This window comes from Lissotriton vulgaris, chromosome 3_1 (assembly GCF_964263255.1).
Source record: "Lissotriton vulgaris chromosome 3_1, aLisVul1.2, whole genome shotgun sequence".
NCBI lineage: Eukaryota > Metazoa > Chordata > Amphibia > Caudata > Salamandridae > Lissotriton > Lissotriton vulgaris.
Window position 1 is genome coordinate 593058016 of NC_141689.1, and position 72089 is coordinate 593130104.

Here is a 72089-nt window from a genome sequence, read left to right on the forward strand (position 1 = left end):
GAGAAAAGTGGACACTCTTTTTGGCATGTGTGTCCCAAAATTTCAAATGTTTTCCCTCATGACCTTCTACCAACCTCCCTATTTCTCAAGTAGGTGCAATAGGGACAAGGCATTATCTTCCTTTATCAATGTCTTCATTCTTTGTCCTCTAAGTTTGGTGAATTGCAGAGTGCAATTGTGGTATTGGGGGTTATAACTGAGCACAAGAAGGCGAGGTTGGTGCTACACTTATTGTAAAATAGGTTGGATGATGGTGATATTTCATTTTGGTGTGAGCCACTCGCTCAAATCAGGGGTTTGGTGCCAGTGAGCTTGGATAGAAATAAAGGTCAAGTATGAGCTCTGGCTAATGAAATGATGGGTCAAGTTTGAGGCAAGCTAGAGTCCATTTATTAGGTGCAATAAGAAGCTAGAAAGATTGTTTCCTTTAAGAGACAGACAAGGGCAGAGTCAAGCCTTTGCTCTAGTAGGTCTGCATCATGCCTGCTGCAGGATGTGAAGGAATGGACCTCCACAGCAGTGCGCTGTGCCGGGCTGGGCTGGGCTGCGCTGGGCTGCGCTGGGCTGGGCTGGGCTGGGCTGGGCTGGGCTGGGCTGGGCTGGGCTGGGCTGGGCTGGGCTGGGCTGGGCTGGGCTGGGCTGGGCTGGGCTGGGCCTGCCCTGTCACTGTGAATTAATCACCCACCTCCTTCCTTTGAGGAACGCTCACGAACGCCCACGAACGCCCTTGTTCTGTATACAGGCTGACAGCAGGCAATTTAGGACCCTGCTAAATGAGGGTGATGTCCCCATGTGCTTCCTTCGAGTGGCAAAATCCTTCGTCTAAGGCAGGTGGGCTTTTTTAAAATTTGGTTGAAGACCATATGTTGGAGGCGGTATCACGGCACAAGCCGCCGACCGTCTCAGAAGAAAGTATGCATGGGAGGATATTATTTGCATAGGACAGCCCTCTTCTCAGTCCCATTCTTATGCTGCAGTTGCCATGAAGTGTTACTAGAGGGCAGCAGTATGAACAAAAGAGCACACTGAGGATTTTCTTCTGCTTGCTGACATGATTCTTGTTCATGGTGGTCTTGCAGGGCCTAAGGAGTGAAGGACTGCTTTGACTGAGGGGATGAGGAATGGCAGGCCTGTATTTGTGGTGAAGGGGGAATATTTGGAAGGTAAACAGCAAGATGAAAACGTCAAAGCATATATGTTTGCTGAGTGATTGAGTCTGTGTGTCACTTGTCTCTTTGAAGGGACATGTGAGAAAGGAACAGCAGCACCAAAGACTGCAGATGGGAGAGAGCAAGCAAGGATGAATATTTCCCTCAAATCCAAATACTTACAGTACCTCAAAGATGACAAGTGCGATATGATGTTCTGCAATTGTAAGGATTTGCCATGTGTGGTAGATAAATATGCATAGTTAGTGAGGTTTTTCCCAGTATGTGAGTATCGTTAGGCTGCCAAATGTCAGGCACTCCTTTGGGAGTATGAGGCCAAGAAAAAAATTGGGAAGTTTGCTACAGTCATGTGTAGGATCGAAAGACACTGGGGAATCGGTGCAGAGGGAGCCAGGCTTCACAAAATGTGGTAACAGTTGGACAGAAATCTTTAGCAGGGACTTTTGTCTACCCCCAATGTGGGACCAGGACCGCAGTAGCTCTGTGTCTCTGAAACATATTTTGACCTCTGGACACCACCATCTCAATACCCCTCAAATGTTCCCCCCTGGTACCCCAGCTTTGGTAGTGCATCAACCAGGTTTCAATCATTTGAGTGACCACAAACACCCTTCCTATGTGCTTTCCATTTACATTCAGTCAGTAACCCAGCTGCTTCGTTCGCTGCTCAATCTCAAGTGACAGTTGGATGCACATTGCAGGGGTATACAGGCATTTACCGTACTGTACAGGCCCTCTCAGTACAGCCAGACTACACTTCTTAAAATCATAAATACATGTTTTGCCCAACAGTAAGGCTAGGCCTTTCCTCTGTAGTTCATGGCCAACGTAAGGAGGAAAACATCAACTGAAGAGCATGCCAAAATTCTCTACAGACACTGCCAATCCTCACACTTTTGCCTATTCGCATGCTGAGGTTATTCTCTATGAACCACCAAACCAATTGCAACAGTAGCCTCTCCCTGCCTCCTTCGTATGCTCCGATGCCACCTTTATTTAGCAAGTGTTAGTGCTCTCGGATTTTGTAGCGCAATCCGCTATAGCCTCTGTTTTCAACAGAAATGTCCTAAAGGTACCTATACCAATCTGCAGGGTGGGGAGGAAGGGGGCTGCTGCTGCTGCTGGCAGTAACATTTTGGGGCACCCCACCTGCAAAAATACAGCCAAATGCTCCTTGTTTTACCTTTCAATACCATAACTGCAGCAGAATCGTATGGTGACCCCTGTTGTTAATAGAAACTGTCAAACAGCTTCTTGCCCCCCGTTGCCCCTAACCATTTGGGGTACACCCCATGAGGGAGGATCAGAGCAATAAAAACTAATGGTAGCCCCTCAAAAAGTACCTGGAAGCCAAGCCATTGTGAGCACTTCATCGCCTTCACGTTGCGCCCAAGCACCTTTTAATACTGCTCCCCCAAATTTTGACTGCCCCCTCCCAACAGAAATCAGAGAGTATAGGGGGGTAAAAAAAGTATTTGCAGTACCCCACAATAAGTCAGGATCCTCCTCCACCTATTCCTCAGCTCTCTGAACCCACCCATTCTGCCCAGGCTCCTCCTATACTCCTCCTCTCTGACCCCACCCACTCTGACTTGGCTCCTCCTCCACACAACACCTGTTCCCTTTCTTTCACCTCTCTCTATTCAGGCCACGCCTATTTTACTTACCAACCAATCTGCAATCCCTCATTCACTAGGCATGATTTCACTCTTACACAACACACAGACACATTTTACTTACCAATTGGCCATTTAGGCCCACCTCCAACTTACCTCTGCTCTGCCACCGTCAGTCACCTGGTGCCGAACCCGGGATTTGAACCCTGGTTGCCTGCATGGAAGGCAGGCACTTACCCACTGGACCACACTGGTTTCCATGTAAGTAGCCTATCAAATTGTCCTTATGTCATGGTCATCCTTTTCATGTGCAATAGAAGCCGCAGGGAAGGACACCAAGGCCTGTATGTTGCTTATAGTTACTACTGCAATCCTCTAGACCACTAAGGAGCTATAGCTCAAAGGTAAGTCTTGTACCTTTGGTGCGGACAGCCCTCACAGGCCAGGGTTCGAATCCTGCCAATACTGTAGAGGTATCCCAAGGTGGACATTTTCAAAAAGTGAATGTTTTTTTTTTTGCTAAGATTTTTTTTTACTTGGTAACAGAGGAGAAAAGTGGACACTCTTTTTGGCATGTGTGTCCCAAAATTTCAAATGTTTTCCCTCATGACCTTCTACCAACCTCCCTATTTCTCAAGTAGGTGCAATAGGGACAAGGCATTATCTTCCTTTATCAATGTCTTCATTCTTTGTCCTCTAAGTTTGGTGAATTGCAGAGTGCAATTGTGGTATTGGGGGTTATAACTGAGCACAAGAAGGCGAGGTTGGTGCTACACTTATTGTAAAATAGGTTGGATGATGGTGATATTTCATTTTGGTGTGAGCCACTCGCTCAAATCAGGGGTTTGGTGCCAGTGAGCTTGGATAGAAATAAAGGTCAAGTATGAGCTCTGGCTAATGAAATGATGGGTCAAGTTTGAGGCAAGCTAGAGTCCATTTATTAGGTGCAATAAGAAGCTAGAAAGATTGTTTCCTTTAAGAGACAGACAAGGGCAGAGTCAAGCCTTTGCTCTAGTAGGTCTGCATCATGCCTGCTGCAGGATGTGAAGGAATGGACCTCCACAGCAGTGCGCTGTGCCGGGCTGGGCTGGGCTGGGCTGGGCTGGGCTGCGCTGGGCTGGGCTGGGCTGGGCTGGGCTGGGCTGGGCCTGCCCTGGCACTGTGAATTAATCACCCACCTCCTTCCTTTGAGGAACGCTCACAAACGCCCACGAACGCCCTTGTTCTGTATACAGGCTGACAGCAGGCAATTTAGGACCCTGCTAAATGAGGGTGATGTCCCCATGTGCTTCCTTCGAGTGGCAAAATCCTTCGTCTAAGGCAGGTGGGCTTTTTTAAAATTTGGTTGAAGACCATATGTTGGAGGCGGTATCACGGCACAAGCCGCCGACCGTCTCAGAAGAAAGTATGCATGGGAGGATATTATTTGCATAGGACAGCCCTCTTCTCAGTCCCATTCTTATGCTGCAGTTGCCATGAAGTGTTACTAGAGGGCAGCAGTATGAACAAAAGAGCACACTGAGGATTTTCTTCTGCTTACTGACATGATTCTTGTTCATGGTGGTCTTGCAGGGCCTAAGGAGTGAAGGACTGCTTTGACTGAGGGGATGAGGAATGGCAGGCCTGTATTTGTGGTGAAGGGGGAATATTTGGAAGGTAAACAGCAAGATGAAAACGTCAAAGCATATATGTTTGCTGAGTGATTGAGTCTGTGTGTCACTTGTCTCTTTGAAGGGACATGTGAGAAAGGAACAGCAGCACCATAGACTGCAGATGGGAGAGAGCAAGCAAGGATGAATATTTCCCTCAAATCCAAATACTTACAGTACCTCAAAGATGACAAGTGCGATATGATGTTCTGCAATTGTAAGGATTTGCCATGTGTGGTAGATAAATATGCATAGTTAGTGAGGTTTTTCCCAGTATGTGAGTATCGTTAGGCTGCCAAATGTCAGGCACTCCTTTGGGAGTATGAGGCCAAGAAAAAAATTGGGAAGTTTGCTACAGTCATGTGTAGGATCGAAAGACACTGGGGAATCGGTGCAGAGGGAGCCAGGCTTCACAAAATGTGGTAACAGTTGGACAGAAATCTTTAGCAGGGACTTTTGTCTACCCCCAATGTGGGACCAGGACCGCAGTAGCTCTGTGTCTCTGAAACATATTTTGACCTCTGGACACCACCATCTCAATACCCCTCAAATGTTCCCCCCTGGTACCCCAGCTTTGGTAGTGCATCAACCAGGTTTCAATCATTTGAGTGACCACAAACACCCTTCCTATGTGCTTTCCATTTACATTCAGTCAGTAACCCAGCTGCTTCGTTCGCTGCTCAATCTCAAGTGACAGTTGGATGCACATTGCAGGGGTATACAGGCATTTACCGTACTGTACAGGCCCTCTCAGTACAGCCAGACTACACTTCTTAAAATCATAAATACATGTTTTGCCCAACAGTAAGGCCAGGCCTTTCCTCTGTAGTTCATGGCCAACGTAAGGAGGAAAACATCAACTGAAGAGCATGCCAAAATTCTCTACAGACACTGCCAATCCTCACACTTTTGCCTATTCGCATGCTGAGGTTATTCTCTATGAACCACCAAACCAATTGCAACAGTAGCCTCTCCCTGCCTCCTTCGTATGCTCCGATGCCACCTTTATTTAGCAAGTGTTAGTGCTCTCGGATTTTGTAGCGCAATCCGCTATAGCCTCTGTTTTCAACAGAAATGTCCTAAAGGTACCTATACCAATCTGCAGGGTGGGGAGGAAGGGGGCTGCTGCTGCTGCTGGCAGTAACATTTTGGGGCACCCCACCTGCAAAAATACAGCCAAATGCTCCTTGTTTTACCTTTCAATACCATAACTGCAGCAGAATCGTATGGTGACCCCTGTTGTTAATAGAAACTGTCAAACAGCTTCTTGCCCCCCCGTTGCCCCTAACCATTTGGGGTACACCCCATGAGGGAGGATCAGAGCAATAAAAACTAATGGTAGCCCCTCAAAAAGTACCTGGAAGCCAAGCCATTGTGAGCACTTCATCGCCTTCACGTTGCGCCCAAGCACCTTTTAATACTGCTCCCCCAAATTTTGACTGCCCCCTCCCAACAGAAATCAGAGAGTATAGGGGGGTAAAAAAGTATTTGCAGTACCCCACAATAAGTCAGGATCCTCCTCCACCTATTCCTCAGCTCTCTGAACCCACCCATTCTGCCCAGGCTCCTCCTATACTCCTCCTCTCTGACCCCACCCACTCTGACTAGGCTCCTCCTGAACCCCTCCTCTCTAACCCCACCCACTCTGACTTGGCTCCTCCTCCACACAACACCTGTTCCCTTTCTTTCACCACTCTCTATTCAGGCCACACCTATTTTACTTACCAACCAATCTGCAATCCCTCATTCACTAGGCATGATTTCACTCTTACACAATGCACAGACACATTTTACTTACCAATTGGCCGTTTAGGCCCACCTCCAACTTACCTCTGCTCTGCCACCGTCAGTCACCTGGTGCCGAACCCGGGATTTGAACCCTGGTTGCCTGCATGGAAGGCAGGCACTTACCCACTGGACCACACTGGTTTCCATGTAAGTAGCCTATCAAATTGTCCTTATGTCATGGTCATCCTTTTCCTGTGCAATAGAAGCCACAGGGAAGGACACCAAGGCCTGTATGTTGCTTATAGTTACTACTGCAATCCTCTAGACCACTAAGGAGCTATAGCTCAAAGGTAAGTCTTGTACCTTTGGTGCGGACAGCCCTCACAGGCCAGGGTTCGAATCCTGCCAATACTGTAGAGGTATCCCAAGGTGGACATTTTCAAAAAGTGAATGTTTTTTTTTTTTGCTAAGATTTTTTTTTACTTGGTAACAGAGGAGAAAAGTGGACACTCTTTTTGGCATGTGTGTCCCAAAATTTCAAATGTTTTCCCTCATGACCTTCTACCAACCTCCCTATTTCTCAAGTAGGTGCAATAGGGACAAGGCATTATCTTCCTTTATCAATGTCTTCATTCTTTGTCCTCTAAGTTTGGTGAATTGCAGAGTGCAATTGTGGTATTGGGGGTTATAACTGAGCACAAGAAGGCGAGGTTGGTGCTACACTTATTGTAAAATAGGTTGGATGATGGTGATATTTCATTTTGGTGTGAGCCACTCGCTCAAATCAGGGGTTTGGTGCCAGTGAGCTTGGATAGAAATAAAGGTCAAGTATGAGCTCTGGCTAATGAAATGATGGGTCAAGTTTGAGGCAAGCTAGAGTCCATTTATTAGGTGCAATAAGAAGCTAGAAAGATTGTTTCCTTTAAGAGACAGACAAGGGCAGAGTCAAGCCTTTGCTCTAGTAGGTCTGCATCATGCCTGCTGCAGGATGTGAAGGAATGGACCTCCACAGCAGTGCGCTGTGCCGGGCTGGGCTGGGCTGCGCTGGGCTGGGCTGGGCCTGCCCTGGCACTGTGAATTAATCACCCACCTCCTTCCTTTGAGGAACGCTCACGAACGCCCTTGTTCTGTATACAGGCTGACAGCAGGCAATTTAGGACCCTGCTAAATGAGGGTGATGTCCCCATGTGCTTCCTTCGAGTGGCAAAATCCTTCGTCTAAGGCAGGTGGGCTTTTTTAAAATTTGGTTGAAGACCATATGTTGGAGGCGGTATCACGGCACAAGCCGCCGACCGTCTCAGAAGAAAGTATGCATGGGAGGATATTATTTGCATAGGACAGCCCTCTTCTCAGTCCCATTCTTATGCTGCAGTTGCCATGAAGTGTTACTAGAGGGCAGCAGTATGAACAAAAGAGCACACTGAGGATTTTCTTCTGCTTGCTGACATGATTCTTGTTCATGGTGGTCTTGCAGGGCCTAAGGAGTGAAGGACTGCTTTGACTGAGGGGATGAGGAATGGCAGGCCTGTATTTGTGGTGAAGGGGGAATATTTGGAAGGTAAACAGCAAGATGAAAACGTCAAAGCATATATGTTTGCTGAGTGATTGAGTCTGTGTGTCACTTGTCTCTTTGAAGGGACATGTGAGAAAGGAACAGCAGCACCAAAGACTGCAGATGGGAGAGAGCAAGCAAGGATGAATATTTCCCTCAAATCCAAATACTTACAGTACCTCAAAGATGACAAGTGCGATATGATGTTCTGCAATTGTAAGGATTTGCCATGTGTGGTAGATAAATATGCATAGTTAGTGAGGTTTTTCCCAGTATGTGAGTATCGTTAGGCTGCCAAATGTCAGGCACTCCTTTGGGAGTATGAGGCCAAGAAAAAAATTGGGAAGTTTGCTACAGTCATGTGTAGGATCGAAAGACACTGGGGAATCGGTGCAGAGGGAGCCAGGCTTCACAAAATGTGGTAACAGTTGGACAGAAATCTTTAGCAGGGACTTTTGTCTACCCCCAATGTGGGACCAGGACCGCAGTAGCTCTGTGTCTCTGAAACATATTTTGACCTCTGGACACCACCATCTCAATACCCCTCAAATGTTCCCCCCTGGTACCCCAGCTTTGGTAGTGCATCAACCAGGTTTCAATCATTTGAGTGACCACAAACACCCTTCCTATGTGCTTTCCATTTACATTCAGTCAGTAACCCAGCTGCTTCGTTCGCTGCTCAATCTCAAGTGACAGTTGGATGCACATTGCAGGGGTATACAGGCATTTACCGTACTGTACAGGCCCTCTCAGTACAGCCAGACTACACTTCTTAAAATCATAAATACATGTTTTGCCCAACAGTAAGGCTAGGCCTTTCCTCTGTAGTTCATGGCCAACGTAAGGAGGAAAACATCAACTGAAGAGCATGCCAAAATTCTCTACAGACACTGCCAATCCTCACACTTTTGCCTATTCGCATGCTGAGGTTATTCTCTATGAACCACCAAACCAATTGCAACAGTAGCCTCTCCCTGCCTCCTTCGTATGCTCCGATGCCACCTTTATTTAGCAAGTGTTAGTGCTCTCGGATTTTGTAGCGCAATCCGCTATAGCCTCTGTTTTCAACAGAAATGTCCTAAAGGTACCTATACCAATCTGCAGGGTGGGGAGGAAGGGGGCTGCTGCTGCTGCTGGCAGTAACATTTTGGGGCACCCCACCTGCAAAAATACAGCCAAATGCTCCTTGTTTTACCTTTCAATACCATAACTGCAGCAGAATCGTATGGTGACCCCTGTTGTTAATAGAAACTGTCAAACAGCTTCTTGCCCCCCGTTGCCCCTAACCATTTGGGGTACACCCCATGAGGGAGGATCAGAGCAATAAAAACTAATGGTAGCCCCTCAAAAAGTACCTGGAAGCCAAGCCATTGTGAGCACTTCATCGCCTTCACGTTGCGCCCAAGCACCTTTTAATACTGCTCCCCCAAATTTTGACTGCCCCCTCCCAACAGAAATCAGAGAGTATAGGGGGGTAAAAAAGTATTTGCAGTACCCCACAATAAGTCAGGATCCTCCTCCACCTATTCCTCAGCTCTCTGAACCCACCCATTCTGCCCAGGCTCCTCCTATACTCCTCCTCTCTGACCCCACCCACTCTGACTAGGCTCCTCCTGAACCCCTCCTCTCTAACCCCACCCACTCTGACTTGGCTCCTCCTCCACACAACACCTGTTCCCTTTCTTTCACCTCTCTCTATTCAGGCCACACCTATTTTACTTACCAACCAATCTGCAATCCCTCATTCACTAGGCATGATTTCACTCTTACACAACACACAGACACATTTTACTTACCAATTGGCCATTTAGGCCCACCTCCAACTTACCTCTGCTCTGCCACCGTCAGTCACCTGGTGCCGAACCCGGGATTTGAACCCTGGTTGCCTGCATGGAAGGCAGGCACTTACCCACTGGACCACACTGGTTTCCATGTAAGTAGCCTATCAAATTGTCCTTATGTCATGGTCATCCTTTTCCTGTGCAATAGAAGCCACAGGGAAGGACACCAAGGCCTGTATGTTGCTTATAGTTACTACTGCAATCCTCTAGACCACTAAGGAGCTATAGCTCAAAGGTAAGTCTTGTACCTTTGGTGCGGACAGCCCTCACAGGCCAGGGTTCGAATCCTGCCAATACTGTAGAGGTATCCCAAGGTGGACATTTTCAAAAAGTGAATGTTTTTTTTTTTTGCTAAGATTTTTTTTTACTTGGTAACAGAGGAGAAAAGTGGACACTCTTTTTGGCATGTGTGTCCCAAAATTTCAAATGTTTTCCCTCATGACCTTCTACCAACCTCCCTATTTCTCAAGTAGGTGCAATAGGGACAAGGCATTATCTTCCTTTATCAATGTCTTCATTCTTTGTCCTCTAAGTTTGGTGAATTGCAGAGTGCAATTGTGGTATTGGGGGTTATAACTGAGCACAAGAAGGCGAGGTTGGTGCTACACTTATTGTAAAATAGGTTGGATGATGGTGATATTTCATTTTGGTGTGAGCCACTCGCTCAAATCAGGGGTTTGGTGCCAGTGAGCTTGGATAGAAATAAAGGTCAAGTATGAGCTCTGGCTAATGAAATGATGGGTCAAGTTTGAGGCAAGCTAGAGTCCATTTATTAGGTGCAATAAGAAGCTAGAAAGATTGTTTCCTTTAAGAGACAGACAAGGGCAGAGTCAAGCCTTTGCTCTAGTAGGTCTGCATCATGCCTGCTGCAGGATGTGAAGGAATGGACCTCCACAGCAGTGCGCTGTGCCGGGCTGGGCTGGGCTGCGCTGGGCTGGGCTGGGCTGGGCTGGGCTGGGCTGGGCCTGCCCTGGCACTGTGAATTAATCACCCACCTCCTTCCTTTGAGGAACGCTCACGAACGCCCTTGTTCTGTATACAGGCTGACAGCAGGCAATTTAGGACCCTGCTAAATGAGGGTGATGTCCCCATGTGCTTCCTTCGAGTGGCAAAATCCTTCGTCTAAGGCAGGTGGGCTTTTTTAAAATTTGGTTGAAGACCATATGTTGGAGGCGGTATCACGGCACAAGCCGCCGACCGTCTCAGAAGAAAGTATGCATGGGAGGATATTATTTGCATAGGACAGCCCTCTTCTCAGTCCCATTCTTATGCTGCAGTTGCCATGAAGTGTTACTAGAGGGCAGCAGTATGAACAAAAGAGCACACTGAGGATTTTCTTCTGCTTGCTGACATGATTCTTGTTCATGGTGGTCTTGCAGGGCCTAAGGAGTGAAGGACTGCTTTGACTGAGGGGATGAGGAATGGCAGGCCTGTATTTGTGGTGAAGGGGGAATATTTGGAAGGTAAACAGCAAGATGAAAACGTCAAAGCATATATGTTTGCTGAGTGATTGAGTCTGTGTGTCACTTGTCTCTTTGAAGGGACATGTGAGAAAGGAACAGCAGCACCATAGACTGCAGATGGGAGAGAGCAAGCAAGGATGAATATTTCCCTCAAATCCAAATACTTACAGTACCTCAAAGATGACAAGTGCGATATGATGTTCTGCAATTGTAAGGATTTGCCATGTGTGGTAGATAAATATGCATAGTTAGTGAGGTTTTTCCCAGTATGTGAGTATCGTTAGGCTGCCAAATGTCAGGCACTCCTTTGGGAGTATGAGGCCAAGAAAAAAATTGGGAAGTTTGCTACAGTCATGTGTAGGATCGAAAGACACTGGGGAATCGGTGCAGAGGGAGCCAGGCTTCACAAAATGTGGTAACAGTTGGACAGAAATCTTTAGCAGGGACTTTTGTCTACCCCCAATGTGGGACCAGGACCGCAGTAGCTCTGTGTCTCTGAAACATATTTTGACCTCTGGACACCACCATCTCAATACCCCTCAAATGTTCCCCCCTGGTACCCCAGCTTTGGTAGTGCATCAACCAGGTTTCAATCATTTGAGTGACCACAAACACCCTTCCTATGTGCTTTCCATTTACATTCAGTCAGTAACCCAGCTGCTTCGTTCGCTGCTCAATCTCAAGTGACAGTTGGATGCACATTGCAGGGGTATACAGGCATTTACCGTACTGTACAGGCCCTCTCAGTACAGCCAGACTACACTTCTTAAAATCATAAATACATGTTTTGCCCAACAGTAAGGCTAGGCCTTTCCTCTGTAGTTCATGGCCAACGTAAGGAGGAAAACATCAACTGAAGAGCATGCCAAAATTCTCTACAGACACTGCCAATCCTCACACTTTTGCCTATTCGCATGCTGAGGTTATTCTCTATGAACCACCAAACCAATTGCAACAGTAGCCTCTCCCTGCCTCCTTCGTATGCTCCGATGCCACCTTTATTTAGCAAGTGTTAGTGCTCTCGGATTTTGTAGCGCAATCCGCTATAGCCTCTGTTTTCAACAGAAATGTCCTAAAGGTACCTATACCAATCTGCAGGGTGGGGAGGAAGGGGGCTGCTGCTGCTGCTGGCAGTAACATTTTGGGGCACCCCACCTGCAAAAATACAGCCAAATGCTCCTTGTTTTACCTTTCAATACCATAACTGCAGCAGAATCGTATGGTGACCCCTGTTGTTAATAGAAACTGTCAAACAGCTTCTTGCCCCCCCCGTTGCCCCTAACCATTTGGGGTACACCCCATGAGGGAGGATCAGAGCAATAAAAACTAATGGTAGCCCCTCAAAAAGTACCTGGAAGCCAAGCCATTGTGAGCACTTCATCGCCTTCACGTTGCGCCCAAGCACCTTTTAATACTGCTCCCCCAAATTTTGACTGCCCCCTCCCAACAGAAATCAGAGAGTATAGGGGGGTAAAAAAGTATTTGCAGTACCCCACAATAAGTCAGGATCCTCCTCCACCTATTCCTCAGCTCTCTGAACCCACCCATTCTGCCCAGGCTCCTCCTATACTCCTCCTCTCTGACCCCACCCACTCTGACTAGGCTCCTCCTGAACCCCTCCTCTCTAACCCCACCCACTCTGACTTGGCTCCTCCTCCACACAACACCTGTTCCCTTTCTTTCACCACTCTCTATTCAGGCCACACCTATTTTACTTACCAACCAATCTGCAATCCCTCATTCACTAGGCATGATTTCACTCTTACACAACACACAGACACATTTTACTTACCAATTGGCCATTTAGGCCCACCTCCAACTTACCTCTGCTCTGCCACCGTCAGTCACCTGGTGCCGAACCCGGGATTTGAACCCTGGTTGCCTGCATGGAAGGCAGGCACTTACCCACTGGACCACACTGGTTTCCATGTAAGTAGCCTATCAAATTGTCCTTATGTCATGGTCATCCTTTTCCTGTGCAATAGAAGCCACAGGGAAGGACACCAAGGCCTGTATGTTGCTTATAGTTACTACTGCAATCCTCTAGACCACTAAGGAGCTATAGCTCAAAGGTAAGTCTTGTACCTTTGGTGCGGACAGCCCTCACAGGCCAGGGTTCGAATCCTGCCAATACTGTAGAGGTATCCCAAGGTGGACATTTTCAAAAAGTGAATGTTTTTTTTTTTTGCTAAGATTTTTTTTTACTTGGTAACAGAGGAGAAAAGTGGACACTCTTTTTGGCATGTGTGTCCCAAAATTTCAAATGTTTTCCCTCATGACCTTCTACCAACCTCCCTATTTCTCAAGTAGGTGCAATAGGGACAAGGCATTATCTTCCTTTATCAATGTCTTCATTCTTTGTCCTCTAAGTTTGGTGAATTGCAGAGTGCAATTGTGGTATTGGGGGTTATAACTGAGCACAAGAAGGCGAGGTTGGTGCTACACTTATTGTAAAATAGGTTGGATGATGGTGATATTTCATTTTGGTGTGAGCCACTCGCTCAAATCAGGGGTTTGGTGCCAGTGAGCTTGGATAGAAATAAAGGTCAAGTATGAGCTCTGGCTAATGAAATGATGGGTCAAGTTTGAGGCAAGCTAGAGTCCATTTATTAGGTGCAATAAGAAGCTAGAAAGATTGTTTCCTTTAAGAGACAGACAAGGGCAGAGTCAAGCCTTTGCTCTAGTAGGTCTGCATCATGCCTGCTGCAGGATGTGAAGGAATGGACCTCCACAGCAGTGCGCTGTGCCGGGCTGGGCTGGGCTGCGCTGGGCTGGGCTGGGCCTGCCCTGGCACTGTGAATTAATCACCCACCTCCTTCCTTTGAGGAACGCTCACGAACGCCCTTGTTCTGTATACAGGCTGACAGCAGGCAATTTAGGACCCTGCTAAATGAGGGTGATGTCCCCATGTGCTTCCTTCGAGTGGCAAAATCCTTCGTCTAAGGCAGGTGGGCTTTTTTAAAATTTGGTTGAAGACCATATGTTGGAGGCGGTATCACGGCACAAGCCGCCGACCGTCTCAGAAGAAAGTATGCATGGGAGGATATTATTTGCATAGGACAGCCCTCTTCTCAGTCCCATTCTTATGCTGCAGTTGCCATGAAGTGTTACTAGAGGGCAGCAGTATGAACAAAAGAGCACACTGAGGATTTTCTTCTGCTTGCTGACATGATTCTTGTTCATGGTGGTCTTGCAGGGCCTAAGGAGTGAAGGACTGCTTTGACTGAGGGGATGAGGAATGGCAGGCCTGTATTTGTGGTGAAGGGGGAATATTTGGAAGGTAAACAGCAAGATGAAAACGTCAAAGCATATATGTTTGCTGAGTGATTGAGTCTGTGTGTCACTTGTCTCTTTGAAGGGACATGTGAGAAAGGAACAGCAGCACCAAAGACTGCAGATGGGAGAGAGCAAGCAAGGATGAATATTTCCCTCAAATCCAAATACTTACAGTACCTCAAAGATGACAAGTGCGATATGATGTTCTGCAATTGTAAGGATTTGCCATGTGTGGTAGATAAATATGCATAGTTAGTGAGGTTTTTCCCAGTATGTGAGTATCGTTAGGCTGCCAAATGTCAGGCACTCCTTTGGGAGTATGAGGCCAAGAAAAAAATTGGGAAGTTTGCTACAGTCATGTGTAGGATCGAAAGACACTGGGGAATCGGTGCAGAGGGAGCCAGGCTTCACAAAATGTGGTAACAGTTGGACAGAAATCTTTAGCAGGGACTTTTGTCTACCCCCAATGTGGGACCAGGACCGCAGTAGCTCTGTGTCTCTGAAACATATTTTGACCTCTGGACACCACCATCTCAATACCCCTCAAATGTTCCCCCCTGGTACCCCAGCTTTGGTAGTGCATCAACCAGGTTTCAATCATTTGAGTGACCACAAACACCCTTCCTATGTGCTTTCCATTTACATTCAGTCAGTAACCCAGCTGCTTCGTTCGCTGCTCAATCTCAAGTGACAGTTGGATGCACATTGCAGGGGTATACAGGCATTTACCGTACTGTACAGGCCCTCTCAGTACAGCCAGACTACACTTCTTAAAATCATAAATACATGTTTTGCCCAACAGTAAGGCTAGGCCTTTCCTCTGTAGTTCATGGCCAACGTAAGGAGGAAAACATCAACTGAAGAGCATGCCAAAATTCTCTACAGACACTGCCAATCCTCACACTTTTGCCTATTCGCATGCTGAGGTTATTCTCTATGAACCACCAAACCAATTGCAACAGTAGCCTCTCCCTGCCTCCTTCGTATGCTCCGATGCCACCTTTATTTAGCAAGTGTTAGTGCTCTCGGATTTTGTAGCGCAATCCGCTATAGCCTCTGTTTTCAACAGAAATGTCCTAAAGGTACCTATACCAATCTGCAGGGTGGGGAGGAAGGGGGCTGCTGCTGCTGCTGGCAGTAACATTTTGGGGCACCCCACCTGCAAAAATACAGCCAAATGCTCCTTGTTTTACCTTTCAATACCATAACTGCAGCAGAATCGTATGGTGACCCCTGTTGTTAATAGAAACTGTCAAACAGCTTCTTGCCCCCCGTTGCCCCTAACCATTTGGGGTACACCCCATGAGGGAGGATCAGAGCAATAAAAACTAATGGTAGCCCCTCAAAAAGTACCTGGAAGCCAAGCCATTGTGAGCACTTCATCGCCTTCACGTTGCGCCCAAGCACCTTTTAATACTGCTCCCCCAAATTTTGACTGCCCCCTCCCAACAGAAATCAGAGAGTATAGGGGGGTAAAAAAGTATTTGCAGTACCCCACAATAAGTCAGGATCCTCCTCCACCTATTCCTCAGCTCTCTGAACCCACCCATTCTGCCCAGGCTCCTCCTATACTCCTCCTCTCTGACCCCACCCACTCTGACTAGGCTCCTCCTGAACCCCTCCTCTCTAACCCCACCCACTCTGACTTGGCTCCTCCTCCACACAACACCTGTTCCCTTTCTTTCACCTCTCTCTATTCAGGCCACACCTATTTTACTTACCAACCAATCTGCAATCCCTCATTCACTAGGCATGATTTCACTCTTACACAACACACAGACACATTTTACTTACCAATTGGCCATTTAGGCCCACCTCCAACTTACCTCTGCTCTGCCACCGTCAGTCACCTGGTGCCGAACCCGGGATTTGAACCCTGGTTGCCTGCATGGAAGGCAGGCACTTACCCACTGGACCACACTGGTTTCCATGTAAGTAGCCTATCAAATTGTCCTTATGTCATGGTCATCCTTTTCATGTGCAATAGAAGCCATTGCTTATAGTTACTACTGCAATCCTCTAGACCACTAAGGAGCTATAGCTCAAAGGTAAGTCTTGTACCTTTGGTGCGGACAGCCCTCACAGGCCAGGGTTCGAATCCTGCCAATACTGTAGAGGTATCCCAAGGTGGACATTTTCAAAAAGTGAATGTTTTTTTTTTTTGCTAAGATTTTTTTTTACTTGGTAACAGAGGAGAAAAGTGGACACTCTTTTTGGCATGTGTGTCCCAAAATTTCAAATGTTTTCCCTCATGACCTTCTACCAACCTCCCTATTTCTCAAGTAGGTGCAATAGGGACAAGGCATTATCTTCCTTTATCAATGTCTTCATTCTTTGTCCTCTAAGTTTGGTGAATTGCAGAGTGCAATTGTGGTATTGGGGGTTATAACTGAGCACAAGAAGGCGAGGTTGGTGCTACACTTATTGTAAAATAGGTTGGATGATGGTGATATTTCATTTTGGTGTGAGCCACTCGCTCAAATCAGGGGTTTGGTGCCAGTGAGCTTGGATAGAAATAAAGGTCAAGTATGAGCTCTGGCTAATGAAATGATGGGTCAAGTTTGAGGCAAGCTAGAGTCCATTTATTAGGTGCAATAAGAAGCTAGAAAGATTGTTTCATTTAAGAGACAGACAAGGGCAGAGTCAAGCCTTTGCTCTAGTAGGTCTGCATCATGCCTGCTGCAGGATGTGAAGGAATGGACCTCCACAGCAGTGCGCTGTGCCGGGCTGGGCTGGGCTGCGCTGGGCTGGGCTGGGCCTGCCCTGGCACTGTGAATTAATCACCCACCTCCTTCCTTTGAGGAACGCTCACGAACGCCCTTGTTCTGTATACAGGCTGACAGCAGGCAATTTAGGACCCTGCTAAATGAGGGTGATGTCCCCATGTGCTTCCTTCGAGTGGCAAAATCCTTCGTCTAAGGCAGGTGGGCTTTTTTAAAATTTGGTTGAAGACCATATGTTGGAGGCGGTATCACGGCACAAGCCGCCGACCGTCTCAGAAGAAAGTATGCATGGGAGGATATTATTTGCATAGGACAGCCCTCTTCTCAGTCCCATTCTTATGCTGCAGTTGCCATGAAGTGTTACTAGAGGGCAGCAGTATGAACAAAAGAGCACACTGAGGATTTTCTTCTGCTTGCTGACATGATTCTTGTTCATGGTGGTCTTGCAGGGCCTAAGGAGTGAAGGACTGCTTTGACTGAGGGGATGAGGAATGGCAGGCCTGTCTTTGTGGTGAAGGGGGAATATTTGGAAGGTAAACAGCAAGATGAAAACGTCAAAGCATATATGTTTGCTGAGTGATTGAGTCTGTGTGTCACTTGTCTCTTTGAAGGGACATGTGAGAAAGGAACAGCAGCACCAAAGACTGCAGATGGGAGAGAGCAAGCAAGGATGAATATTTCCCTCAAATCCAAATACTTACAGTACCTCAAAGATGACAAGTGCGATATGATGTTCTGCAATTGTAAGGATTTGCCATGTGTGGTAGATAAATATGCATAGTTAGTGAGGTTTTTCCCAGTATGTGAGTATCGTTAGGCTGCCAAATGTCAGGCACTCCTTTGGGAGTATGAGGCCAAGAAAAAAATTGGGAAGTTTGCTACAGTCATGTGTAGGATCGAAAGACACTGGGGAATCGGTGCAGAGGGAGCCAGGCTTCACAAAATGTGGTAACAGTTGGACAGAAATCTTTAGCAGGGACTTTTGTCTACCCCCAATGTGGGACCAGGACCGCAGTAGCTCTGTGTCTCTGAAACATATTTTGACCTCTGGACACCACCATCTCAATACCCCTCAAATGTTCCCCCCTGGTACCCCAGCTTTGGTAGTGCATCAACCAGGTTTCAATCATTTGAGTGACCACAAACACCCTTCCTATGTGCTTTCCATTTACATTCAGTCAGTAACCCAGCTGCTTCGTTCGCTGCTCAATCTCAAGTGACAGTTGGATGCACATTGCAGGGGTATACAGGCATTTACCGTACTGTACAGGCCCTCTCAGTACAGCCAGACTACACTTCTTAAAATCATAAATACATGTTTTGCCCAACAGTAAGGCTAGGCCTTTCCTCTGTAGTTCATGGCCAACGTAAGGAGGAAAACATCAACTGAAGAGCATGCCAAAATTCTCTACAGACACTGCCAATCCTCACACTTTTGCCTATTCGCATGCTGAGGTTATTCTCTATGAACCACCAAACCAATTGCAACAGTAGCCTCTCCCTGCCTCCTTCGTATGCTCCGATGCCACCTTTATTTAGCAAGTGTTAGTGCTCTCGGATTTTGTAGCGCAATCCGCTATAGCCTCTGTTTTCAACAGAAATGTCCTAAAGGTACCTATACCAATCTGCAGGGTGGGGAGGAAGGGGGCTGCTGCTGCTGCTGGCAGTAACATTTTGGGGCACCCCACCTGCAAAAATACAGCCAAATGCTCCTTGTTTTACCTTTCAATACCATAACTGCAGCAGAATCGTATGGTGACCCCTGTTGTTAATAGAAACTGTCAAACAGCTTCTTGCCCCCCGTTGCCCCTAACCATTTGGGGTACACCCCATGAGGGAGGATCAGAGCAATAAAAACTAATGGTAGCCCCTCAAAAAGTACCTGGAAGCCAAGCCATTGTGAGCACTTCATCGCCTTCACGTTGCGCCCAAGCACCTTTTAATACTGCTCCCCCAAATTTTGACTGCCCCCTCCCAACAGAAATCAGAGAGTATAGGGGGGTAAAAAAGTATTTGCAGTACCCCACAATAAGTCAGGATCCTCCTCCACCTATTCCTCAGCTCTCTGAACCCACCCATTCTGCCCAGGCTCCTCCTATACTCCTCCTCTCTGACCCCGCCCACTCTGACTAGGCTCCTCCTGAACCCCTCCTCTCTAACCCCACCCACTCTGACTTGGCTCCTCCTCCACACAACACCTGTTCCCTTTCTTTCACCTCTCTCTATTCAGGCCACACCTATTTTACTTACCAACCAAACTGCAATCCCTCATTCACTAGGCATGATTTCACTCTTACACAACACACAGACACATTTTACTTACCAATTGGCCATTTAGGCCCACCTCCAACTTACCTCTGCTCTGCCACCGTCAGTCACCTGGTGCCGAACCCGGGATTTGAACCCTGGTTGCCTGCATGGAAGGCAGGCACTTACCCACTGGACCACACTGGTTTCCATGTAAGTAGCCTATCAAATTGTCCTTATGTCATGGTCATCCTTTTCATGTGCAATAGAAGCCATTGCTTATAGTTACTACTGCAATCCTCTAGACCACTAAGGAGCTATAGCTCAAAGGTAAGTCTTGTACCTTTGGTGCGGACAGCCCTCACAGGCCAGGGTTCGAATCCTGCCAATACTGTAGAGGTATCCCAAGGTGGACATTTTCAAAAAGTGAATGTTTTTTTTTTTTGCTAAGATTTTTTTTTACTTGGTAACAGAGGAGAAAAGTGGACACTCTTTTTGGCATGTGTGTCCCAAAATTTCAAATGTTTTCCCTCATGACCTTCTACCAACCTCCCTATTTCTCAAGTAGGTGCAATAGGGACAAGGCATTATCTTCCTTTATCAATGTCTTCATTCTTTGTCCTCTAAGTTTGGTGAATTGCAGAGTGCAATTGTGGTATTGGGGGTTATAACTGAGCACAAGAAGGCGAGGTTGGTGCTACACTTATTGTAAAATAGGTTGGATGATGGTGATATTTCATTTTGGTGTGAGCCACTCGCTCAAATCAGGGGTTTGGTGCCAGTGAGCTTGGATAGAAATAAAGGTCAAGTATGAGCTCTGGCTAATGAAATGATGGGTCAAGTTTGAGGCAAGCTAGAGTCCATTTATTAGGTGCAATAAGAAGCTAGAAAGATTGTTTCCTTTAAGAGACAGACAAGGGCAGAGTCAAGCCTTTGCTCTAGTAGGTCTGCATCATGCCTGCTGCAGGATGTGAAGGAATGGACCTCCACAGCAGTGCGCTGTGCCGGGCTGGGCTGGGCTGCGCTGGGCTGGGCTGGGCTGGGCTGGGCTGGGCTGGGCTGGGCTGGGCTGGGCTGGGCCTGCCCTGGCACTGTGAATTAATCACCCACCTCCTTCCTTTGAGGAACGCTCACGAACGCCCACGAACACCCTTGTTCTGTATACAGGCTGACAGCAGGCAATTTAGGACCCTGCTAAATGAGGGTGATGTCCCCATGTGCTTCCTTCGAGTGGCAAAATCCTTCGTCTAAGGCAGGTGGGCTTTTTTAAAATTTGGTTGAAGACCATATGTTGGAGGCGGTATCACGGCACAAGCCGCCGACCGTCTCAGAAGAAAGTATGCATGGGAGGATATTATTTGCATAGGACAGCCCTCTTCTCAGTCCCATTCTTATGCTGCAGTTGCCATGAAGTGTTACTAGAGGGCAGCAGTATGAACAAAAGAGCACACTGAGGATTTTCTTCTGCTTGCTGACATGATTCTTGTTCATGGTGGTCTTGCAGGGCCTAAGGAGTGAAGGACTGCTTTGACTGAGGGGATGAGGAATGGCAGGCCTGTATTTGTGGTGAAGGGGGAATATTTGGAAGGTAAACAGCAAGATGAAAACGTCAAAGCATATATGTTTGCTGAGTGATTGAGTCTGTGTGTCACTTGTCTCTTTGAAGGGACATGTGAGAAAGGAACAGCAGCACCATAGACTGCAGATGGGAGAGAGCAAGCAAGGATGAATATTTCCCTCAAATCCAAATACTTACAGTACCTCAAAGATGACAAGTGCGATATGATGTTCTGCAATTGTAAGGATTTGCCATGTGTGGTAGATAAATATGCATAGTTAGTGAGGTTTTTCCCAGTATGTGAGTATCGTTAGGCTGCCAAATGTCAGGCACTCCTTTGGGAGTATGAGGCCAAGAAAAAAATTGGGAAGTTTGCTACAGTCATGTGTAGGATCGAAAGACACTGGGGAATCGGTGCAGAGGGAGCCAGGCTTCACAAAATGTGGTAACAGTTGGACAGAAATCTTTAGCAGGGACTTTTGTCTACCCCCAACGTGGGACCAGGACCGCAGTAGCTCTGTGTCTCTGAAACATATTTTGACCTCTGGACACCACCATCTCAATACCCCTCAAATGTTCCCCCCTGGTACCCCAGCTTTGGTAGTGCATCAACCAGGTTTCAATCATTTGAGTGACCACAAACACCCTTCCTATGTGCTTTCCATTTACATTCAGTCAGTAACCCAGCTGCTTCGTTCGCTGCTCAATCTCAAGTGACAGTTGGATGCACATTGCAGGGGTATACAGGCATTTACCGTACTGTACAGGCCCTCTCAGTACAGCCAGACTACACTTCTTAAAATCATAAATACATGTTTTGCCCAACAGTAAGGCCAGGCCTTTCCTCTGTAGTTCATGGCCAACGTAAGGAGGAAAACATCAACTGAAGAGCATGCCAAAATTCTCTACAGACACTGCCAATCCTCACACTTTTGCCTATTCGCATGCTGAGGTTATTCTTTATGAACCACCAAACCAATTGCAACAGTAGCCTCTCCCTGCCTCCTTCGTATGCTCCGATGCCACCTTTATTTAGCAAGTGTTAGTGCTCTCGGATTTTGTAGCGCAATCCGCTATAGCCTCTGTTTTCAACAGAAATGTCCTAAAGGTACCTATACCAATCTGCAGGGTGGGGAGGAAGGGGGCTGCTGCTGCTGCTGGCAGTAACATTTTGGGGCACCCCACCTGCAAAAATACAGCCAAATGCTCCTTGTTTTACCTTTCAATACCATAACTGCAGCAGAATCGTATGGTGACCCCTGTTGTTAATAGAAACTGTCAAACAGCTTCTTGCCCCCCGTTGCCCCTAACCATTTGGGGTACACCCCATGAGGGAGGATCAGAGCAATAAAAACTAATGGTAGCCCCTCAAAAAGTACCTGGAAGCCAAGCCATTGTGAGCACTTCATCGCCTTCACGTTGCGCCCAAGCACCTTTTAATACTGCTCCCCCAAATTTTGACTGCCCCCTCCCAACAGAAATCAGAGAGTATAGGGGGGTAAAAAAGTATTTGCAGTACCCCACAATAAGTCAGGATCCTCCTCCACCTATTCCTCAGCTCTCTGAACCCACCCATTCTGCCCAGGCTCATCCTATACTCCTCCTCTCTGACCCCACCCACTCTGACTAGGCTCCTCCTGAACCCCTCCTCTCTAACCCCACCCACTCTGACTTGGCTCCTCCTCCACACAACACCTGTTCCCTTTCTTTCACCACTCTCTATTCAGGCCACACCTATTTTACTTACCAACCAATCTGCAATCCCTCATTCACTAGGCATGATTTCACTCTTACACAACACACAGACACATTTTACTTACCAATTGGCCATTTAGGCCCACCTCCAACTTACCTCTGCTCTGCCACCGTCAGTCACCTGGTGCCGAACCCGGGATTTGAACCCTGGTTGCCTGCATGGAAGGCAGGCACTTACCCACTGGACCACACTGGTTTCCATGTAAGTAGCCTATCAAATTGTCCTTATGTCATGGTCATCCTTTTCCTGTGCAATAGAAGCCACAGGGAAGGACACCAAGGCCTGTATGTTGCTTATAGTTACTACTGCAATCCTCTAGACCACTAAGGAGCTATAGCTCAAAGGTAAGTCTTGTACCTTTGGTGCGGACAGCCCTCACAGGCCAGGGTTCGAATCCTGCCAATACTGTAGAGGTATCCCAAGGTGGACATTTTCAAAAAGTGAATGTTTTTTTTTTTTGCTAAGATTTTTTTTTACTTGGTAACAGAGGAGAAAAGTGGACACTCTTTTTGGCATGTGTGTCCCAAAATTTCAAATGTTTTCCCTCATGACCTTCTACCAACCTCCCTATTTCTCAAGTAGGTGCAATAGGGACAAGGCATTATCTTCCTTTATCAATGTCTTCATTCTTTGTCCTCTAAGTTTGGTGAATTGCAGAGTGCAATTGTGGTATTGGGGGTTATAACTGAGCACAAGAAGGCGAGGTTGGTGCTACACTTATTGTAAAATAGGTTGGATGATGGTGATATTTCATTTTGGTGTGAGCCACTCGCTCAAATCAGGGGTTTGGTGCCAGTGAGCTTGGATAGAAATAAAGGTCAAGTATGAGCTCTGGCTAATGAAATGATGGGTCAAGTTTGAGGCAAGCTAGAGTCCATTTATTAGGTGCAATAAGAAGCTAGAAAGATTGTTTCCTTTAAGAGACAGACAAGGGCAGAGTCAAGCCTTTGCTCTAGTAGGTCTGCATCATGCCTGCTGCAGGATGTGAAGGAATGGACCTCCACAGCAGTGCGCTGTGCCGGGCTGGGCTGGGCTGCGCTGGGCTGGGCTGGGCCTGCCCTGGCACTGTGAATTAATCACCCACCTCCTTCCTTTGAGGAACGCTCACGAACGCCCACGAACGCCCTTGTTCTGTATACAGGCTGACAGCAGGCAATTTAGGACCCTGCTAAATGAGGGTGATGTCCCCATGTGCTTCCTTCGAGTGGCAAAATCCTTTGTCTAAGGCAGGTGGGCTTTTTTAAAATTTGGTTGAAGACCATATGTTGGAGGCGGTATCACGGCACAAGCCGCCGACCGTCTCAGAAGAAAGTATGCATGGGAGGATATTATTTGCATAGGACAGCCCTCTTCTCAGTCCCATTCTTATGCTGCAGTTGCCATGAAGTGTTACTAGAGGGCAGCAGTATGAACAAAAGAGCACACTGAGGATTTTCTTCTGCTTGCTGACATGATTCTTGTTCATGGTGGTCTTGCAGGGCCTAAGGAGTGAAGGACTGCTTTGACTGAGGGGATGAGGAATGGCAGGCCTGTATTTGTGGTGAAGGGGGAATATTTGGAAGGTAAACAGCAAGATGAAAACGTCAAAGCATATATGTTTGCTGAGTGATTGAGTCTGTGTGTCACTTGTCTCTTTGAAGGGACATGTGAGAAAGGAACAGCAGCACCATAGACTGCAGATGGGAGAGAGCAAGCAAGGATGAATATTTCCCTCAAATCCAAATACTTACAGTACCTCAAAGATGACAAGTGCGATATGATGTTCTGCAATTGTAAGGATTTGCCATGTGTGGTAGATAAATATGCATAGTTAGTGAGGTTTTTCCCAGTATGTGAGTATCGTTAGGCTGCCAAATGTCAGGCACTCCTTTGGGAGTATGAGGCCAAGAAAAAAATTGGGAAGTTTGCTACAGTCATGTGTAGGATCAAAAGACACTGGGGAATCGGTGCAGAGGGAGCCAGGCTTCACAAAATGTGGTAACAGTTGGACAGAAATCTTTAGCAGGGACTTTTGTCTACCCCCAATGTGGGACCAGGACCGCAGTAGCTCTGTGTCTCTGAAACATATTTTGACCTCTGGACACCACCATCTCAATACCCCTCAAATGTTCCCCCCTGGTACCCCAGCTTTGGTAGTGCATCAACCAGGTTTCAATCATTTGAGTGACCACAAACACCCTTCCTATGTGCTTTCCATTTACATTCAGTCAGTAACCCAGCTGCTTCGTTCGCTGCTCAATCTCAAGTGACAGTTGGATGCACATTGCAGGGGTATACAGGCATTTACCGTACTCTACAGGCCCTCTCAGTACAGCCAGACTACACTTCTTAAAATCATAAATACATGTTTTGCCCAACAGTAAGGCTAGGCCTTTCCTCTGTAGTTCATGGCCAACGTAAGGAGGAAAACATCAACTGAAGAGCATGCCAAAATTCTCTACAGACACTGCCAATCCTCACACTTTTGCCTATTCGCATGCTGAGGTTATTCTCTATGAACCACCAAACCAATTGCAACAGTAGCCTCTCCCTGCCTCCTTCGTATGCTCCGATGCCACCTTTATTTAGCAAGTGTTAGTGCTCTCGGATTTTGTAGCGCAATCCGCTATAGCCTCTGTTTTCAACAGAAATGTCCTAAAGGTACCTATACCAATCTGCAGGGTGGGGAGGAAGGGGGCTGCTGCTGCTGCTGGCAGTAACATTTTGGGGCACCCCACCTGCAAAAATACAGCCAAATGCTCCTTGTTTTACCTTTCAATACCATAACTGCAGCAGAATCGTATGGTGACCCCTGTTGTTAATAGAAACTGTCAAACAGCTTCTTGCCCCCCGTTGCCCCTAACCATTTGGGGTACACCCCATGAGGGAGGATCAGAGCAATAAAAACTAATGGTAGCCCCTCAAAAAGTACCTGGAAGCCAAGCCATTGTGAGCACTTCATCGCCTTCACGTTGCGCCCAAGCACCTTTTAATACTGCTCCCCCAAATTTTGACTGCCCCCTCCCAACAGAAATCAGAGAGTATAGGGGGGTAAAAAAGTATTTGCAGTACCCCACAATAAGTCAGGATCCTCCTCCACCTATTCCTCAGCTCTCTGAACCCACCCATTCTGCCCAGGCTCCCCCTATACTCCTCCTCTCTGACCCCACCCACTCTGACTAGGCTCCTCCTGAACCCCTCCTCTCTAACCCCACCCACTCTGACTTGGCTCCTCCTCCACACAACACCTGTTCCCTTTCTTTCACCTCTCTCTATTCAGGCCACACCTATTTTACTTACCAACCAATCTGCAATCCCTCATTCACTAGGCATGATTTCACTCTTACACAACACACAGACACATTGTACTTACCAATTGGCCATTTAGGCCCACCTCCAACTTACCTCTGCTCTGCCACCGTCAGTCACCTGGTGCCGAACCCGGGATTTGAACCCTGGTTGCCTGCATGGAAGGCAGGCACTTACCCACTGGACCACACTGGTTTCCATGTAAGTAGCCTATCAAATTGTCCTTATGTCATGGTCATCCTTTTCATGTGCAATAGAAGCCACAGGGAAGGACACCAAGGCCTGTATGTTGCTTATAGTTACTACTGCAATCCTCTAGACCACTAAGGAGCTATAGCTCAAAGGTAAGTCTTGTACCTTTGGTGCGGACAGCCCTCACAGGCCAGGGTTCGAATCCTGCCAATACTGTAGAGGTATCCCAAGGTGGACATTTTCAAAAAGTGAATGTTTTTTTTTTTGCTAAGATTTTTTTTTACTTGGTAACAGAGGAGAAAAGTGGACACTCTTTTTGGCATGTGTGTCCCAAAATTTCAAATGTTTTCCCTCATGACCTTCTACCAACCTCCCTATTTCTCAAGTAGGTGCAATAGGGACAAGGCATTATCTTCCTTTATCAATGTCTTCATTCTTTGTCCTCTAAGTTTGGTGAATTGCAGAGTGCAATTGTGGTATTGGGGGTTATAACTGAGCACAAGAAGGCGAGGTTGGTGCTACACTTATTGTAAAATAGGTTGGATGATGGTGATATTTCATTTTGGTGTGAGCCACTCGCTCAAATCAGGGGTTTGGTGCCAGTGAGCTTGGATAGAAATAAAGGTCAAGTATGAGCTCTGGCTAATGAAATGATGGGTCAAGTTTGAGGCAAGCTAGAGTCCATTTATTAGGTGCAATAAGAAGCTAGAAAGATTGTTTCCTTTAAGAGACAGACAAGGGCAGAGTCAAGCCTTTGCTCTAGTAGGTCTGCATCATGCCTGCTGCAGGATGTGAAGGAATGGACCTCCACAGCAGTGCGCTGTGCCGGGCTGGGCTGGGCTGGGCTGCGCTGGGCTGGGCTGGGCCTGCCCTGGCACTGTGAATTAATCACCCACCTCCTTCCTTTGAGGAACGCTCATGAACGCCCACGAACGCCCTTGTTCTGTATACAGGCTGACAGCAGGCAATTTAGGACCCTGCTAAATGAGGGTGATGTCCCCATGTGCTTCCTTCGAGTGGCAAAATCCTTCGTCTAAGGCAGGTGGGCTTTTTTAAAATTTGGTTGAAGACCATATGTTGGAGGCGGTATCACGGCACAAGCCGCTGACCGTCTCAGAAGAAAGTATGCATGGGAGGATATTATTTGCATAGGACAGCCCTCTTCTCAGTCCCATTCTTATGCTGCAGTTGCCATGAAGTGTTACTAGAGGGCAGCAGTATGAACAAAAGAGCACACTGAGGATTTTCTTCTGCTTGCTGACATGATTCTTGTTCATGGTGGTCTTGCAGGGCCTAAGGAGTGAAGGACTGCTTTGACTGAGGGGATGAGGAATGGCAGGCCTGTATTTGTGGTGAAGGGGGAATATTTGGAAGGTAAACAGCAAGATGAAAATGTCAAAGCATATATGTTTGCTGAGTGATTGAGTCTGTGTGTCACTTGTCTCTTTGAAGGGACATGTGAGAAAGGAACAGCAGCACCATAGACTGCAGATGGGAGAGAGCAAGCAAGGATGAATATTTCCCTCAAATCCAAATACTTACAGTACCTCAAAGATGACAAGTGCGATATGATGTTCTGCAATTGTAAGGATTTGCCATGTGTGGTAGATAAATATGCATAGTTAGTGAGGTTTTTCCCAGTATGTGAGTATCGTTAGGCTGCCAAATGTCAGGCACTCCTTTGGGAGTATGAGGCCAAGAAAAAAATTGGGAAGTTTGCTACAGTCATGTGTAGGATCGAAAGACACTGGGGAATCGGTGCAGAGGGAGCCAGGCTTCACAAAATGTGGTAACAGTTGGACAGAAATCTTTAGCAGGGACTTTTGTCTACCCCCAACGTGGGACCAGGACCGCAGTAGCTCTGTGTCTCTGAAACATATTTTGACCTCTGGACACCACCATCTCAATACCCCTCAAATGTTCCCCCCTGGTACCCCAGCTTTGGTAGTGCATCAACCAGGTTTCAATCATTTGAGTGACCACAAACACCCTTCCTATGTGCTTTCCATTTACATTCAGTCAGTAACCCAGCTGCTTCGTTCGCTGCTCAATCTCAAGTGACAGTTGGATGCACATTGCAGGGGTATACAGGCATTTACCGTACTGTACAGGCCCTCTCAGTACAGCCAGACTACACTTCTTAAAATCATAAATACATGTTTTGCCCAACAGTAAGGCCAGGCCTTTCCTCTGTAGTTCATGGCCAACGTAAGGAGGAAAACATCAACTGAAGAGCATGCCAAAATTCTCTACAGACACTGCCAATCCTCACACTTTTGCCTATTCGCATGCTGAGGTTATTCTCTATGAACCACCAAACCAATTGCAACAGTAGCCTCTCCCTGCCTCCTTCGTATGCTCCGATGCCACCTTTATTTAGCAAGTGTTAGTGCTCTCGGATTTTGTAGCGCAATCCGCTATAGCCTCTGTTTTCAACAGAAATGTCCTAAAGGTACCTATACCAATCTGCAGGGTGGGGAGGAAGGGGGCTGCTGCTGCTGCTGGCAGTAACATTTTGGGGCACCCCACCTGCAAAAATACAGCCAAATGCTCCTTGTTTTACCTTTCAATACCATAACTGCAGCAGAATCGTATGGTGACCCCTGTTGTTAATAGAAACTGTCAAACAGCTTCTTGCCCCCCGTTGCCCCTAACCATTTGGGGTACACCCCATGAGGGAGGATCAGAGCAATAAAAACTAATGGTAGCCCCTCAAAAAGTACCTGGAAGCCAAGCCATTGTGAGCACTTCATCGCCTTCACGTTGCGCCCAAGCACCTTTTAATACTGCTCCCCCAAATTTTGACTGCCCCCTCCCAACAGAAATCAGAGAGTATAGGGGGGTAAAAAAGTATTTGCAGTACCCCACAATAAGTCAGGATCCTCCTCCACCTATTCCTCAGCTCTCTGAACCCACCCATTCTGCCCAGGCTCATCCTATACTCCTCCTCTCTGACCCCACCCACTCTGACTAGGCTCCTCCTGAACCCCTCCTCTCTAACCCCACCCACTCTGACTTGGCTCCTCCTCCACACAACACCTGTTCCCTTTCTTTCACCACTCTCTATTCAGGCCACACCTATTTTACTTACCAACCAATCTGCAATCCCTCATTCACTAGGCATGATTTCACTCTTACACAACACACAGACACATTTTACTTACCAATTGGCCATTTAGGCCCACCTCCAACTTACCTCTGCTCTGCCACCGTCAGTCACCTGGTGCCGAACCCGGGATTTGAACCCTGGTTGCCTGCATGGAAGGCAGGCACTTACCCACTGGACCACACTGGTTTCCATGTAAGTAGCCTATCAAATTGTCCTTATGTCATGGTCATCCTTTTCCTGTGCAATAGAAGCCACAGGGAAGGACACCAAGGCCTGTATGTTGCTTATAGTTACTACTGCAATCCTCTAGACCACTAAGGAGCTATAGCTCAAAGGTAAGTCTTGTACCTTTGGTGCGGACAGCCCTCACAGGCCAGGGTTCGAATCCTGCCAATACTGTAGAGGTATCCCAAGGTGGACATTTTCAAAAAGTGAATGTTTTTTTTTTTTGCTAAGATTTTTTTTTACTTGGTAACAGAGGAGAAAAGTGGACACTCTTTTTGGCATGTGTGTCCCAAAATTTCAAATGTTTTCCCTCATGACCTTCTACCAACCTCCCTATTTCTCAAGTAGGTGCAATAGGGACAAGGCATTATCTTCCTTTATCAATGTCTTCATTCTTTGTCCTCTAAGTTTGGTGAATTGCAGAGTGCAATTGTGGTATTGGGGGTTATAACTGAGCACAAGAAGGCGAGGTTGGTGCTACACTTATTGTAAAATAGGTTGGATGATGGTGATATTTCATTTTGGTGTGAGCCACTCGCTCAAATCAGGGGTTTGGTGCCAGTGAGCTTGGATAGAAATAAAGGTCAAGTATGAGCTCTGGCTAATGAAATGATGGGTCAAGTTTGAGGCAAGCTAGAGTCCATTTATTAGGTGCAATAAGAAGCTAGAAAGATTGTTTCCTTTAAGAGACAGACAAGGGCAGAGTCAAGCCTTTGCTCTAGTAGGTCTGCATCATGCCTGCTGCAGGATGTGAAGGAATGGACCTCCACAGCAGTGCGCTGTGCCGGGCTGGGCTGGGCTGCGCTGGGCTGGGCTGGGCTGGGCCTGCCCTGGCACTGTGAATTAATCACCCACCTCCTTCCTTTGAGGAACGCTCACGAACGCCCACGAACGCCCTTGTTCTGTATACAGGCTGACAGCAGGCAATTTAGGACCCTGCTAAATGAGGGTGATGTCCCCATGTGCTTCCTTCGAGTGGCAAAATCCTTTGTCTAAGGCAGGTGGGCTTTTTTAAAATTTGGTTGAAGACCATATGTTGGAGGCGGTATCACGGCACAAGCCGCCGACCGTCTCAGAAGAAAGTATGCATGGGAGGATATTATTTGCATAGGACAGCCCTCTTCTCAGTCCCATTCTTATGCTGCAGTTGCCATGAAGTGTTACTAGAGGGCAGCAGTATGAACAAAAGAGCACACTGAGGATTTTCTTCTGCTTGCTGACATGATTCTTGTTCATGGTGGTCTTGCAGGGCCTAAGGAGTGAAGGACTGCTTTGACTGAGGGGATGAGGAATGGCAGGCCTGTATTTGTGGTGAAGGGGGAATATTTGGAAGGTAAACAGCAAGATGAAAACGTCAAAGCATATATGTTTGCTGAGTGATTGAGTCTGTGTGTCACTTGTCTCTTTGAAGGGACATGTGAGAAAGGAACAGCAGCACCATAGACTGCAGATGGGAGAGAGCAAGCAAGGATGAATATTTCCCTCAAATCCAAATACTTACAGTACCTCAAAGATGACAAGTGCGATATGATGTTCTGCAATTGTAAGGATTTGCCATGTGTGGTAGATAAATATGCATAGTTAGTGAGGTTTTTCCCAGTATGTGAGTATCGTTAGGCTGCCAAATGTCAGGCACTCCTTTGGGAGTATGAGGCCAAGAAAAAAATTGGGAAGTTTGCTACAGTCATGTGTAGGATCGAAAGACACTGGGGAATCGGTGCAGAGGGAGCCAGGCTTCACAAAATGTGGTAACAGTTGGACAGAAATCTTTAGCAGGGACTTTTGTCTACCCCCAATGTGGGACCAGGACCGCAGTAGCTCTGTGTCTCTGAAACATATTTTGACCTCTGGACACCACCATCTCAATACCCCTCAAATGTTCCCCCCTGGTACCCCAGCTTTGGTAGTGCATCAACCAGGTTTCAATCATTTGAGTGACCACAAACACCCTTCCTATGTGCTTTCCATTTACATTCAGTCAGTAACCCAGCTGCTTCGTTCGCTGCTCAATCTCAAGTGACAGTTGGATGCACATTGCAGGGGTATACAGGCATTTACCGTACTCTACAGGCCCTCTCAGTACAGCCAGACTACACTTCTTAAAATCATAAATACATGTTTTGCCCAACAGTAAGGCTAGGCCTTTCCTCTGTAGTTCATGGCCAACGTAAGGAGGAAAACATCAACTGAAGAGCATGCCAAAATTCTCTACAGACACTGCCAATCCTCACACTTTTGCCTATTCGCATGCTGAGGTTATTCTCTATGAACCACCAAACCAATTGCAACAGTAGCCTCTCCCTGCCTCCTTCGTATGCTCCGATGCCACCTTTATTTAGCAAGTGTTAGTGCTCTCGGATTTTGTAGCGCAATCCGCTATAGCCTCTGTTTTCAACAGAAATGTCCTAAAGGTACCTATACCAATCTGCAGGGTGGGGAGGAAGGGGGCTGCTGCTGCTGCTGGCAGTAACATTTTGGGGCACCCCACCTGCAAAAATACAGCCAAATGCTCCTTGTTTTACCTTTCAATACCATAACTGCAGCAGAATCGTATGGTGACCCCTGTTGTTAATAGAAACTGTCAAACAGCTTCTTGCCCCCCGTTGCCCCTAACCATTTGGGGTACACCCCATGAGGGAGGATCAGAGCAATAAAAACTAATGGTAGCCCCTCAAAAAGTACCTGGAAGCCAAGCCATTGTGAGCACTTCATCGCCTTCACGTTGCGCCCAAGCACCTTTTAATACTGCTCCCCCAAATTTTGACTGCCCCCTCCCAACAGAAATCAGAGAGTATAGGGGGGTAAAAAAGTATTTGCAGTACCCCACAATAAGTCAGGATCCTCCTCCACCTATTCCTCAGCTCTCTGAACCCACCCATTCTGCCCAGGCTCCCCCTATACTCCTCCTCTCTGACCCCACCCACTCTGACTAGGCTCCTCCTGAACCCCTCCTCTCTAACCCCACCCACTCTGACTTGGCTCCTCCTCCACACAACACCTGTTCCCTTTCTTTCACCTCTCTCTATTCAGGCCACACCTATTTTACTTACCAACCAATCTGCAATCCCTCATTCACTAGGCATGATTTCACTCTTACACAACACACAGACACATTGTACTTACCAATTGGCCATTTAGGCCCACCTCCAACTTACCTCTGCTCTGCCACCGTCAGTCACCTGGTGCCGAACCCGGGATTTGAACCCTGGTTGCCTGCATGGAAGGCAGGCACTTACCCACTGGACCACACTGGTTTCCATGTAAGTAGCCTATCAAATTGTCCTTATGTCATGGTCATCCTTTTCATGTGCAATAGAAGCCACAGGGAAGGACACCAAGGCCTGTATGTTGCTTATAGTTACTACTGCAATCCTCTAGACCACTAAGGAGCTATAGCTCAAAGGTAAGTCTTGTACCTTTGGTGCGGACAGCCCTCACAGGCCAGGGTTCGAATCCTGCCAATACTGTAGAGGTATCCCAAGGTGGACATTTTCAAAAAGTGAATGTTTTTTTTTTTGCTAAGATTTTTTTTTACTTGGTAACAGAGGAGAAAAGTGGACACTCTTTTTGGCATGTGTGTCCCAAAATTTCAAATGTTTTCCCTCATGACCTTCTACCAACCTCCCTATTTCTCAAGTAGGTGCAATAGGGACAAGGCATTATCTTCCTTTATCAATGTCTTCATTCTTTGTCCTCTAAGTTTGGTGAATTGCAGAGTGCAATTGTGGTATTGGGGGTTATAACTGAGCACAAGAAGGCGAGGTTGGTGCTACACTTATTGTAAAATAGGTTGGATGATGGTGATATTTCATTTTGGTGTGAGCCACTCGCTCAAATCAGGGGTTTGGTGCCAGTGAGCTTGGATAGAAATAAAGGTCAAGTATGAGCTCTGGCTAATGAAATGATGGGTCAAGTTTGAGGCAAGCTAGAGTCCATTTATTAGGTGCAATAAGAAGCTAGAAAGATTGTTTCCTTTAAGAGACAGACAAGGGCAGAGTCAAGCCTTTGCTCTAGTAGGTCTGCATCATGCCTGCTGCAGGATGTGAAGGAATGGACCTCCACAGCAGTGCGCTGTGCCGGGCTGGGCTGGGCTGGGCTGCGCTGGGCTGGGCTGGGCCTGCCCTGGCACTGTGAATTAATCACCCACCTCCTTCCTTTGAGGAACGCTCATGAACGCCCACGAACGCCCTTGTTCTGTATACAGGCTGACAGCAGGCAATTTAGGACCCTGCTAAATGAGGGTGATGTCCCCATGTGCTTCCTTCGAGTGGCAAAATCCTTCGTCTAAGGCAGGTGGGCTTTTTTAAAATTTGGTTGAAGACCATATGTTGGAGGCGGTATCACGGCACAAGCCGCTGACCGTCTCAGAAGAAAGTATGCATGGGAGGATATTATTTGCATAGGACAGCCCTCTTCTCAGTCCCATTCTTATGCTGCAGTTGCCATGAAGTGTTACTAGAGGGCAGCAGTATGAACAAAAGAGCACACTGAGGATTTTCTTCTGCTTGCTGACATGATTCTTGTTCATGGTGGTCTTGCAGGGCCTAAGGAGTGAAGGACTGCTTTGACTGAGGGGATGAGGAATGGCAGGCCTGTATTTGTGGTGAAGGGGGAATATTTGGAAGGTAAACAGCAAGATGAAAACGTCAAAGCATATATGTTTGCTGAGTGATTGAGTCTGTGTGTCACTTGTCTCTTTGAAGGGACATGTGAGAAAGGAACAGCAGCACCATAGACTGCAGATGGGAGAGAGCAAGCAAGGATGAATATTTCCCTCAAATCCAAATACTTACAGTACCTCAAAGATGACAAGTGCGATATGATGTTCTGCAATTGTAAGGATTTGCCATGTGTGGTAGATAAATATGCATAGTTAGTGAGGTTTTTCCCAGTATGTGAGTATCGTTAGGCTGCCAAATGTCAGGCACTCCTTTGGGAGTATGAGGCCAAGAAAAAAATTGGGAAGTTTGCTACAGTCATGTGTAGGATCGAAAGACACTGGGGAATCGGTGCAGAGGGAGCCAGGCTTCACAAAATGTGGTAACAGTTGGACAGAAATCTTTAGCAGGGACTTTTGTCTACCCCCAACGTGGGACCAGGACCGCAGTAGCTCTGTGTCTCTGAAACATATTTTGACCTCTGGACACCACCATCTCAATACCCCTCAAATGTTCCCCCCTGGTACCCCAGCTTTGGTAGTGCATCAACCAGGTTTCAATCATTTGAGTGACCACAAACACCCTTCCTATGTGCTTTCCATTTACATTCAGTCAGTAACCCAGCTGCTTCGTTCGCTGCTCAATCTCAAGTGACAGTTGGATGCACATTGCAGGGGTATACAGGCATTTACCGTACTGTACAGGCCCTCTCAGTACAGCCAGACTACACTTCTTAAAATCATAAATACATGTTTTGCCCAACAGTAAGGCTAGGCCTTTCCTCTGTAGTTCATGGCCAACGTAAGGAGGAAAACATCAACTGAAGAGCATGCCAAAATTCTCTACAGACACTGCCAATCCTCACACTTTTGCCTATTCGCATGCTGAGGTTATTCTCTATGAACCACCAAACCAATTGCAACAGTAGCCTCTCCCTGCCTCCTTCGTATGCTCCGATGCCACCTTTATTTAGCAAGTGTTAGTGCTCTCGGATTTTGTAGCGCAATCCGCTATAGCCTCTGTTTTCAACAGAAATGTCCTAAAGGTACCTATACCAATCTGCAGGGTGGGGAGGAAGGGGGCTGCTGCTGCTGCTGGCAGTAACATTTTGGGGCACCCCACCTGCAAAAATACAGCCAAATGCTCCTTGTTTCACCTTTCAATACCATAACTGCAGCAGAATCGTATGGTGACCCCTGTTGTTAATAGAAACTGTCAAACAGCTTCTTGCCCCCCGTTGCCCCTAACCATTTGGGGTACACCCCATGAGGGAGGATCAGAGCAATAAAAACTAATGGTAGCCCCTCAAAAAGTACCTGGAAGCCAAGCCATTGTGAGCACTTCATCGCCTTCACGTTGCGCCCAAGCACCTTTTAATACTGCTCCCCCAAATTTTGACTGCCCCCTCCCAACAGAAATCAGAGAGTATAGGGGGGTAAAAAAGTATTTGCAGTACCCCACAATAAGTCAGGATCCTCCTCCACCTATTCCTCAGCTCTCTGAACCCACCCATTCTGCCCAGGCTCCTCCTATACTCCTCCTCTCTGACCCCACCCACTCTGACTAGGCTCCTCCTGAACCCCTCCTCTCTAACCCCACCCACTCTGACTTGGCTCCTCCTCCACACAACACCTGTTCCCTTTCTTTCACCTCTCTCTATTCAGGCCACACCTATTTTACTTACCAACCAATCTGCAATCCCTCATTCACTAGGCATGATTTCACTCTTACACAACACACAGACACATTTTACTTACCAATTGGCCATTTAGGCCCACCTCCAACTTACCTCTGCTCTGCCACCGTCAGTCACCTGGTGCCGAACCCGGGATTTGAACCCTGGTTGCCTGCATGGAAGGCAGGCACTTACCCACTGGACCACACTGGTTTCCATGTAAGTAGCCTATCAAATTGTCCTTATGTCATGGTCATCCTTTTCATGTGCAATAGAAGCCACAGGGAAGGACACCAAGGCCTGTATGTTGCTTATAGTTACTACTGCAATCCTCTACACCACTAAGGAGCTATAGCTCAAAGGTAAGTCTTGTACCTTTGGGGCGGACAGCCCTCACAGGCCAGGGTTCGAATCCTGCCAAAACTGTAGAGGTATCCCAAGGTGGACATTTTCAAAAAGTGAATGTTTTTTTTTTTGCTAAGATTTTTTTTTACTTGGTAACAGAGGAGAAAAGTGGACACTCTTTTTGGCATGTGTGTCCCAAAATTTCAAATGTTTTCCCTCATGACCTTCTACCAACCTCCCTATTTCTCAAGTAGGTGCAATAGGGACAAGGCATTATCTTCCTTTATCAATGTCTTCATTCTTTGTCCTCTAAGTTTGGTGAATTGCAGAGTGCAATTGTGGTATTGGGGGTTATAACTGAGCACAAGAAGGCGAGGTTGGTGCTACACTTATTGTAAAATAGGTTGGATGATGGTGATATTTCATTTTGGTGTGAGCCACTCGCTCAAATCAGGGGTTTGGTGCCAGTGAGCTTGGATAGAAATAAAGGTCAAGTATGAGCTCTGGCTAATGAAATGATGGGTCAAGTTTGAGGCAAGCTAGAGTCCATTTATTAGGTGCAATAAGAAGCTAGAAAGATTGTTTCCTCTAAGAGACAGACAAGGGCAGAGTCAAGCATTTGCTCTAGTAGGTCTGCATCATGCCTGCTGCAGGATGTGAAGGAATGGACCTCCACAGCAGTGCGCTGTGCCGGGCTGCGCTGGGCTGGGCTGGGCTGGGCTGGGCTGGGCTGGGCCTGCCCTGGCACTGTGAATTAATCACCCACCTCCTTCCTTTGAGGAACGCTCACGAACGCCCACGAACGCCCTTGTTCTGTATACAGGCTGACAGCAGGCAATTTAGGACCCTGCTAAATGAGGGTGATGTCCCCATGTGCTTCCTTCGAGTGGCAAAATCCTTCGTCTAAGGCAGGTGGGCTTTTTTAAAATTTGGTTGAAGACCATATGTTGGAGGCGGTATCACGGCACAAGCCGCCGACCGTCTCAGAAGAAAGTATGCATGGGAGGATATTATTTGCATAGGACAGCCCTCTTCTCAGTCCCATTCTTATGCTACAGTTGCCATGAAGTGTTACTAGAGGGCAGCAGTATGAACAAAAGAGCACACTGAGGATTTTCTTCTGCTTGCTGACATGATTCTTGTTCATGGTGGTCTTGCAGGGCCTAAGGAGTGAAGGACTGCTTTGACTGAGGGGATGAGGAATGGCAGGCCTGTATTTGTGGTGAAGGGGGAATATTTGGAAGGTAAACAGCAAGATGAAAACGTCAAAGCATATATGTTTGCTGAGTGATTGAGTCTGTGTGTCACTTGTCTCTTTGAAGGGACATGTGAGAAAGGAACAGCAGCACCATAGACTGCAGATGGGAGAGAGCAAGCAAGGATGAATATTTCCCTCAAATCCAAATACTTACAGTACCTCAAAGATGACAAGTGCGATATGATGTTCTGCAATTGTAAGGATTTGCCATGTGTGGTAGATAAATATGCATAGTTAGTGAGGTTTTTCCCAGTATGTGAGTATCGTTAGGCTGCCAAATGTCAGGCACTCCTTTGGGAGTATGAGGCCAAGAAAAAAATTGGGAAGTTTGCTACAGTCATGTGTAGGATCGAAAGACACTGGGGAATCGGTGCAGAGGGAGCCAGGCTTCACAAAATGTGGTAACAGTTGGACAGAAATCTTTAGCAGGGACTTTTGTCTACCCCCAATGTGGGACCAGGACCGCAGTAGCTCTGTGTCTCTGAAACATATTTTGACCTCTGGACACCACCATCTCAATACCCCTCAAATGTTCCCCCCTGGTACCCCAGCTTTGGTAGTGCATCAACCAGGTTTCAATCATTTGAGTGACCACAAACACCCTTCCTATGTGCTTTCCATTTACATTCAGTCAGTAACCCAGCTGCTTCGTTCGCTGCTCAATCTCAAGTGACAGTTGGATGCACATTGCAGGGGTATACAGGCATTTACCGTACTGTACAGGCCCTCTCAGTACAGCCAGACTACACTTCTTAAAATCATAAATACATGTTTTGCCCAACAGTAAGGCTAGGCCTTTCCTCTGTAGTTCATGGCCAACGTAAGGAGGAAAACATCAACTGAAGAGCATGCCAAAATTCTCTACAGACACTGCCAATCCTCACACTTTTGCCTATTCGCATGCTGAGGTTATTCTCTATGAACCACCAAACCAATTGCAACAGTAGCCTCTCCCTGCCTCCTTCGTATGCTCCGATGCCACCTTTATTTAGCAAGTGTTAGTGCTCTCGGATTTTGTAGCGCGATCCGCTATAGCCTCTGTTTTCAACAGAAATGTCCTAAAGGTACCTATACCAATCTGCAGGGTGGGGAGGAAGGGGGCTGCTGCTGCTGCTGCTGGCAGTAACATGTTGGGGCACCCCACCTGCAAAAATACAGCCAAATGCTCCTTGTTTTACCTTTCAATACCATAACTGCAGCAGAATCGTATGGTGACCCCTGTTGTTAATAAAAACTGTCAAACAGCTTCTTGCCCCCCCGTTGCCCCTAACCATTTGGGGTACACCCCATGAGGGAGGATCAGAGCAATAAAAACTAATGGTAGCCCCTCAAAAAGTCCCTGGAAGCCAAGCCATTGTGTGCACTTCATCGCCTTCACGTTGCGCCCAAGCACCTTTTAATACTGCTCCCCCAAATTTTGACTGCCCCCTCCCAACAGAAATCAGAGAGTATAGGGGGGTAAAAAAGTATTTGCAGTACCCCACAATAAGTCAGGATCCTCCTCCACCTATTCCTCAGCTCTCTGAACCCACCCATTCTGCCCAGGCTCCTCCTATACTCCTCCTCTCTGACCCCACCCACTCTGACTAGGCTCCTCCTGAACTTCTCCTCTCTAACCCCACCCACTCTGACTTGGCTCCTCCTCCACACAACACCTGTTCCCTTTCTTTCACCTCTCTCTATTCAGGCCACACCTATTTTACTTACCAACCAATCTGCAATCCCTCATTCACTAGGCATGATTTCACTCTTACACAACACACAGACACATTTTACTTACCAATTGGCCATTTAGGCCCACCTCCAACTTACCTCTGATCTGCCACCGTCAGTCACCTGGTGCCGAACCCGGGATTTGAACCCTGGTTGCCTGCATGGAAGGCAGGCACTTACCCACTGGACCACACTGGTTTCCATGTAAGTAGCCTATCAAATTGTCCTTATGTCATGGTCATCCTTTTCATGTGCAATAGAAGCCACAGGGAAGGACACCAAGGCCTGTATGTTGCTTATAGTTACTACTGCAATCTTCTAGACCACTAAGGAGCTATAGCTCAAAGGTAAGTCTTGTACCTTTGGTGCGGACAGCCCTCACAGGCCAGGGTTCGAATCCTGCCAATACTGTAGAGGTATCCCAAGGTGGACATTTTCAAAAAGTGAATGTTTTTTTTTTTGCTAAGATTTTTTTTTACTTGGTAACAGAGGAGAAAAGTGGACACTCTTTTTGGCATGTGTGTCCCAAAATTTCAAATGTTTTCCCTCATGACCTTCTACCAACCTCCCTATTTCTCAAGTAGGTGCAATAGGGACAAGGCATTATCTTCCTTTATCAATGTCTTCATTCTTTGTCCTCTAAGTTTGGTGAATTGCAGAGTGCAATTGTGGTATTGGGGGTTATAACTGAGCACAAGAAGGCGAGGTTGGTGCTACACTTATTGTAAAATAGGTTGGATGATGGTGATATTTCATTTTGGTGTGAGCCACTCGCTCAAATCAGGGGTTTGGTGCCAGTGAGCTTGGATAGAAATAAAGGTCAAGTATGAGCTCTGGCTAATGAAATGATGGGTCAAGTTTGAGGCAAGCTAGAGTCCATTTATTAGGTGCAATAAGAAGCTAGAAAGATTGTTTCCTTTAAGAGACAGACAAGGGCAGAGTCAAGCCTTTGCTCTAGTAGGTCTGCATCATGCCTGCTGCAGGATGTGAAGGAATGGACCTCCACAGCAGTGCGCTGTGCCGGGCTGGTCTGGGCTGGGCTGGTCTGGGCTGGGCTGGGCTGGGCTGGGCTGGGCTGGGCTGGGCTGGGCTTGGCCTGCCCTGGCACTGTGAATTAATCACCCACCTCCTTCCTTTGAGGAACGCTCACGAACGCCCTTGTTCTGTATACAGGCTGACAGCAGGCAATTTAGGACCCTGCTAAATGAGGGTGATGTCCCCATGTGCTTCCTTCGAGTGGCAAAATCCTTCGTCTAAGGCAGGTGGGCTTTTTTAAAATTTGGTTGAAGACCATATGTTGGAGGCGGTATCACGGCACAAGCCGCCGACCGTCTCAGAAGAAAGTATGCATGGGAGGATATTATTTGCATAGGACAGCCCTCTTCTCAGTCCCATTCTTATGCTGCAGTTGCCATGAAGTGTTACTAGAGGGCAGCAGTATGAACAAAAGAGCACACTGAGGATTTTCTTCTGCTTGCTGACATGATTCTTGTTCATGGTGGTCTTGCAGGGCCTAAGGAGTGAAGGACTGCTTTGACTGAGGGGATGAGGAATGGCAGGCCTGTATTTGTGGTGAAGGGGGAATATTTGGAAGGTAAACAGCAAGATGAAAACGTCAAAGCATATATGTTTGCTGAGTGATTGAGTCTGTGTGTCACTTGTCTCTTTGAAGGGACATGTGAGAAAGGAACAGCAGCACCATAGACTGCAGATGGGAGAGAGCAAGCAAGGATGAATATTTCCCTCAAATCCAAATACTTACAGTACCACAAAGATGACAAGTGCGATATGATGTTCTGCAATTGTAAGGATTTGCCATGTGTGGTAGATAAATATGCATAGTTAGTGAGGTTTTTCCCAGTATGTGAGTATCGTTAGGCTGCCAAATGTCAGGCACTCCTTTGGGAGTATGAGGCCAAGAAAAAAATTGGGAAGTTTGCTACAGTCATGTGTAGGATCGAAAGACACTGGGGAATCGGTGCAGAGGGAGCCAGGCTTCACAAAATGTGGTAACAGTTGGACAGAAATCTTTAGCAGGGACTTTTGTCTACCCCCAATGTGGGACCAGGACCGCAGTAGCTCTGTGTCTCTGAAACATATTTTGACCTCTGGACACCACCATCTCAATACCCCTCAAATGTTCCCCCCTGGTACCCCAGCTTTGGTAGTGCATCAACCAGGTTTCAATAATTTGAGTGACCACAAACACCCTTCCTATGTGCTTTCCATTTACATTCAGTCAGTAACCCAGCTGCTTCGTTCGCTGCTCAATCTCAAGTGACAGTTGGATGCACATTGCAGGGGTATACAGGCATTTACCGTACTGTACAGGCCCTCTCAGTACAGCCAGACTACACTTCTTAAAATCATAAATACATGTTTTGCCCAACAGTAAGGCTAGGCCTTTCCTCTGTAGTTCATGGCCAACGTAAGGAGGAAAACATCAACTGAAGAGCATGCCAAAATTCTCTACAGACACTGCCAATCCTCACACTTTTGCCTATTCGCATGCTGAGGTTATTCTCTATGAACCACCAAACCAATTGCAACAGTAGCCTCTCCCTGCCTCCTTCGTATGCTCCGATGCCACCTTTATTTAGCAAGTGTTAGTGCTCTCGGATTTTGTAGCGCAATCCGCTATAGCCTCTGTTTTCAACAGAAATGTCCTAAAGGTACCTATACCAATCTGCAGGGTGGGGAGGAAGGGGGCTGCTGCTGCTGCTGGCAGTAACATTTTGGGGCACCCCACCTGCAAAAATACAGCCAAATGCTCCTTGTTTTACCTTTCAATACCATAACTGCAGCAGAATCGTATGGTGACCCCTGTTGTTAATAGAAACTGTCAAACAGCTTCTTGCCCCCCGTTGCCCCTAACCATTTGGGGTACACCCCATGAGGGAGGATCAGAGCAATAAAAACTAATGGTAGCCCCTCAAAAAGTACCTGGAAGCCAAGCCATTGTGAGCACTTCATCGCCTTCACGTTGCGCCCAAGCACCTTTTAATACTGCTCCCCCAAATTTTGACTGCCCCCTCCCAACAGAAATCAGAGAGTATAGGGGGGTAAAAAAGTATTTGCAGTACCCCACAATAAGTCAGGATCCTCCTCCACCTATTCCTCAGCTCTCTGAACCCACCCATTCTGCCCAGGCTCCTCCTATACTCCTCCTCTCTGACCCCACCCACTCTGACTAGGCTCCTCCTGAACCCCTCCTCTCTAACCCCACCCACTCTGACTTGGCTCCTCCTCCACACAACACCTGTTCCCTTTCTTTCACCTCTCTCTATTCAGGCCACACCTATTTTACTTACCAACCAATCTACAATCCCTCATTCACTAGGCATGATTTCACTCTTACACAACACACAGACACATTTTACTTACCAATTGGCCATTTAGGCCCACCTCCAACTTACCTCTGCTCTGCCACCGTCAGTCACCTGGTGCCGAACCCGGGATTTGAACCCTGGTTGCCTGCATGGAAGGCAGGCACTTACCCACTGGACCACACTGGTTTCCATGTAAGTAGCCTATCAAATTGTCCTTATGTCATGGTCATCCTTTTCATGTGCAATAGAAGCCACAGGGAAGGACACCAAGGCCTGTATGTTGCTTATAGTTACTACTGCAATCCTCTAGACCACTAAGGAGCTATAGCTCAAAGGTAAGTCTTGTACCTTTGGTGCGGACAGCCCTCACAGGCCAGGGTTTGAATCCTGCCAATACTGTAGAGGTATCCCAAGGTGGACATTTTCAAAAAGTGAATGCTTTTTTTTTTGCTAAGATTTTTTTTTACTTGGTAACAGAGGAGAAAAGTGGACACTCTTTTTGGCATGTGTGTCCCAAAATTTCAAATGTTTTCCCTCATGACCTTCTACCAACCTCCCTATTTCTCAAGTAGGTGCAATAGGGACAAGGCATTATCTTCCTTTATCAATGTCTTCATTCTTTGTCCTCTAAGTTTGGTGAATTGCAGAGTGCAATTGTGGTATTGGGGGTTATAACTGAGCACAAGAAGGCGAGGTTGGTGCTACACTTATTGTAAAATAGGTTGGATGATGGTGATATTTCATTTTGGTGTGAGCCACTCGCTCAAATCAGGGGTTTGGTGCCAGTGAGCTTGGATAGAAATAAAGGTCAAGTATGAGCTCTGGCTAATGAAATGATGGGTCAAGTTTGAGGCAAGCTAGAGTCCATTTATTAGGTGCAATAAGAAGCTAGAAAGATTGTTTCCTTTAAGAGACAGACAAGGGCAGAGTCAAGCCTTTGCTCTAGTAGGTCTGCATCATGCCTGCTGCAGGATGTGAAGGAATGGACCTCCACAGCAGTGCGCTGTGCCGGGCTGGGCTGGGCTGCGCTGGGCTGGGCTGGGCTGGGCTGGGCTGGGCTGGGCTGGGCTGGGCCTGCCCTGGCACTGTGAATTAATCACCCACCTCCTTCCTTTGAGGAACGCTCACGAACGCCCTTGTTCTGTATACAGGCTGACAGCAGGCAATTTAGGACCCTGCTAAATGAGGGTGATGTCCCCATGTGCTTCTTTCGAGTGGCAAAATCCTTCGTCTAAGGCAGGTGGGCTTTTTTAAAATTTGGTTGAACACCATATGTTGGAGGCGGTATCACGGCACAAGCCGCCGACCGTCTCAGAAGAAAGTATGCATGGGAGGATATTATTTGCATAGGACAGCCCTCTTCTCAGTCCCATTCTTATGCTGCAGTTGCCATGAAGTGTTACTAGAGGGCAGCAGTATGAACAAAAGAGCACACTGAGGATTTTCTTCTGCTTGCTGACATGATTCTTGTTCATGGTGGTCTTGCAGGGCCTAAGGAGTGAAGGACTGCTTTGACTGAGGGGATGAGGAATGGCAGGCCTGTATTTGTGGTGAAGGGGGAATATTTGGAAGGTAAACAGCAAGATGAAAACGTCAAAGCATATATGTTTGCTGAGTGATTGAGTCTGTGTGTCACTTGTCTCTTTGAAGGGACATGTGAGAAAGGAACAGCAGCACCATAGACTGCAGATGGGAGAGAGCAAGCAAGGATGAATATTTCCCTCAAATCCAAATACTTACAGTACCTCAAAGATGACAAGTGCGATATGATGTTCTGCAATTGTAAGGATTTGCCATGTGTGGTAGATAAATATGCATAGTTAGTGAGGTTTTTCCCAGTATGTGAGTATCGTTAGGCTGCCAAATGTCAGGCACTCCTTTGGGAGTATGAGGCCAAGAAAAAAATTGGGAAGTTTGCTACAGTCATGTGTAGGATCGAAAGACACTGGGGAATCGGTGCAGAGGGAGCCAGGCTTCACAAAATGTGGTAACAGTTGGACAGAAATCTTTAGCAGGGACTTTTGTCTACCCCCAATGTGGGACCAGGACCGCAGTAGCTCTGTGTCTCTGAAACATATTTTGACCTCTGGACACCACCATCTCAATACCCCTCAAATGTTCCCCCCTGGTACCCCAGCTTTGGTAGTGCATCAACCAGGTTTCAATCATTTGAGTGACCACAAACACCCTTCCTATGTGCTTTCCATTTACATTCAGTCAGTAACCCAGCTGCTTCGTTCGCTGCTCAATCTCAAGTGACAGTTGGATGCACATTGCAGGGGTATACAGGCATTTACCGTACTGTACAGGCCCTCTCAGTACAGCCAGACTACACTTCTTAAAATCATAAATACATGTTTTGCCCAACAGTAAGGCCAGGCCTTTCCTCTGTAGTTCATGGCCAACGTAAGGAGGAAAACATCAACTGAAGAGCATGCCAAAATTCTCTACAGACACTGCCAATCCTCACACTTTTGCCTATTCGCATGCTGAGGTTATTCTCTATGAACCACCAAACCAATTGCAACAGTAGCCTCTCCCTGCCTCCTTTGTATGCTCCGATGCCACCTTTATTTAGCAAGTGTTAGTGCTCTCGGATTTTGTAGCGCAATCCGCTATAGCCTCTGTTTTCAACAGAAATGTCCTAAAGGTACCTATACCAATCTGCAGGGTGGGGAGGAAGGGGGCTGCTGCTGCTGCTGGCAGTAACATTTTGGGGCACCCCACCTGCAAAAATACAGCCAAATGCTCCTTGTTTTACCTTTCAATACCATAACTGCAGCAGAATCGTATGGTGACCCCTGTTGTTAATAGAAACTGTCAAACAGCTTCTTGCCCCCCGTTGCCCCTAACCATTTGGGGTACACCCCATGAGGGAGGATCAGAGCAATAAAAACTAATGGTAGCCCCTCAAAAAGTACCTGGAAGCCAAGCCATTGTGAGCACTTCATCGCCTTCACGTTGCGCCCAAGCACCTTTTAATACTGCTCCCCCAAATTTTGACTGCCCCCTCCCAACAGAAATCAGAGAGTATAGGGGGGTAAAAAAGTATTTGCAGTACCCCACAATAAGTCAGGATCCTCCTCCACCTATTCCTCAGCTCTCTGAACCCACCCATTCTGCCCAGGCTCCTCCTATACTCCTCCTCTCTGACCCCGCCCACTCTGACTAGGCTCCTCCTGAACCCCTCCTCTCTAACCCCACCCACTCTGACTTGGCTCCTCCTCCACACAACACCTGTTCCCTTTCTTTCACCTCTCTCTATTCAGGCCAAACCTATTTTACTTACCAACCAATCTGCAATCCCTCATTCACTAGGCATGATTTCACTCTTACACAACACACAGACACATTTTACTTACCAATTGGCCATTTAGGCCCACCTCCAACTTACCTCTGCTCTGCCACCGTCAGTCACCTGGTGCCGAACCCGGGATTTGAACCCTGGTTGCCTGCATGGAAGGCAGGCACTTACCCACTGGACCACACTGGTTTCCATGTAAGTAGCCTATCAAATTGTCCTTATGTCATGGTCATCCTTTTCATGTGCAATAGAAGCCATTGCTTATAGTTACTACTGCAATCCTCTAGACCACTAAGGAGCTATAGCTCAAAGGTAAGTCTTGTACCTTTGGTGCGGACAGCCCTGACAGGCCAGGGTTCGAATCCTGCCAATACTGTAGAGGTATCCCAAGGTGGACATTTTCAAAAAGTGAATGTTTTTTTTTTTTGCTAAGATTTTTTTTTACTTGGTAACAGAGGAGAAAAGTGGACACTCTTTTTGGCATGTGTGTCCCAAAATTTCAAATGTTTTCCCTCATGACCTTCTACCAACCTCCCTATTTCTCAAGTAGGTGCAATAGGGACAAGGCATTATCTTCCTTTATCAATGTCTTCATTCTTTGTCCTCTAAGTTTGGTGAATTGCAGAGTGCAATTGTGGTATTGGGGGTTATAACTGAGCACAAGAAGGCGAGGTTGGTGCTACACTTATTGTAAAATAGGTTGGATGATGGTGATATTTCATTTTGGTGTGAGCCACTCGCTCAAATCAGGGGTTTGGTGCCAGTGAGCTTGGATAGAAATAAAGGTCAAGTATGAGCTCTGGCTAATGAAATGATGGGTCAAGTTTGAGGCAAGCTAGAGTCCATTTATTAGGTGCAATAAGAAGCTAGAAAGATTGTTTCCTTTAAGAGACAGACAAGGGCAGAGTCAAGCCTTTGCTCTAGTAGGTCTGCATCATGCCTGCTGCAGGATGTGAAGGAATGGACCTCCACAGCAGTGCGCTGTGCCGGGCTGGGCTGGGCTGCGCTGGGCTGGGCTGGGCCTGCCCTGGCACTGTGAATTAATCACCCACCTCCTTCCTTTGAGGAACGCTCACGAACGCCCTTGTTCTGTATACAGGCTGACAGCAGGCAATTTAGGACCCTGCTAAATGAGGGTGATGTCCCCATGTGCTTCCTTCGAGTGGCAAAATCCTTCGTCTAAGGCAGGTGGGCTTTTTTAAAATTTGGTTGAAGACCATATGTTGGAGGCGGTATCACGGCACAAGCCGCCGACCGTCTCAGAAGAAAGTATGCATGGGAGGATATTATTTGCATAGGACAGCCCTCTTCTCAGTCCCATTCTTATGCTGCAGTTGCCATGAAGTGTTACTAGAGGGCAGCAGTATGAACAAAAGAGCACACTGAGGATTTTCTTCTGCTTGCTGACATGATTCTTGTTCATGGTGGTCTTGCAGGGCCTAAGGAGTGAAGGACTGCTTTGACTGAGGGGATGAGGAATGGCAGGCCTGTATTTGTGGTGAAGGGGGAATATTTGGAAGGTAAACAGCAAGATGAAAACGTCAAAGCATATATGTTTGCTGAGTGATTGAGTCTGTGTGTCACTTGTCTCTTTGAAGGGACATGTGAGAAAGGAACAGCAGCACCAAAGACTGCAGATGGGAGAGAGCAAGCAAGGATGAATATTTCCCTCAAATCCAAATACTTACAGTACCTCAAAGATGACAAGTGCGATATGATGTTCTGCAATTGTAAGGATTTGCCATGTGTGGTAGATAAATATGCATAGTTAGTGAGGTTTTTCCCAGTATGTGAGTATCGTTAGGCTGCCAAATGTCAGGCACTCCTTTGGGAGTATGAGGCCAAGAAAAAAATTGGGAAGTTTGCTACAGTCATGTGTAGGATCGAAAGACACTGGGGAATCGGTGCAGAGGGAGCCAGGCTTCACAAAATGTGGTAACAGTTGGACAGAAATCTTTAGCAGGGACTTTTGTCTACCCCCAATGTGGGACCAGGACCGCAGTAGCTCTGTGTCTCTGAAACATATTTTGACCTCTGGACACCACCATCTCAATACCCCTCAAATGTTCCCCCCTGGTACCCCAGCTTTGGTAGTGCATCAACCAGGTTTCAATAATTTGAGTGACCACAAACACCCTTCCTATGTGCTTTCCATTTACATTCAGTCAGTAACCCAGCTGCTTCGTTCGCTGCTCAATCTCAAGTGACAGTTGGATGCACATTGCAGGGGTATACAGGCATTTACCGTACTGTACAGGCCCTCTCAGTACAGCCAGACTACACTTCTTAAAATCATAAATACATGTTTTGCCCAACAGTAAGGCTAGGCCTTTCCTCTGTAGTTCATGGCCAACGTAAGGAGGAAAACATCAACTGAAGAGCATGCCAAAATTCTCTACAGACACTGCCAATCCTCACACTTTTGCCTATTCGCATGCTGAGGTTATTCTCTATGAACCACCAAACCAATTGCAACAGTAGCCTCTCCCTGCCTCCTTCGTATGCTCCGATGCCACCTTTATTTAGCAAGTGTTAGTGCTCTCGGATTTTGTAGCGCAATCCGCTATAGCCTCTGTTTTCAACAGAAATGTCCTAAAGGTACCTATACCAATCTGCAGGGTGGGGAGGAAGGGGGCTGCTGCTGCTGCTGGCAGTAACATTTTGGGGCACCCCACCTGCAAAAATACAGCCAAATGCTCCTTGTTTTACCTTTCAATACCATAACTGCAGCAGAATCGTATGGTGACCCCTGTTGTTAATAGAAACTGTCAAACAGCTTCTTGCCCCCCGTTGCCCCTAACCATTTGGGGTACACCCCATGAGGGAGGATCAGAGCAATAAAAACTAATGGTAGCCCCTCAAAAAGTACCTGGAAGCCAAGCCATTGTGAGCACTTCATCGCCTTCACGTTGCGCCCAAGCACCTTTTAATACTGCTCCCCCAAATTTTGACTGCCCCCTCCCAACAGAAATCAGAGAGTATAGGGGGGTAAAAAAGTATTTGCAGTACCCCACAATAAGTCAGGATCCTCCTCCACCTATTCCTCAGCTCTCTGAACCCACCCATTCTGCCCAGGCTCCTCCTATACTCCTCCTCTCTGACCCCACCCACTCTGACTAAGCTCCTCCTCAACCCCTCCTCTCTAACCCCACCCACTCTGACTTGGCTCCTCCTCCACACAACACCTGTTCCCTTTCTTTCACCTCTCTCTATTCAGGCCACACCTATTTTACTTACCAACCAATCTACAATCCCTCATTCACTAGGCATGATTTCACTCTTACACAACACACAGACACATTTTACTTACCAATTGGCCATTTAGGCCCACCTCCAACTTACCTCTGCTCTGCCACCGTCAGTCACCTGGTGCCGAACCCGGGATTTGAACCCTGGTTGCCTGCATGGAAGGCAGGCACTTACCCACTGGACCACACTGGTTTCCATGTAAGTAGCCTATCAAATTGTCCTTATGTCATGGTCATCCTTTTCATGTGCAATAGAAGCCACAGGGAAGGACACCAAGGCCTGTATGTTGCTTATAGTTACTACTGCAATCCTCTAGACCACTAAGGAGCTATAGCTCAAAGGTAAGTCTTGTACCTTTGGTGCGGACAGCCCTCACAGGCCAGGGTTCGAATCCTGCCAATACTGTAGAGGTATCCCAAGGTGGACATTTTCAAAAAGTGAATGTTTTTTTTTTTGCTAAGATTTTTTTTTACTTGGTAACAGAGGAGAAAAGTGGACACTCTTTTTGGCATGTGTGTCCCAAAATTTCAAATGTTTTCCCTCATGACCTTCTACCAACCTCCCTATTTCTCAAGTAGGTGCAATAGGGACAAGGCATTATCTTCCTTTATCAATGTCTTCATTCTTTGTCCTCTAAGTTTGGTGAATTGCAGAGTGCAATTGTGGTATTGGGGGTTATAACTGAGCACAAGAAGGCGAGGTTGGTGCTACACTTATTGTAAAATAGGTTGGATGATGGTGATATTTCATTTTGGTGTGAGCCACTCGCTCAAATCAGGGGTTTGGTGCCAGTGAGCTTGGATAGAAATAAAGGTCAAGTATGAGCTCTGGCTAATGAAATGATGGGTCAAGTTTGAGGCAAGCTAGAGTCCATTTATTAGGTGCAATAAGAAGCTAGAAAGATTGTTTCCTTTAAGAGACAGACAAGGGCAGAGTCAAGCCTTTGCTCTAGTAGGTCTGCATCATGCCTGCTGCAGGATGTGAAGGAATGGACCTCCACAGCAGTGCGCTGTGCCGGGCTGGGCTGGGCTGCGCTGGGCTGGGCTGGGCTGGGCTGGGCTGGGCTGGGCTGGGCTGGGCTGGGCTGGGCCTGCCCTGGCACTGTGAATTAATCACCCACCTCCTTCCTTTGAGGAACGCTCACGAACGCCCTTGTTCTGTATACAGGCTGACAGCAGGCAATTTAGGACCCTGCTAAATGAGGGTGATGTCCCCATGTGCTTCCTTCGAGTGGCAAAATCCTTCGTCTAAGGCAGGTGGGCTTTTTTAAAATTTGGTTGAAGACCATATGTTGGAGGCGGTATCACGGCACAAGCCGCCGACCGTCTCAGAAGAAAGTATGCATGGGAGGATATTATTTGCATAGGACAGCCCTCTTCTCAGTCCCATTCTTATGCTGCAGTTGCCATGAAGTGTTACTAGAGGGCAGCAGTATGAACAAAAGAGCACACTGAGGATTTTCTTCTGCTTGCTGACATGATTCTTGTTCATGGTGGTCTTGCAGGGCCTAAGGAGTGAAGGACTGCTTTGACTGAGGGGATGAGGAATGGCAGGCCTGTATTTGTGGTGAAGGGGGAATATTTGGAAGGTAAACAGCAAGATGAAAACGTCAAAGCATATATGTTTGCTGAGTGATTGAGTCTGTGTGTCACTTGTCTCTTTGAAGGGACATGTGAGAAAGGAACAGCAGCACCATAGACTGCAGATGGGAGAGAGCAAGCAAGGATGAATATTTCCCTCAAATCCAAATACTTACAGTACCTCAAAGATGACAAGTGCGATATGATGTTCTGCAATTGTAAGGATTTGCCATGTGTGGTAGATAAATATGCATAGTTAGTGAGGTTTTTCCCAGTATGTGAGTATCGTTAGGCTGCCAAATGTCAGGCACTCCTTTGGGAGTATGAGGCCAAGAAAAAAATTGGGAAGTTTGCTACAGTCATGTGTAGGATCGAAAGACACTGGGGAATCGGTGCAGAGGGAGCCAGGCTTCACAAAATGTGGTAACAGTTGGACAGAAATCTTTAGCAGGGACTTTTGTCTACCCCCAATGTGGGACCAGGACCGCAGTAGCTCTGTGTCTCTGAAACATATTTTGACCTCTGGACACCACCATCTCAATACCCCTCAAATGTTCCCCCCTGGTACCCCAGCTTTGGTAGTGCATCAACCAGGTTTCAATCATTTGAGTGACCACAAACACCCTTCCTATGTGCTTTCCATTTACATTCAGTCAGTAACCCAGCTGCTTCGTTCGCTGCTCAATCTCAAGTGACAGTTGGATGCACATTGCAGGGGTATACAGGCATTTACCGTACTGTACAGGCCCTCTCAGTACAGCCAGACTACACTTCTTAAAATCATAAATACATGTTTTGCCCAACAGTAAGGCCAGGCCTTTCCTCTGTAGTTCATGGCCAACGTAAGGAGGAAAACATCAACTGAAGAGCATGCCAAAATTCTCTACAGACACTGCCAATCCTCACACTTTTGCCTATTCGCATGCTGAGGTTATTCTCTATGAACCACCAAACCAATTGCAACAGTAGCCTCTCCCTGCCTCCTTCGTATGCTCCGATGCCACCTTTATTTAGCAAGTGTTAGTGCTCTCGGATTTTGTAGCGCAATCCGCTATAGCCTCTGTTTTCAACAGAAATGTCCTAAAGGTACCTATACCAATCTGCAGGGTGGGGAGGAAGGGGGCTGCTGCTGCTGCTGGCAGTAACATTTTGGGGCACCCCACCTGCAAAAATACAGCCAAATGCTCCTTGTTTTACCTTTCAATACCATAACTGCAGCAGAATCGTATGGTGACCCCTGTTGTTAATAGAAACTGTCAAACAGCTTCTTGCCCCCCGTTGCCCCTAACCATTTGGGGTACACCCCATGAGGGAGGATCAGAGCAATAAAAACTAATGGTAGCCCCTCAAAAAGTACCTGGAAGCCAAGCCATTGTGAGCACTTCATCGCCTTCACGTTGCGCCCAAGCACCTTTTAATACTGCTCCCCCAAATTTTGACTGCCCCCTCCCAACAGAAATCAGAGAGTATAGGGGGGTAAAAAAGTATTTGCAGTACCCCACAATAAGTCAGGATCCTCCTCCACCTATTCCTCAGCTCTCTGAACCCACCCATTCTGCCCAGGCTCCTCCTATACTCCTCCCTGACCCCGCCCACTCTGACTAGGCTCCTCCTGAACCCCTCCTCTCTAACCCCACCCACTCTGACTTGGCTCCTCCTCCACACAACACCTGTTCCCTTTCTTTCACCTCTCTCTATTCAGGCCACACCTATTTTACTTACCAACCAATCTGCAATCCCTCATTCACTAGGCATGATTTCACTCTTACACAACACACAGACACATTTTACTTACCAATTGGCCATTTAGGCCCACCTCCAACTTACCTCTGCTCTGCCACCGTCAGTCACCTGGTGCCGAACCCGGGATTTGAACCCTGGTTGCCTGCATGGAAGGCAGGCACTTACCCACTGGACCACACTGGTTTCCATGTAAGTAGCCTATCAAATTGTCCTTATGTCATGGTCATCCTTTTCATGTGCAATAGAAGCCATTGCTTATAGTTACTACTGCAATCCTCTAGACCACTAAGGAGCTATAGCTCAAAGGTAAGTCTTGTACCTTTGGTGCGGACAGCCCTGACAGGCCAGGGTTCGAATCCTGCCAATACTGTAGAGGTATCCCAAGGTGGACATTTTCAAAAAGTGAATGTTTTTTTTTTTTGCTAAGATTTTTTTTTACTTGGTAACAGAGGAGAAAAGTGGACACTCTTTTTGGCATGTGTGTCCCAAAATTTCAAATGTTTTCCCTCATGACCTTCTACCAACCTCCCTATTTCTCAAGTAGGTGCAATAGGGACAAGGCATTATCTTCCTTTATCAATGTCTTCATTCTTTGTCCTCTAAGTTTGGTGAATTGCAGAGTGCAATTGTGGTATTGGGGGTTATAACTGAGCACAAGAAGGCGAGGTTGGTGCTACACTTATTGTAAAATAGGTTGGATGATGGTGATATTTCATTTTGGTGTGAGCCACTCGCTCAAATCAGGGGTTTGGTGCCAGTGAGCTTGGATAGAAATAAAGGTCAAGTATGAGCTCTGGCTAATGAAATGATGGGTCAAGTTTGAGGCAAGCTAGAGTCCATTTATTAGGTGCAATAAGAAGCTAGAAAGATTGTTTCCTTTAAGAGACAGACAAGGGCAGAGTCAAGCCTTTGCTCTAGTAGGTCTGCATCATGCCTGCTGCAGGATGTGAAGGAATGGACCTCCACAGCAGTGCGCTGTGCCGGGCTGGGCTGGGCTGCGCTGGGCTGGGCTGGGCCTGCCCTGGCACTGTGAATTAATCACCCACCTCCTTCCTTTGAGGAACGCTCACGAACGCCCTTGTTCTGTATACAGGCTGACAGCAGGCAATTTAGGACCCTGCTAAATGAGGGTGATGTCCCCATGTGCTTCCTTCGAGTGGCAAAATCCTTCGTCTAAGGCAGGTGGGCTTTTTTAAAATTTGGTTGAAGACCATATGTTGGAGGCGGTATCACGGCACAAGCCGCCGACCGTCTCAGAAGAAAGTATGCATGGGAGGATATTATTTGCATAGGACAGCCCTCTTCTCAGTCCCATTCTTATGCTGCAGTTGCCATGAAGTGTTACTAGAGGGCAGCAGTATGAACAAAAGAGCACACTGAGGATTTTCTTCTGCTTGCTGACATGATTCTTGTTCATGGTGGTCTTGCAGGGCCTAAGGAGTGAAGGACTGCTTTGACTGAGGGGATGAGGAATGGCAGGCCTGTATTTGTGGTGAAGGGGGAATATTTGGAAGGTAAACAGCAAGATGAAAACGTCAAAGCATATATGTTTGCTGAGTGATTGAGTCTGTGTGTCACTTGTCTCTTTGAAGGGACATGTGAGAAAGGAACAGCAGCACCAAAGACTGCAGATGGGAGAGAGCAAGCAAGGATGAATATTTCCCTCAAATCCAAATACTTACAGTACCTCAAAGATGACAAGTGCGATATGATGTTCTGCAATTGTAAGGATTTGCCATGTGTGGTAGATAAATATGCATAGTTAGTGAGGTTTTTCCCAGTATGTGAGTATCGTTAGGCTGCCAAATGTCAGGCACTCCTTTGGGAGTATGAGGCCAAGAAAAAAATTGGGAAGTTTGCTACAGTCATGTGTAGGATCGAAAGACACTGGGGAATCGGTGCAGAGGGAGCCAGGCTTCACAAAATGTGGTAACAGTTGGACAGAAATCTTTAGCAGGGACTTTTGTCTACCCCCAATGTGGGACCAGGACCGCAGTAGCTCTGTGTCTCTGAAACATATTTTGACCTCTGGACACCACCATCTCAATACCCCTCAAATGTTCCCCCCTGGTACCCCAGCTTTGGTAGTGCATCAACCAGGTTTCAATCATTTGAGTGACCACAAACACCCTTCCTATGTGCTTTCCATTTACATTCAGTCAGTAACCCAGCTGCTTCGTTCGCTGCTCAATCTCAAGTGACAGTTGGATGCACATTGCAGGGGTATACAGGCATTTACCGTACTGTACAGGCCCTCTCAGTACAGCCAGACTACACTTCTTAAAATCATAAATACATGTTTTGCCCAACAGTAAGGCTAGGCCTTTCCTCTGTAGTTCATGGCCAACGTAAGGAGGAAAACATCAACTGAAGAGCATGCCAAAATTCTCTACAGACACTGCCAATCCTCACACTTTTGCCTATTCGCATGCTGAGGTTATTCTCTATGAACCACCAAACCAATTGCAACAGTAGCCTCTCCCTGCCTCCTTCGTATGCTCCGATGCCACCTTTATTTAGCAAGTGTTAGTGCTCTCGGATTTTGTAGCGCAATCCGCTATAGCCTCTGTTTTCAACAGAAATGTCCTAAAGGTACCTATACCAATCTGCAGGGTGGGGAGGAAGGGGGCTGCTGCTGCTGCTGGCAGTAACATTTTGGGGCACCCCACCTGCAAAAATACAGCCAAATGCTCCTTGTTTTACCTTTCAATACCATAACTGCAGCAGAATCGTATGGTGACCCCTGTTGTTAATAGAAACTGTCAAACAGCTTCTTGCCCCCCGTTGCCCCTAACCATTTGGGGTACACCCCATGAGGGAGGATCAGAGCAATAAAAACTAATGGTAGCCCCTCAAAAAGTACCTGGAAGCCAAGCCATTGTGAGCACTTCATCGCCTTCACGTTGCGCCCAAGCACCTTTTAATACTGCTCCCCCAAATTTTGACTGCCCCCTCCCAACAGAAATCAGAGAGTATAGGGGGGTAAAAAAATATTTGCAGTACCCCATAATAAGTCAGGATCCTCCTCCACCTATTCCTCAGCTCTCTGAACCCACCCATTCTGCCCAGGCTCCTCCTATAATCCTCCTCCTCTCTGACCCCGCCCACTCTGACTAGGCTCCTCCTGAACCCCTCCTCTCTAACCCCACCCACTCTGACTTGGCTCCTCCTCCACACAACACCTGTTCCCTTTCTTTCACCTCTCTCTATTCAGGCCACACCTATTTTACTTACCAACCAATCTGCAATCCCTCATTCACTAGGCATGATTTCACTCTTACACAACACACAGACACATTTTACTTACCAATTGGCCATTTAGGCCCACCTCCAACTTACCTCTGCTCTGCCACCGTCAGTCACCTGGTGCCGAACCCGGGATTTGAACCCTGGTTGCCTGCATGGAAGGCAGGCACTTACCCACTGAACCACACTGGTTTCCATGTAAGTAGCCTATCAAATTGTCCTTATGTCATGGTCATCCTTTTCATGTGCAATAGAAGCCATTGCTTATAGTTACTACTGCAATCCTCTAGACCACTAAGGAGCTATAGCTCAAAGGTAAGTCTTGTACCTTTGGTGCGGACAGCCCTCACAGGCCAGGGTTCGAATCCTGCCAATACTGTAGAGGTATCCCAAGGTGGACATTTTCAAAAAGTGAATGTTTTTTTTTTTTGCTAAGATTTTTTTTTACTTGGTAACAGAGGAGAAAAGTGGACACTCTTTTTGGCATGTGTTTCCCAAAATTTCAAATGTTTTCCCTCATGACCTTCTACCAACCTCCCTATTTCTCAAGTAGGTGCAATAGGGACAAGGCATTATCTTCCTTTATCAATGTCTTCATTCTTTGTCCTCTAAGTTTGGTGAATTGCAGAGTGCAATTGTGGTATTGGGGGTTATAACTGAGCACAAGAAGGCGAGGTTGGTGCTACACTTATTGTAAAATAGGTTGGATGATGGTGATATTTCATTTTGGTGTGAGCCACTCGCTCAAATCAGGGGTTTGGTGCCAGTGAGCTTGGATAGAAATAAAGGTCAAGTATGAGCTCTGGCTAATGAAATGATGGGTCAAGTTTGAGGCAAGCTAGAGTCCATTTATTAGGTGCAATAAGAAGCTAGAAAGATTGTTTCCTTTAAGAGACAGACAAGGGCAGAGTCAAGCCTTTGCTCTAGTAGGTCTGCATCATGCCTGCTGCAGGATGTGAAGGAATGGACCTCCACAGCAGTGCGCTGTGCCGGGCTGGGCTGGGCTGGGCTGCGCTGGGCTGGGCTGGGCTGGGCTGGGCTGGGCTGGGCTGGGCCTGCCCTGGCACTGTGAATTAATCACCCACCTCCTTCCTTTGAGGAACGCTCACGAACGCCCACGAACGCCCTTGTTCTGTATACAGGCTGACAGCAGGCAATTTAGGACCCTGCTAAATGAGGGTGATGTCCCCATGTGCTTCCTTCGAGTGGCAAAATCCTTCGTCTAAGGCAGGTGGGCTTTTTTAAAATTTGGTTGAAGACCATATGTTGGAGGCGGTATCACGGCACAAGCCGCCGACCGTCTCAGAAGAAAGTATGCATGGGAGGATATTATTTGCATAGGACAGCCCTCTTCTCAGTCCCATTCTTATGCTGCAGTTGCCATGAAGTGTTACTAGAGGGCAGCAGTATGAACAAAAGAGCACACTGAGGATTTTCTTCTGCTTGCTGACATGATTCTTGTTCATGGTGGTCTTGCAGGGCCTAAGGAGTGAAGGACTGCTTTGACTGAGGGGATGAGGAATGGCAGGCCTGTATTTGTGGTGAAGGGGGAATATTTGGAAGGTAAACAGCAAGATGAAAACGTCAAAGCATATATGTTTGCTGAGTGATTGAGTCTGTGTGTCACTTGTCTCTTTGAAGGGACATGTGAGAAAGGAACAGCAGCACCATAGACTGCAGATGGGAGAGAGCAAGCAAGGATGAATATTTCCCTCAAATCCAAATACTTACAGTACCTCAAAGATGACAAGTGCGATATGATGTTCTGCAATTGTAAGGATTTGCCATGTGTGGTAGATAAATATGCATAGTTAGTGAGGTTTTTCCCAGTATGTGAGTATCGTTAGGCTGCCAAATGTCAGGCACTCCTTTGGGAGTATGAGGCCAAGAAAAAAATTGGGAAGTTTGCTACAGTCATGTGTAGGATCGAAAGACACTGGGGAATCGGTGCAGAGGGAGCCAGGCTTCACAAAATGTGGTAACAGTTGGACAGAAATCTTTAGCAGGGACTTTTGTCTACCCCCAATGTGGGACCAGGACCGCAGTAGCTCTGTGTCTCTGAAACATATTTTGACCTCTGGACACCACCATCTCAATACCCCTCAAATGTTCCCCCCTGGTACCCCAGCTTTGGTAGTGCATCAACCAGGTTTCAATCATTTGAGTGACCACAAACACCCTTCCTATGTGCTTTCCATTTACATTCAGTCAGTAACCCAGCTGCTTCGTTCGCTGCTCAATCTCAAGTGACAGTTGGATGCACATTGCAGGGGTATACAGGCATTTACCGTACTCTACAGGCCCTCTCAGTACAGCCAGACTACACTTCTTAAAATCATAAATACATGTTTTGCCCAACAGTAAGGCTAGGCCTTTCCTCTGTAGTTCATGGCCAACGTAAGGAGGAAAACATCAACTGAAGAGCATGCCAAAATTCTCTACAGACACTGCCAATCCTCACACTTTTGCCTATTCGCATGCTGAGGTTATTCTCTATGAACCACCAAACCAATTGCAACAGTAGCCTCTCCCTGCCTCCTTCGTATGCTCCGATGCCACCTTTATTTAGCAAGTGTTAGTGCTCTCGGATTTTGTAGCGCGATCCGCTATAGCCTCTGTTTTCAACAGAAATGTCCTAAAGGTACCTATACCAATCTGCAGGGTGGGGAGGAAGGGGGCTGCTGCTGCTGCTGGCAGTAACATTTTGGGGCACCCCACCTGCAAAAATACAGCCAAATGCTCCTTGTTTTACCTTTCAATACCATAACTGCAGCAGAATCGTATGGTGACCCCTGTTGTTAATAGAAACTGTCAAACAGCTTCTTGCCCCCCGTTGCCCCTAACCATTTGGGGTACACCCCATGAGGGAGGATCAGAGCAATAAAAACTAATGGTAGCCCCTCAAAAAGTACCTGGAAGCCAAGCCATTGTGAGCACTTCATCGCCTTCACGTTGCGCCCAAGCACCTTTTAATACTGCTCCCCCAAATTTTGACTGCCCCCTCCCAACAGAAATCAGAGAGTATAGGGGGGTAAAAAAGTATTTGCAGTACCCCACAATAAGTCAGGATCCTCCTCCACCTATTCCTCAGCTCTCTGAACCCACCCATTCTGCCCAGGCTCCCCCTATACTCCTCCTCTCTGACCCCACCCACTCTGACTAGGTCCTCCTGAACCCCTCCTCTCTAACCCCACCCACTCTGACTTGGCTCCTCCTCCACACAACACCTGTTCCCTTTCTTTCACCTCTCTCTATTCAGGCCACACCTATTTTACTTACCAACCAATCTGCAATCCCTCATTCACTAGGCATGATTTCACTCTTACACAACACACAGACACATTGTACTTACCAATTGGCCATTTAGGCCCACCTCCAACTTACCTCTGCTCTGCCACCGTCAGTCACCTGGTGCCGAACCCGGGATTTGAACCCTGGTTGCCTGCATGGAAGGCAGGCACTTACCCACTGGACCACACTGGTTTCCATGTAAGTAGCCTATCAAATTGTCCTTATGTCATGGTCATCCTTTTCATGTGCAATAGAAGCCACAGGGAAGGACACCAAGGCCTGTATGTTGCTTATAGTTACTACTGCAATCCTCTAGACCACTAAGGAGCTATAGCTCAAAGGTAAGTCTTGTACCTTTGGTGCGGACAGCCCTCACAGGCCAGGGTTCGAATCCTGCCAATACTGTAGAGGTATCCCAAGGTGGACATTTTCAAAAAGTGAATGTTTTTTTTTTTGCTAAGATTTTTTTTTACTTGGTAACAGAGGAGAAAAGTGGACACTCTTTTTGGCATGTGTGTCCCAAAATTTCAAATGTTTTCCCTCATGACCTTCTACCAACCTCCCTATTTCTCAAGTAGGTGCAATAGGGACAAGGCATTATCTTCCTTTATCAATGTCTTCATTCTTTGTCCTCTAAGTTTGGTGAATTGCAGAGTGCAATTGTGGTATTGGGGGTTATAACTGAGCACAAGAAGGCGAGGTTGGTGCTACACTTATTGTAAAATAGGTTGGATGATGGTGATATTTCATTTTGGTGTGAGCCACTCGCTCAAATCAGGGGTTTGGTGCCAGTGAGCTTGGATAGAAATAAAGGTCAAGTATGAGCTCTGGCTAATGAAATGATGGGTCAAGTTTGAGGCAAGCTAGAGTCCATTTATTAGGTGCAATAAGAAGCTAGAAAGATTGTTTCCTTTAAGAGACAGACAAGGGCAGAGTCAAGCCTTTGCTCTAGTAGGTCTGCATCATGCCTGCTGCAGGATGTGAAGGAATGGACCTCCACAGCAGTGCGCTGTGCTGTGCTGGGCTGGGCTGGGCTGGGCTGCGCTGGGCTGGGCTGGGCTGGGCCTGCCCTGGCACTGTGAATTAATCACCCACCTCCTTCCTTTGAGGAACGCTCATGAACGCCCACGAACGCCCTTGTTCTGTATACAGGCTGACAGCAGGCAATTTAGGACCCTGCTAAATGAGGGTGATGTCCCCATGTGCTTCCTTCGAGTGGCAAAATCCTTCGTCTAAGGCAGGTGGGCTTTTTTAAAATTTGGTTGAAGACCATATGTTGGAGGCGGTATCACGGCACAAGCCGCTGACCGTCTCAGAAGAAAGTATGCATGGGAGGATATTATTTGCATAGGACAGCCCTCTTCTCAGTCCCATTCTTATGCTGCAGTTGCCATGAAGTGTTACTAGAGGGCAGCAGTATGAACAAAAGAGCACACTGAGGATTTTCTTCTGCTTGCTGACATGATTCTTGTTCATGGTGGTCTTGCAGGGCCTAAGGAGTGAAGGACTGCTTTGACTGAGGGGATGAGGAATGGCAGGCCTGTATTTGTGGTGAAGGGGGAATATTTGGAAGGTAAACAGCAAGATGAAAACGTCAAAGCATATATGTTTGCTGAGTGATTGAGTCTGTGTGTCACTTGTCTCTTTGAAGGGACATGTGAGAAAGGAACAGCAGCACCATAGACTGCAGATGGGAGAGAGCAAGCAAGGATGAATATTTCCCTCAAATCCAAATACTTACAGTACCTCAAAGATGACAAGTGCGATATGATGTTCTGCAATTGTAAGGATTTGCCATGTGTGGTAGATAAATATGCATAGTTAGTGAGGTTTTTCCCAGTATGTGAGTATCGTTAGGCTGCCAAATGTCAGGCACTCCTTTGGGAGTATGAGGCCAAGAAAAAAATTGGGAAGTTTGCTACAGTCATGTGTAGGATCGAAAGACACTGGGGAATCGGTGCAGAGGGAGCCAGGCTTCACAAAATGTGGTAACAGTTGGACAGAAATCTTTAGCAGGGACTTTTGTCTACCCCCAATGTGGGACCAGGACCGCAGTAGCTCTGTGTCTCTGAAACATATTTTGACCTCTGGACACCACCATCTCAATACCCCTCAAATGTTCCCCCCTGGTACCCCAGCTTTGGTAGTGCATCAACCAGGTTTCAATCATTTGAGTGACCACAAACACCCTTCCTATGTGCTTTCCATTTACATTCAGTCAGTAACCCAGCTGCTTCGTTCGCTGCTCAATCTCAAGTGACAGTTGGATGCACATTGCAGGGGTATACAGGCATTTACCGTACTGTACAGGCCCTCTCAGTACAGCCAGACTACACTTCTTAAAATCATAAATACATGTTTTGCCCAACAGTAAGGCTAGGCCTTTCCTCTGTAGTTCATGGCCAACGTAAGGAGGAAAACATCAACTGAAGAGCATGCCAAAATTCTCTACAGACACTGCCAATCCTCACACTTTTGCCTATTCGCATGCTGAGGTTATTCTCTATGAACCACCAAACCAATTGCAACAGTAGCCTCTCCCTGCCTCCTTCGTATGCTCCGATGCCACCTTTATTTAGCAAGTGTTAGTGCTCTCGTATTTTGTAGCGCAATCCGCTATAGCCTCTGTTTTCAACAGAAATGTCCTAAAGGTACCTATACCAATCTGCAGGGTGGGGAGGAAGGGGGCTGCTGCTGCTGCTGGCAGTAACATTTTGGGGCACCCCACCTGCAAAAATACAGCCAAATGCTCCTTGTTTCACCTTTCAATACCATAACTGCAGCAGAATCGTATGGTGACCCCTGTTGTTAATAGAAACTGTCAAACAGCTTCTTGCCCCCCGTTGCCCCTAACCATTTGGGGTACACCCCATGAGGGAGGATCAGAGCAATAAAAACTAATGGTAGCCCCTCAAAAAGTACCTGGAAGCCAAGCCATTGTGAGCACTTCATCGCCTTCACGTTGCGCCCAAGCACCTTTTAATACTGCTCCCCCAAATTTTGACTGCCCCCTCCCAACAGAAATCAGAGAGTATAGGGGGGTAAAAAAGTATTTGCAGTACCCCACAATAAGTCAGGATCCTCCTCCACCTATTCCTCAGCTCTCTGAACCCACCCATTCTGCCCAGGCTCCTCCTATACTCCTCCTCTCTGACCCCACCCACTCTGACTAGGCTCCTCCTGAACCCCTCCTCTCTAACCCCACCCACTCTGACTTGGCTCCTCCTCCACACAACACCTGTTCCCTTTCTTTCACCTCTCTCTATTCAGGCCACACCTATTTTACTTACCAACCAATCTGCAATCCCTCATTCACTAGGCATGATTTCACTCTTACACAACACACAGACACATTTTACTTACCAATTGGCCATTTAGGCCCACCTCCAACTTACCTCTGCTCTGCCACCGTCAGTCACCTGGTGCCGAACCCGGGATTTGAACCCTGGTTGCCTGCATGGAAGGCAGGCACTTACCCACTGGACCACACTGGTTTCCATGTAAGTAGCCTATCAAATTGTCCTTATGTCATGGTCATCCTTTTCATGTGCAATAGAAGCCACAGGGAAGGACACCAAGGCCTGTATGTTGCTTATAGTTACTACTGCAATCCTCTAGACCACTAAGGAGCTATAGCTCAAAGGTAAGTCTTGTACCTTTGGTGCGGACAGCCCTCACAGGCCAGGGTTCGAATCCTGCCAATACTGTAGAGGTATCCCAAGGTGGACATTTTCAAAAAGTGAATGTTTTTTTTTTTGCTAAGATTTTTTTTTACTTGGTAACAGAGGAGAAAAGTGGACACTCTTTTTGGCATGTGTGTCCCAAAATTTCAAATGTTTTCCCTCATGACCTTCTACCAACCTCCCTATTTCTCAAGTAGGTGCAATAGGGACAAGGCATTATCTTCCTTTATCAATGTCTTCATTCTTTGTCCTCTAAGTTTGGTGAATTGCAGAGTGCAATTGTGGTATTGGGGGTTATAACTGAGCACAAGAAGGCGAGGTTGGTGCTACACTTATTGTAAAATAGGTTGGATGATGGTGATATTTCATTTTGGTGTGAGCCACTCGCTCAAATCAGGGGTTTGGTGCCAGTGAGCTTGGATAGAAATAAAGGTCAAGTATGAGCTCTGGCTAATGAAATGATGGGTCAAGTTTGAGGCAAGCTAGAGTCCATTTATTAGGTGCAATAAGAAGCTAGAAAGATTGTTTCCTCTAAGAGACAGACAAGGGCAGAGTCAATCATTTGCTCTAGTAGGTCTGCATCATGCCTGCTGCAGGATGTGAAGGAATGGACCTCCACAGCAGTGCGCTGTGCCGGGCTGGGCTGGGCTGGGCTGGGCTGGGCTGGGCTGGGCTGGGCTGGGCTGGGCTGGGCTGGGCTGGGCTGGGCTGGGCTGGGCTGGGCTGGGCCTGCCCTGGCACTGTGAATTAATCACCCACCTCCTTCCTTTGAGGAACGCTCACGAACGCCCACGAACGCCCTTGTTCTGTATACAGGCTGACAGCAGGCAATTTAGGACCCTGCTAAATGAGGGTGATGTCCCCATGTGCTTCCTTCGAGTGGCAAAATCCTTCGTCTAAGGCAGGTGGGCTTTTTTAAAATTTGGTTGAAGACCATATGTTGGAGGCGGTATCACGGCACAAGCCGCCGACCGTCTCAGAAGAAAGTATGCATGGGAGGATATTATTTGCATAGGACAGCCCTCTTCTCAGTCCCATTCTTATGCTACAGTTGCCATGAAGTGTTACTAGAGGGCAGCAGTATGAACAAAAGAGCACACTGAGGATTTTCTTCTGCTTGCTGACATGATTCTTGTTCATGGTGGTCTTGCAGGGCCTAAGGAGTGAAGGACTGCTTTGACTGAGGGGATGAGGAATGGCAGGCCTGTATTTGTGGTGAAGGGGGAATATTTGGAAGGTAAACAGCAAGATGAAAACGTCAAAGCATATATGTTTGCTGAGTGATTGAGTCTGTGTGTCACTTGTCTCTTTGAAGGGACATGTGAGAAAGGAACAGCAGCACCATAGACTGCAGATGGGAGAGAGCAAGCAAGGATGAATATTTCCCTCAAATCCAAATACTTACAGTACCTCAAAGATGACAAGTGCGATATGATGTTCTGCAATTGTAAGGATTTGCCATGTGTGGTAGATAAATATGCATAGTTAGTGAGGTTTTTCCCAGTATGTGAGTATCGTTAGGCTGCCAAATGTCAGGCACTCCTTTGGGAGTATGAGGCCAAGAAAAAAATTGGGAAGTTTGCTACAGTCATGTGTAGGATCGAAAGACACTGGGGAATCGGTGCAGAGGGAGCCAGGCTTCACAAAATGTGGTAACAGTTGGACAGAAATCTTTAGCAGGGACTTTTGTCTACCCCCAATGTGGGACCAGGACCGCAGTAGCTCTGTGTCTCTGAAACATATTTTGACCTCTGGACACCACCATCTCAATACCCCTCAAATGTTCCCCCCTGGTACCCCAGCTTTGGTAGTGCATCAACCAGGTTTCAATCATTTGAGTGACCACAAACACCCTTCCTATGTGCTTTCCATTTACATTCAGTCAGTAACCCAGCTGCTTCGTTCGCTGCTCAATCTCAAGTGACAGTTGGATGCACATTGCAGGGGTATACAGGCATTTACCGTACTGTACAGGCCCTCTCAGTACAGCCAGACTACACTTCTTAAAATCATAAATACATGTTTTGCCCAACAGTAAGGCTAGGCCTTTCCTCTGTAGTTCATGGCCAACGTAAGGAGGAAAACATCAACTGAAGAGCATGCCAAAATTCTCTACAGACACTGCCAATCCTCACACTTTTGCCTATTCGCATGCTGAGGTTATTCTCTATGAACCACCAAACCAATTGCAACAGTAGCCTCTCCCTGCCTCCTTCGTATGCTCCGATGCCACCTTTATTTAGCAAGTGTTAGTGCTCTCGGATTTTGTAGCGCGATCCGCTATAGCCTCTGTTTTCAACAGAAATGTCCTAAAGGTACCTATACCAATCTGCAGGGTGGGGAGGAAGGGGGCTGCTGCTGCTGCTGCTGGCAGTAACATGTTGGGGCACCCCACCTGCAAAAATACAGCCAAATGCTCCTTGTTTTACCTTTCAATACCATAACTGCAGCAGAATCGTATGGTGACCCCTGTTGTTAATAAAAACTGTCAAACAGCTTCTTGCCCCCCCGTTGCCCCTAACCATTTGGGGTACACCCCATGAGGGAGGATCAGAGCAATAAAAACTAATGGTAGCCCCTCAAAAAGTCCCTGGAAGCCAAGCCATTGTGTGCACTTCATCGCCTTCACGTTGCGCCCAAGCACCTTTTAATACTGCTCCCCCAAATTTTGACTGCCCCCTCCCAACAGAAATCAGAGAGTATAGGGGGGTAAAAAAGTATTTGCAGTACCCCACAATAAGTCAGGATCCTCCTCCACCTATTCCTCAGCTCTCTGAACCCACCCATTCTGCCCAGGCTCCTCCTATACTCCTCCTCTCTGACCCCACCCACTCTGACTAGGATCCTCCTGAACTTCTCCTCTCTAACCCCACCCACTCTGACTTGGCTCCTCCTCCACACAACACCTGTTCCCTTTCTTTCACCTCTCTCTATTCAGGCCACACCTATTTTACTTACCAACCAATCTGCAATCCCTCATTCACTAGGCATGATTTCACTCTTACACAACACACAGACACATTTTACTTACCAATTGGCCATTTAGGCCCACCTCCAACTTACCTCTGATCTGCCACCGTCAGTCACCTGGTGCCGAACCCGGGATTTGAACCCTGGTTGCCTGCATGGAAGGCAGGCACTTACCCACTGGACCACACTGGTTTCCATGTAAGTAGCCTATCAAATTGTCCTTATGTCATGGTCATCCTTTTCATGTGCAATAGAAGCCACAGGGAAGGACACCAAGGCCTGTATGTTGCTTATAGTTACTACTGCAATCTTCTAGACCACTAAGGAGCTATAGCTCAAAGGTAAGTCTTGTACCTTTGGTGCGGACAGCCCTCACAGGCCAGGGTTCGAATCCTGCCAATACTGTAGAGGTATCCCAAGGTGGACATTTTCAAAAAGTGAATGTTTTTTTTTTTGCTAAGATTTTTTTTTACTTGGTAACAGAGGAGAAAAGTGGACACTCTTTTTGGCATGTGTGTCCCAAAATTTCAAATGTTTTCCCTCATGACCTTCTACCAACCTCCCTATTTCTCAAGTAGGTGCAATAGGGACAAGGCATTATCTTCCTTTATCAATGTCTTCATTCTTTGTCCTCTAAGTTTGGTGAATTGCAGAGTGCAATTGTGGTATTGGGGGTTATAACTGAGCACAAGAAGGCGAGGTTGGTGCTACACTTATTGTAAAATAGGTTGGATGATGGTGATATTTCATTTTGGTGTGAGCCACTCGCTCAAATCAGGGGTTTGGTGCCAGTGAGCTTGGATAGAAATAAAGGTCAAGTATGAGCTCTGGCTAATGAAATGATGGGTCAAGTTTGAGGCAAGCTAGAGTCCATTTATTAGGTGCAATAAGAAGCTAGAAAGATTGTTTCCTTTAAGAGACAGACAAGGGCAGAGTCAAGCCTTTGCTCTAGTAGGTCTGCATCATGCCTGCTGCAGGATGTGAAGGAATGGACCTCCACAGCAGTGCGCTGTGCCGGGCTGGTCTGGGCTGGGCTGGTCTGGGCTGGGCTGGGCTGGGCTGGGCTGGGCTGGGCTGGGCTGGGCTTGGCCTGCCCTGGCACTGTGAATTAATCACCCACCTCCTTCCTTTGAGGAACGCTCACGAACGCCCTTGTTCTGTATACAGGCTGACAGCAGGCAATTTAGGACCCTGCTAAATGAGGGTGATGTCCCCATGTGCTTCCTTCGAGTGGCAAAATCCTTCGTCTAAGGCAGGTGGGCTTTTTTAAAATTTGGTTGAAGACCATATGTTGGAGGCGGTATCACGGCACAAGCCGCCGACCGTCTCAGAAGAAAGTATGCATGGGAGGATATTATTTGCATAGGACAGCCCTCTTCTCAGTCCCATTCTTATGCTGCAGTTGCCATGAAGTGTTACTAGAGGGCAGCAGTATGAACAAAAGAGCACACTGAGGATTTTCTTCTGCTTGCTGACATGATTCTTGTTCATGGTGGTCTTGCAGGGCCTAAGGAGTGAAGGACTGCTTTGACTGAGGGGATGAGGAATGGCAGGCCTGTATTTGTGGTGAAGGGGGAATATTTGGAAGGTAAACAGCAAGATGAAAACGTCAAAGCATATATGTTTGCTGAGTGATTGAGTCTGTGTGTCACTTGTCTCTTTGAAGGGACATGTGAGAAAGGAACAGCAGCACCATAGACTGCAGATGGGAGAGAGCAAGCAAGGATGAATATTTCCCTCAAATCCAAATACTTACAGTACCACAAAGATGACAAGTGCGATATGATGTTCTGCAATTGTAAGGATTTGCCATGTGTGGTAGATAAATATGCATAGTTAGTGAGGTTTTTCCCAGTATGTGAGTATCGTTAGGCTGCCAAATGTCAGGCACTCCTTTGGGAGTATGAGGCCAAGAAAAAAATTGGGAAGTTTGCTACAGTCATGTGTAGGATCGAAAGACACTGGGGAATCGGTGCAGAGGGAGCCAGGCTTCACAAAATGTGGTAACAGTTGGACAGAAATCTTTAGCAGGGACTTTTGTCTACCCCCAATGTGGGACCAGGACCGCAGTAGCTCTGTGTCTCTGAAACATATTTTGACCTCTGGACACCACCATCTCAATACCCCTCAAATGTTCCCCCCTGGTACCCCAGCTTTGGTAGTGCATCAACCAGGTTTCAATAATTTGAGTGACCACAAACACCCTTCCTATGTGCTTTCCATTTACATTCAGTCAGTAACCCAGCTGCTTCGTTCGCTGCTCAATCTCAAGTGACAGTTGGATGCACATTGCAGGGGTATACAGGCATTTACCGTACTGTACAGGCCCTCTCAGTACAGCCAGACTACACTTCTTAAAATCATAAATACATGTTTTGCCCAACAGTAAGGCTAGGCCTTTCCTCTGTAGTTCATGGCCAACGTAAGGAGGAAAACATCAACTGAAGAGCATGCCAAAATTCTCTACAGACACTGCCAATCCTCACACTTTTGCCTATTCGCATGCTGAGGTTATTCTCTATGAACCACCAAACCAATTGCAACAGTAGCCTCTCCCTGCCTCCTTCGTATGCTCCGATGCCACCTTTATTTAGCAAGTGTTAGTGCTCTCGGATTTTGTAGCGCAATCCGCTATAGCCTCTGTTTTCAACAGAAATGTCCTAAAGGTACCTATACCAATCTGCAGGGTGGGGAGGAAGGGGGCTGCTGCTGCTGCTGGCAGTAACATTTTGGGGCACCCCACCTGCAAAAATACAGCCAAATGCTCCTTGTTTTACCTTTCAATACCATAACTGCAGCAGAATCGTATGGTGACCCCTGTTGTTAATAGAAACTGTCAAACAGCTTCTTGCCCCCCGTTGCCCCTAACCATTTGGGGTACACCCCATGAGGGAGGATCAGAGCAATAAAAACTAATGGTAGCCCCTCAAAAAGTACCTGGAAGCCAAGCCATTGTGAGCACTTCATCGCCTTCACGTTGCGCCCAAGCACCTTTTAATACTGCTCCCCCAAATTTTGACTGCCCCCTCCCAACAGAAATCAGAGAGTATAGGGGGGTAAAAAAGTATTTGCAGTACCCCACAATAAGTCAGGATCCTCCTCCACCTATTCCTCAGCTCTCTGAACCCACCCATTCTGCCCAGGCTCCTCCTATACTCCTCCTCTCTGACCCCACCCACTCTGACTAGGCTCCTCCTGAACCCCTCCTCTCTAACCCCACCCACTCTGACTTGGCTCCTCCTCCACACAACACCTGTTCCCTTTCTTTCACCTCTCTCTATTCAGGCCACACCTATTTTACTTACCAACCAATCTACAATCCCTCATTCACTAGGCATGATTTCACTCTTACACAACACACAGACACATTTTACTTACCAATTGGCCATTTAGGCCCACCTCCAACTTACCTCTGCTCTGCCACCGTCAGTCACCTGGTGCCGAACCCGGGATTTGAACCCTGGTTGCCTGCATGGAAGGCAGGCACTTACCCACTGGACCACACTGGTTTCCATGTAAGTAGCCTATCAAATTGTCCTTATGTCATGGTCATCCTTTTCATGTGCAATAGAAGCCACAGGGAAGGACACCAAGGCCTGTATGTTGCTTATAGTTACTACTGCAATCCTCTAGACCACTAAGGAGCTATAGCTCAAAGGTAAGTCTTGTACCTTTGGTGCGGACAGCCCTCACAGGCCAGGGTTTGAATCCTGCCAATACTGTAGAGGTATCCCAAGGTGGACATTTTCAAAAAGTGAATGCTTTTTTTTTTGCTAAGATTTTTTTTTACTTGGTAACAGAGGAGAAAAGTGGACACTCTTTTTGGCATGTGTGTCCCAAAATTTCAAATGTTTTCCCTCATGACCTTCTACCAACCTCCCTATTTCTCAAGTAGGTGCAATAGGGACAAGGCATTATCTTCCTTTATCAATGTCTTCATTCTTTGTCCTCTAAGTTTGGTGAATTGCAGAGTGCAATTGTGGTATTGGGGGTTATAACTGAGCACAAGAAGGCGAGGTTGGTGCTACACTTATTGTAAAATAGGTTGGATGATGGTGATATTTCATTTTGGTGTGAGCCACTCGCTCAAATCAGGGGTTTGGTGCCAGTGAGCTTGGATAGAAATAAAGGTCAAGTATGAGCTCTGGCTAATGAAATGATGGGTCAAGTTTGAGGCAAGCTAGAGTCCATTTATTAGGTGCAATAAGAAGCTAGAAAGATTGTTTCCTTTAAGAGACAGACAAGGGCAGAGTCAAGCCTTTGCTCTAGTAGGTCTGCATCATGCCTGCTGCAGGATGTGAAGGAATGGACCTCCACAGCAGTGCGCTGTGCCGGGCTGGGCTGGGCTGCGCTGGGCTGGGCTGGGCTGGGCTGGGCTGGGCTGGGCTGGGCTGGGCCTGCCCTGGCACTGTGAATTAATCACCCACCTCCTTCCTTTGAGGAACGCTCACGAACGCCCTTGTTCTGTATACAGGCTGACAGCAGGCAATTTAGGACCCTGCTAAATGAGGGTGATGTCCCCATGTGCTTCCTTCGAGTGGCAAAATCCTTCGTCTAAGGCAGGTGGGCTTTTTAAAAATTTGGTTGAACACCATATGTTGGAGGCGGTATCACGGCACAAGCCGCCGACCGTCTCAGAAGAAAGTATGCATGGGAGGATATTATTTGCATAGGACAGCCCTCTTCTCAGTCCCATTCTTATGCTGCAGTTGCCATGAAGTGTTACTAGAGGGCAGCAGTATGAACAAAAGAGCACACTGAGGATTTTCTTCTGCTTGCTGACATGATTCTTGTTCATGGTGGTCTTGCAGGGCCTAAGGAGTGAAGGACTGCTTTGACTGAGGGGATGAGGAATGGCAGGCCTGTATTTGTGGTGAAGGGGGAATATTTGGAAGGTAAACAGCAAGATGAAAACGTCAAAGCATATATGTTTGCTGAGTGATTGAGTCTGTGTGTCACTTGTCTCTTTGAAGGGACATGTGAGAAAGGAACAGCAGCACCATAGACTGCAGATGGGAGAGAGCAAGCAAGGATGAATATTTCCCTCAAATCCAAATACTTACAGTACCTCAAAGATGACAAGTGCGATATGATGTTCTGCAATTGTAAGGATTTGCCATGTGTGGTAGATAAATATGCATAGTTAGTGAGGTTTTTCCCAGTATGTGAGTATCGTTAGGCTGCCAAATGTCAGGCACTCCTTTGGGAGTATGAGGCCAAGAAAAAAATTGGGAAGTTTGCTACAGTCATGTGTAGGATCGAAAGACACTGGGGAATCGGTGCAGAGGGAGCCAGGCTTCACAAAATGTGGTAACAGTTGGACAGAAATCTTTAGCAGGGACTTTTGTCTACCCCCAATGTGGGACCAGGACCGCAGTAGCTCTGTGTCTCTGAAACATATTTTGACCTCTGGACACCACCATCTCAATACCCCTCAAATGTTCCCCCCTGGTACCCCAGCTTTGGTAGTGCATCAACCAGGTTTCAATCATTTGAGTGACCACAAACACCCTTCCTATGTGCTTTCCATTTACATTCAGTCAGTAACCCAGCTGCTTCGTTCGCTGCTCAATCTCAAGTGACAGTTGGATGCACATTGCAGGGGTATACAGGCATTTACCGTACTGTACAGGCCCTCTCAGTACAGCCAGACTACACTTCTTAAAATCATAAATACATGTTTTGCCCAACAGTAAGGCCAGGCCTTTCCTCTGTAGTTCATGGCCAACGTAAGGAGGAAAACATCAACTGAAGAGCATGCCAAAATTCTCTACAGACACTGCCAATCCTCACACTTTTGCCTATTCGCATGCTGAGGTTATTCTCTATGAACCACCAAACCAATTGCAACAGTAGCCTCTCCCTGCCTCCTTTGTATGCTCCGATGCCACCTTTATTTAGCAAGTGTTAGTGCTCTCGGATTTTGTAGCGCAATCCGCTATAGCCTCTGTTTTCAACAGAAATGTCCTAAAGGTACCTATACCAATCTGCAGGGTGGGGAGGAAGGGGGCTGCTGCTGCTGCTGGCAGTAACATTTTGGGGCACCCCACCTGCAAAAATACAGCCAAATGCTCCTTGTTTTACCTTTCAATACCATAACTGCAGCAGAATCGTATGGTGACCCCTGTTGTTAATAGAAACTGTCAAACAGCTTCTTGCCCCCCGTTGCCCCTAACCATTTGGGGTACACCCCATGAGGGAGGATCAGAGCAATAAAAACTAATGGTAGCCCCTCAAAAAGTACCTGGAAGCCAAGCCATTGTGAGCACTTCATCGCCTTCACGTTGCGCCCAAGCACCTTTTAATACTGCTCCCCCAAATTTTGACTGCCCCCTCCCAACAGAAATCAGAGAGTATAGGGGGGTAAAAAAGTATTTGCAGTACCCCACAATAAGTCAGGATCCTCCTCCACCTATTCCTCAGCTCTCTGAACCCACCCATTCTGCCCAGGCTCCTCCTATACTCCTCCTCTCTGACCCCGCCCACTCTGACTAGGCTCCTCCTGAACCCCTCCTCTCTAACCCCACCCACTCTGACTTGGCTCCTCCTCCACACAACACCTGTTCCCTTTCTTTCACCTCTCTCTATTCAGGCCAAACCTATTTTACTTACCAACCAATCTGCAATCCCTCATTCACTAGGCATGATTTCAC